At 37.0% G+C, this 72089-nt stretch overlaps 1 pseudogene; it reads left to right on the forward strand.

The window, feature by feature from the left end:
* Nucleotides 1-24850: 24850 nt before the first annotated feature.
* LOC138143982 (protein DEK-like) lies at nt 24851-53894 on the forward strand (annotated as a pseudogene).
* Nucleotides 53895-72089: the final 18195 nt, after the last annotated feature.

Raw genomic sequence — 72089 nt, forward strand, 5'->3', positions numbered from 1 at the left:
CTCTGAACCAATAAAAATTAATCCAAAGAAAAGATCATGCCTGAGGTCATCTTTGTCCCAACTTGCAGCCAAGCCTGAAACTCTCCCATCAGGGAGAAAGAGACCTCAGTAGCCAGAATCACAGGGAAACAATTTAAAATTGAGGATGCTTTTTGCTGTTCTCCAGGAAAAACATTTCCACCTTTTCTAAAAGTGACAGAGAAAGCCTGCGAGGGTTTAAGCTAGGAAAACATTGTAGCATTCCTTCATTGAGGAGGTAGCAAAGAATTTAAATTGAACTACAAATTGGAGATCATTAAGACTCCATGCCCAGGAGAACAGAGTCTGGCAGAACCTATATATTCAGTTGGATAATTTCTAACAGAGGAGTATCTAAAACTAGCAAGTAACAGGACTGGTTGGAATGGGTATGATGGCATCACTGCAAGATATGACTACTCTGCATTGTTGGAAGACCACAGGCAATTTGACTCCAAGTATTCCCTATGTGTGTACTCCTCCTCACATGTACCCCAACAACATGTTCATTCCATGTTGTAATTACACATGTTCCTTACATCTGTCCAGTGATGCTGTATATATTTGTAGGAGAGTGTGCTTCAGCTTGATGGCAGAAATGTTTTATTGCCACTTTTCTTACTATGTCATTTCATTAAATGCCTTTGCTATGAACTAACTATGTCTTCTTAATATTTTTTTTTTGCTTTTTGGAGGGCAATTGGGGTTAAGTGACTTGCTCAAAGTCACACGGCTAGTAATTTTGTCAAGTGTCTGATCTGGATTTGAACTTAGGTCCTCCTGACTCCAGGGCCAGCACTCTATTCACTGTGCCACTCAGCCGCCCTTTCTGAATAATTTTTAACAGATCGATATAAATTAGTAGGGCCTCATGAGCTACAGTTTCATAGGACATGGAGACGGTGCCTTGAACTTACAGTTGCCATTCCCTGGGGAATCTACCTTCTAAGTTGGGGGGAGGTGACCACAGGTGCTGCAGCTATATAACAGCTAAGCACTGCAGCTATATTGAGGAAAAAAGGACAATATGAGAAGAATTTAGCTTAGAGTTGATGGTAAAATGACAAGTGACAATACAGGGAAGACCAAGCTGCTTAACTCTTAACTCAAAATAATTGCTTCTCTTTTTTCCTAGAAAGATAACGAACTCTAGAAAAAATTAAAGCAGATATGGCTAACACGTACTTGATACCCAAGACAAATAACGATATAGTAAGAGAGAAACCTGATATTCTTGATATATTCAAATCATCTATTCCAGATGAACTACTGAGAGTACTGGAGATGGGATGGTTGAACTATTGTTAATGACTATAGAACTAGCAAAGGGTAATTGTTCCAAGTTCCAAAAAAGTAGAGAGAATGGAGTCTGCACACTGTGTCAGCTCAACTTCAATTCTGGGAAAATTCTAAAATGTGTTATTAAAAAAAATTAAATCAATAAGTATTAAGTCCTTACTATGTTCATTGTGGATACAAGAAGAAGCAAAAGCTAGTCCCTGCCCACAAGAAACTTACAATTCAGTGTTTGGTGAATTTCCGGCAGAGAAAGTAGTGATCAAAGAAATCCAGTATAGCTTCAGCCAGAACAGTTCATTTCCTTTTTTTGACAGGATTTCTAAAGGATGGGGTTTACTTAGATTTTAGCAAAGCATATTATTAAAATATCTTGTGCTATTCTAGTGTAAAACGTAGGGAGCTGAACTAACTGTAGTATACTTAGAAGGATGGAGAACTGAATACCCAGATTTAAAGAGTAGTCTTGGCATAAATCTGGCAGGAAGCCTCCAAGAGAACATTGAAAGGATCTGTGCACTGGCACTATGCTATTTAACATTTTTATCAATGAGTTTAATAGGAATTACATCTTATACTTATGAAATCTGAAGATGACCCAAAGCTGGGATAGATAGCCAACATGATGAATTCTAGAGTCAGGATCTAAAAAGATTTTGACAGAAGACATTAGAATTAATGAGGACTAGGAAAGGTTTCCTGTAGGATGTGGAACTTTAGCTGGGATTTGGAAGAAGCCAAGGAACAAAGGGGGAAGAGAATTCCAGCCGTGGGGGACAGCCAGTGAAAATGCTCATTTGGAACATGGAGTGTCTTGTTTGAGGAACAGTAAGAAAGCTGGTGTCAGTGAATCTCAGAGTCCATGGCCTTGGAAAGGTGTAGGATAGGGCCTGATTATGGAGGGCATTGATTGTTAGAGAATTTTATAAATAAGAGGCATAGTGCCATTTTAAGGTTTAATAAATATTAAAGTGTAGTTGATAAGCTTTAATAGATACTACAGTTTAAACCCACATTATGACTTTCAGGACACCTTGTATTTAATCCTGGAGGTAATGGGGAACCCCTGGAGTTGATTGAATACAGAATTAACATAGTCAGAGTTGTTCTTTAGCAAGATCAATTTGACAACCTGAGTGAAGATGGATTGTAGTGGGGAGAGACTTGAGGTAAGGAAACCAACCAACATAGTTTTGTGATAATCCAGGCCTGAAGTGAGGGGAGTCTTTCCTGGGGTGGTAGCAATATCACAGGAAAAAAGGAAATATATACAGGAGAAGTAGTGAAGATTGGATTGATAGGATATGACAATAGATTGGATATGGGAGTTAAAAGAGAGTGAGGAGTAGCAGATAACACCTAGTTTTCAAGCCTGCAAAAGTGGGAGCATGAGAGAGGTTATATGACTTGTCCTGAGTCACAGATCTAGTAACTGTCTGATTCAGGATTTGAACTAGGTTCCTCTTGACTCCAAGTTCCATTTAGACAACTTTGCAGCAGGAAATTAGTGAATGAACAAGAAAAATCCTGTGTAGGCTTTGTACTTCAGGAGGTCTGGGTATTATATAAAGGATCTAAATTTTGAACTTGAGGAAGACCAGGTGATTTGGCCAGGATCTAAAATTGGCAGTTGTTTGCTACTAAACTTTTTTTGCAAATAGATGATACCCAAAGCTGTTGCTTTTCAGAAGATGTCAAATAAAATCCAATTATTGTTTCTTTCTCATATTATCTACTATCTTGCCACCTCTGGCTGCAGTGTTCCTTGCCACTGTTATTAAAAGATGAAATCAAACTTTTGTAAGATGTGTATGTGTGTTTGTGTATCAGAGAGTATTGTGTGATCCTTTGAAATTTGACATTGCATTTTTGTGAGCTCACATTTAAATAGCACTGTAAAATTTGTAACATAGCTATCATTCATCTAGATGTGTCATACAGCTTATCAACTGTACTATTAATCTGAAACACAGTAAGTTTTGATCTTGACACTAAAAAAGGAGTGAAATACAGAATGATGATGGGTTTACCTGAAAATTTCAAAAAATAAAGTTAAAAATAAAAAAGTATAATATTTATAGATTTTGATAAATTTAGTAGCATCCCACTGTAAAATCAAGTAATAAAATGGCTACGTAACCATTTTTGAATCATGGGTATATACTGACTACTTATTACAAAGGAACTTTCTGTATTTTATGAAAATACTTATTGTTTAATTTCTATAACTGTTCAAATAGCTGAACCTTAAATATTTGGATAAACTAAATAGTGTGCTTGGAAAGATTTACAATATACATGGTGGCTCTTCAACGACTTATTAAATAAAGCACTTAGTTTCCTCCATTAAATTTTCCTGAAGCTTTTTAAATCATGAAAGTTATTTTACAGTAATATGGTAGATGACTGAACATATAGGTTACAGTGTTGTTTATGAGTAACAGATATTTTCCCCCTTTCTCAGATTTAATGGTAGTGGCACTAAAATGTATGAAGTCTTATTTTTATGGGAAAGATAAATTAGTACAAAGCCTTCAATTATGACAGATATATACTGCTTTGGACTTGACAGAGGTATATGAAATTTAAAGTTTCTACAAAGTTTATGAAATGTAAGCATGGCAAGATTTGTGGGTCTCAGGGCCAGTTGTCATATGACTCAGAATTAAAGTGAAGAAGTTGAGATGAAACAGGCAGTTAGTTCTCTTTAGTCAGTTGATGTTATTGGCAGTTATGAAGAGGTTCCCCACTAAGAGGGCTAGGGTTGCTCTGGAGACCCCAAAATACCAACACGCTGGGTCCTGCCGAATGAATTCAACTCAAGTCTTCTCTCAGCCAAAGAAAAGTAAAGTTTATTAAAAGTTTGCTTGTATTAGACACAGAGTAAGTCTGTGCTAGGTCATTCTATGGTGCTCTCACATGGCATTCTATGGTTCTCTCACTATTCCATGGCACTCTCACAAACATGAAGACAGGATGGGGTCTTTTATACAGAAGGTTGTGGGAGGAATCTAGGGGCGGTCTAGGGGAGGAGTTTGGGTGGGAAGTAGATGAACAATGGAGGGCTAGGCTAGTAACTAGGCTAGAGTTAGTAGTTAGTAACTAGGCTAGAGGTCTGGGCCCAGCCACAGTGTAAGGCTTATTGTCTCATGCAAAAGCCTCATCAAATGAGATGATTTATTCAGAGTCCAAGGGAGGTTCCCCGAGCCTGTACCTCAAGGACTCAAGGAGAGCTTGAGGGGGCTCCCAGAGCCCATACCTCATCAGTTAGAGAAAAGATAATATTGTAGCCTCTCCTTTCAAAGGAATATGTAGAAAATACTCTAAATCGGTGGGGGCAGAGACAAGATGGTGGAGTAGAAGCAGGAAATTGTGTGAGCTCCTGTACCAACCACCTCCAATACCTGTAAAATGACTCTATACAAATTTTAGAGCTACAGAACCCACAAAGTAACAGAAATAAATCTCCCGCTGAAGCCAGGCCAGCAGGCTGACAGGAAGGGTCTATCACACCAGACTGGGAGCTGAACACAGTCCTGCCTGAACTCCACCTGGGATGGCCCCAACCAGCCACACAGAATGGCCAGAGCAGACTTCATGAGAGTGAATCACCAGCAGCTATGGTGGTTTCCAGACTTCTCAACCCATAAATAGAAAAGAGAAAGTAAAAGGTCAGTGGGGAACTCTGTTGAAATGGGGTGACAGAAGAGCATGGTCTGGGTGCTGCAACCAGGGCAAGAGGTGGCAAAGGCACAGTGACTGCAGCTGCTGCTACGTGGCTGCCTCCAGAGCTCCTGGCCTGGAGATCATAGGGTAAACAAGCAACCATTCAGAGGGTAATCCCTTCTGGCTTTGACCTGCTTGGATCTGGGTTGCTGCCTTGGGTGGTGGTCCTAGGGTTAGAAATGCCAGTGTGCCAGAGCTTGTGGTAGCTGTAGAGAGGTCTCCCTTCTCAGACCTCTGACAACATCTGTGAAAACCCCAGCAATTTGGGACAAAGCTCTTTCCATTCTGGAAGCAGAGTTCTACCATGGCAATGAGCACAAAAGGCAAATAATTGGCTGATAACATGAGCAAGCAGAGGAAGCACAATCAGACCATGTAATCCTTTTGGGGTGACAAGAAGGATCAAAACATCGAACCAGAAGAAGTCAAAAAGGCATCAAAAGTTTCCAAAAAAAATATGAACTGATTAAAGGCCATGAGGAGCACAAGAAGAATTTTGAAAATCAAGTAAGAAGTGGAGGAAAAATTGGGAAGAGAAATGAGAATGATGCAAGAAAATCATGAAAAGAGTCAATAGGCTGTTAAAGGAGACCCAAAAACACTCTGAAGAAAAAACAACTTAAAAATAGACTAACTCAAATAGCAAAAGAGGCCCCAAAAGCCAATGGGAAGAATGCTTTAAAAAGCTGGAATGGAAAAAGAATGGATGGAAAAAGAATTTCAAAAGCTCACTGAAGAGAATAATTCCTTCAAAATTAGACTGGAGCAAATGGAAGTTAGTGACTTTATGAGAAATCAAGATACTATTAAACAGATCCAAACAAATGAAAAAATAGAAGGCAATGTGAAATATCTCATTGGAAAAGCCACTGACTTGGAAAATAGATCCCGGAGAGATCATTTAAAAAATATTGGACTACCTGAAAGTCATGATCAAAAAAAGAGTGTAGAAAACATCCTTCAGGAAATTCTCAAGGAAAATTGCCCTGATATTCTAGAACAATAGGGAAAAATAGAAACGGAAAGAATTCACTGATAGGCTCTTGAAAAACATCCCAAAAAGAAAACTCCTAGGAATATTATCGCCAGATTCCAGAGCTCCCAGGTCAAGAAGAAAATATTACAAGCTGTCAGGAAGAAAAAATTTGAGTATTGTGGAAAGACAATCAGGATAACACAAGATCTAGCAGCTTCTACCCTAAAGGATCAAGGGGCATGGAATATGATATTCTGAAGGTCAAAGGAGCTAGGATTAAAACCAAGAATCACCTACCTAGCAAAACTGAGTATCATGTTTCAGGGGAAAATATGATAATTCAATGAAATAGAGGACCTTCAAGCATTCTTGATGAAAAAACCAGAGCTGAACAGAAAATTTGACTTTCAAATACAAGATGCAAGAGAATCATGAGAAGGTAAACAGGAAAAAGAAATCATAAGGAAGTTATTAATGTTGAACTATTTACATTCCTACGTGGAAAAATGATCATTGTAACTCATGAGACTTTTCTCAGTATGAGGAGAGTTAAAGGGAATATATATATACATATATATGCAAATATATATTTATGTATGTGTGTTTAGGAGGGTGTATGTGTGTATAACATGTGAGTGTGTGTGTATGTGTGTACCTGTATACGTAGACGGAGGGCACAGAATCAGTTGAATAGGAAGGGATGATATCTAAAAAAAAAATTAAGAGGTAAGAGAGGAATATAATGATAGGAGAAAGGGAGAGATAAAATAGGGTAAATTATCTCCTATAAAAGAGGCAAGAGAAAAGTGTTACAATGGAGGGGAAAAACAGGAAGGTGAAAGGGAATGGATCAACCTTACTCTCATTGAATTTGGCTGAAGGAGGGAATATCATAATACTCAATTGGGTATCTTATCCTACAGGAAAGTAGAGTGAAGGGGATAAGAGATGGAATGATACCAAGGAGGGAAGATTGGGGGAGAGGGTAGTTAGAAGCATACACTTCTGAAGAGAGACAGGGTCAAAGTAGAAATAGAATAAGTGGGAGATGGGATATCCGGATGGAGGTAAATGCAGTTAAGTCTTTCACAATATATCTGCTATGGAAATGTTTTGCATAACTACACATGTACAACCTATGTTAAATTGCTTATCTTCCCAGTTGGAGTGGGTGAGGAGGTGTATCAGCAATGCAATATTCACAATGCCTATGGAAATTACAGATATGCTGATGTAATTATCCATCACAAAATATATCAGGCTTGCTATATGGGGGAATAAGCTGGAACATTTATTAAAATACTAAAAGACTGAGTCCCAAAACCAGAAAGTCAAAGCCCTCAGAGTAGTTATGAAGTTGGCGCAGGTAGATAAAGTAGAAAGCACCCACATTCTCAAGCCTTTAAAACAGAACAGGCTACCTCAGGCAAAGGTCCTCCTCTCCCCACGCACAGCAACCACCCAGCATCCAGGAAGCGTGCTCCCAGCAGCTCTGGCCCCTTGGTAGTCCTCAGCAGGAGTCCTTAGCAGAAATTCTGGCTGACTCAAAAAGGGGTTCACGCCTCCGCTGCCGCTGCCCCTGCTGCCTCCGTTGCTACCACTGCTAGCCACTGTAGGAACTCTAACTTGGCTTCCGCTTCCTCTTGCTCCGCCCTTTCCTGCTACATCAGCAAGGCCAATGGGGCATGGAAGATCTTTAAATCCCATAACCCTTATATTCGGCCCCAAGATCTTTAATGTCCCTTACTTGGCAAAAATATGTTAGGAATAACTGGTGTCAACAAAATTTCACAACAATATAAAAAGAATAGCACACAATAAACACAGAAAACCATATTTTAGGGTGGGGCTTGAGCACAAGCTCCCCATCATTCCCCCCACCCCGAACAAATGGGGCCCCAAAATCTTGTGGTAAGGGGTGAAGGTCTCTTCTTCCATGGCTACTTGCTGCTGAAATCGGATGTAGAGCTGTCCCTGTCCCAAGGGGTCCCATTTGAGAGGTAAGTTCTTAATATGCTTGATGCCAGGTCCAAGGATGACACATCACAGCTTCAGACAAGGGGTGACAACCAGCTTAAGCTATCAGGTATCTACAGGTGGAGGGTACCAAGGGAAACAAATCTAGCAAACAAGGTGAAGAGACAAAAAATCAAGAAGAAGCAAAGAGACAATAACCAGATTATTGTAGCCTCACTCACAGTAGAATAAATGAGTTAAGGGTACAATTTTGTAATCATCTTCTCCAGAATAAACAATAGTTACAGTGTTATCCCTCCCATGTGCTATAATCTCTGCAGCCTTTGGAACATCATCTGGCTTCCGTTTTACCCATACTTTAGCTCCTGATTTTATTCCATCAGTAGAACCAAATCCTTCAGTTCCTCTGACAGTTATTTTGGAAGTAGGGTCAGTTTTTACAAGTGGTATTGTTTTGTTTTACAAGGAATGATAATCACTTGAACTATCCTATCATTTTTATGAATCTGTATGGGCCCTTCACCTAAATTATGGAATGTTACAACAATTTCTCCTTGATAATTAGAATCTATTACTCCAGCCAATACATGTATTCCTTGAGCTGCTAATCCTGATTTGGGTTAAAATCTGTCCAAAGTGATTTTTAGGGATTCTTATGCATATCCCAGTGGAGATTTTTCTTATTTCTTTTCTGTCCAACCAAAAGTCCTCTAAACAATGTAGATCACACCCCACCGAACCAGGCGTTCCTGGGTACAGTGCTGGGACATCTGGCCTCAAGGTCTAATACTCAATATTTGGGATCTTATGTGTTTGTTGTTTTCTAATTTGCAGATCTGGGGTCATCATTCTGGCTAGAGGTGTACTTCCTCCCAATGGTCTATTATTTAAATTATGCAAAGCCATGAACAAATTATCCTTCCAATGTTGATATGAATTATTGGAACTTAACAAATACAAATCTGTATTTGGCTCAGGGAGGGAATGGAATACACACTAAATAGGGTATCTCACCCTCCAGGAGAGTAGGGGGCGGGGAAGGGGATGAGATGTGGGATGATGGAAGGTAGGCCAGGCTGGGGGGAGGGAAGTTGGAAGCACCCACTTTTGAAAAGGGATGGGATCAAAGTAGAGAATAGAACAAGTGGGAGGTGGGATAGGAGGGAGGAGAATATAGTCAGTCTTTTACAATATGTTATTGTTTTATGTTATACTATGTTATTGTTTTGCATTAGCCACACATGTACAACCTATACTGAACTGCTTATCTTCCCAGTAAGGGTGCATGACAAGGAAGGGAATGAATCTGGAATTCAAAGTTTTAAAAGCAAATATTCAAATATATGTATGTATATATGTGTTTATATATATTATTAATACTATTTTACATGTAATTGGGAAATAAGATATACAGGCACTGGGGCATAGATATCCACTGGAAAAGTCGAAAGGGTTATGGGAGAAAATATGGGAGAGGTCAGATTGGAGGAGGGGATATCCTGTGGGACTGCTATTTTGGCGTCGTGAGTAGGGGAAAAACGGAGGGAAAATTTGTAACTCAAAATCTGGAGGAAACGAATGCTATAAATGAGAAGTTAATAAAGCGTTTGAAAAAAAAGTGCAAAAGGGCCCATAAGAATGAAAATATTTGTGACAGCTTTGTGGTACTAAAGAATTGGAAACGGAGGGGCAGCCAGGTGGCTCAGCGAGTAAGAGCACCGGCTCCAGTGTCGGGATGACCTGGATCAAATCTGGGCTCAGATACTCAGCACCACACCCAGAAATAACTGGCTCTGTAACCTTGAGCAAGTTACTTAACTCCGATTGCTTTAAAAAAAAAAATTGGAAACGGAAGGGGATGTCCGTTAGGTGGGAAAAGGCTGAACAAGTTATGGTACATAAAGATGATGGAATACTATTGTGCTATAAAAAATAATGATGAAGATAGTTTTATGGATTCCTAGGAAGACATGTATGAATTGATAGAGAAAGGAAAAGAACCAAGTAGAACAGTTTCTATAGTAAAAACATTTTATAGGCAGCCAAATTTGAAAGGGTTAGGATTTCTGATCATAGTTAGTCAACTAGCATCTATTAAAATACCTGCTATGTCCCACATGTACAAAAATATTTCTAGGAGCTCTTTTTGTGGTGGCCAAGAATTGAAAATTGAGGGGATGCCCATCAATTGTGGAATGACTGAACAAGCTATGGTATATAAATGTAATGGAATACTATTGTGCTATAAGAAATGATGAGCAGGTAGACTTCAGAAAAACTTGGAAAGACATATATGAACTGATTCTGAATGAGGGGAGCAGAACTAGGAGAATATTGTACACAGTTACAGACACATTATGTGATGAATGACTTTGATAGACTTAGCTCTTCTCAGCAATGTAAGGTTCTAAACAGCTCCAAAAGACTTATGATGGAAAAGGCTATCCAAATCCAGAGAAAGAATTATGGAGTCTGAATGTAAATGGAAGCATACCATTTGCTCTCTCTCTCTCTCTTTTTTGTTTGTTTTTTCTTTCTTGTGATTCATTCCATTGCTTATAATTCTTTTCTGCAACATGACTAATGTGAAAATGTTTAATATGAATGCATATATAGAGCCTGTATCAGATTTCATGCCATCTTGGGGAGAGGAAGGAGGGGGAGAAAATTTAAAATTCAAAGCGTTGTGGAAGTGAATGTTGTAAACTAAAAATAAATAAATGAAAATAGCTGCTATGTGTTTGGTAATATGCTAAATGCTGAAGAACCAGGAATATGATGAGGACGGAACACAGTTCTCCAGATGCCATCTGACTTGGAACTGTATTAGTATACAAATAGAGGTATTGGTACTTTTCATTTCCCCTGTTCCTTTGGGAATCTTTTGTTTCGATAAGTAGCTTGCAAAAGCAGTCTTACTATCTTGTTAACCGCTTCATGGCAATCAGTAGTTAATGGACTCAAACCTTCACTTTCTAGGAAAAGAATGATGTATTTTGCATATGAAGCCTTTGCTCCCCCCCCCCCTTTTTTTTTTTACCGTGTCTAGTCTGTTTTGTGGCTTAGGTTAAAGTTTCATTTGTGTTTCATCTCTCTCTCCTTCATATCCCACTTAAGTAGGGAACTAGGAAACTCCTAGGAAATTTCAAGTTCACCTTTGGAATAGCCATAAAAGATAGCATCTCACAGAATAAAATGGAGCAATGACTTCATCTTTATATGTATGTCCCTAAGTAGACTTTAGGGTCCTCTTCTGGAAGGCACCTGACCTTATAAAACAAGGGTAGAGAACCTGCAGCCTTGAGGCCACATGTGACCTTCTAGGTCCCCAAGTGCGGCCCTTTGACTGAATCCCAACTTTACACTCACCCCTGAGCATCTAATCCTCCTTCATTTTATAGTTGAAGAAATGAGCCAATGAATGAAAAGTTGATTACCATATCTAAGATCACACAGCTCTTAAGTAACAGAGCTGAGATTTTAACTTAAGTCCTGTGACTTTGTTGTTGTTGTTGTGGTTCAGTTGTTTTTCAGTCATGCCCAACTCTTAAGTTATCGCATTACATATTTTCTTTGCAAAGATAGTGAAGTGGTTTGCCATTTCCTTCTCCAGCTCATTTTACAGATGAGGGACTGAGGAAAACAGTTAAGTGACTTGCCCTGGGTCACACAACTAGTAAATGTCTGAGGCTGGATTTTAATTCAGGTCTTCAACCCTGGCCCTCTATCCACTGTGCCCCCTAGCAGCCTTCCACTAAGCTAGAATAGGTAAGATATAAGCAGTGACTTGTTCTGAACTGTGAGGTGGAATCAAGTAGAAACTGAAATATTGGTCCAAGTTGTCAAGATTTTTCATAATGACATACTTGTTAGAACCCAGCATTTATGGTTCCCTGGGAGTAATCAGAAGAGCTGTAGATGATGGGCCAGATTAAAAGTGTCAATCTTTTGACACACCTAAAAAATCATAGATATGTACCATAGGGTAACAGACTTGGCTAGTGTGGTCTGGACTATATGTTTCCCTACATTTTGTATTTGTAGTTCTCTAAATCAACGTAGTATAACTTGAGATTTATCCATGTTCTCTGTCTATTTCATTTGCACTAAATAAGGATATGTGGCAATGCTGCTTTCATTTTAATAGCACCCACTAAAATTTACATCTGCAGCCCAGGTTATAATTTGGTGAATATAGGAACATTACTTACTGTACTTTGGATTTATTGGCTGTATCTTTCTGTAGAGGTTCATACAGATGGGGTAGTTTTGTGGTGGATACTTTTGCTATATATTCATTCTATTTCAATTATTTTCTGAATCATCCTATGAAGGGGATGGCTTGGATTATACTTACAGTTGAGTCCTAAATAAGCAAGTAATAATTATGTTAGTGTACAATTTCCTCAGATTCCATAGTAACCTTAAAGTGAATTGAATCTAGTTTATGTTGGGTCAGTTCCAAGGAAGTATTCTATGCTGTAGAGTGATATATCATTATGAAGACTTTTAGTGGGTAAACAACAAGAGAATAAAATATAATGTAAGGTGGGACCTGACTTGGCCAGTCCAAAGAAAATCCTCTCCTTGTGCCAGAAAAAAGACTTGAAAACAAACAAAAAAACCCGACCCATTTCTAAATGAGGGTACCAGAATTGGCCCAGTTTTTGCTGGACAGTAGATATGAATCCTTTAAGAATATGATGATATTCTAGGGACTGTGCTAAGTGCTCACTGGAGTAAAAGTCTGGTTGTGGTAGAGGAATTATTTTCTGAAATTGGGATCTAAATGAATTATATATGTTCTCCTTAAAAAGGCACATAGTGATGATATCAATGTCCACTTATGCAAACCTACCTTGTTGGGAAATAGCAGGAAAAGCCCCTGCAAATCATAATGTAAACTTGATAAAAGAAATAATTAAGACACTTGAGAGGAGGGATTAGTTATTATATTGACTCATGTTGCTTTTCAGCCGTGTTTGACTCTTTCTGACCACATAGACCATGGCAAGCTATGCCCTTCTGTCCTCCATTATCTCTTGAAGTCTGTTCAAGCTCATGTTTGTTGTTTATATGACTCCATCCATCCATCTTATCCTCTTCCATCCTCTTTTTCTTTTATGCTCGATCTTTTCCACCGAGTCCTATTTTCTCATTATTTGGCCAGAGTGTTTAACCTTCAGCTTCAGTATTTGACCTTCCAGTAAACAGCCTGAATTAATTTCTCTAAGTATTGACTTATTCAATCTCCTTACTGTTCAAAAGACTCTCAAAAATCTTCCCTAGCACCACAACTCGAAAGCATAGATTCTGTGGCACTTGGCTTTCCTTATAGGTCAAACTCTCACAGCCATGTATTGTTACTAGGAAAACCATAGTCTTGACTGTATGTACATTTACTGGCAAAGTGATTTCTCTGCTTTTTCATATGCTGTCCAAATTTTCCATAGTTTTCTATGCAAGAAGCAAATATCTTCTAATGTCATGGCTGCAGTCTACATCTGCAGTGATCTTTGAGCCCAAGAATATAAAATCTGATACTGTTTCCATTTCTTTTCTTTCTATTTGCCAGGAAGTGATGGGATCAGTTGCCAAGACATTAGGTTTTTTTAATGTTAAATTTCCAGTCATCTTTTACACTCTCTTATTTCACCTTCATCAACAGGTTTGCTATTTCCTCTGCAATTTTTGCCAACAGAGTGGTATTTTCTGCATATCTGAGAATGATGATATTTCTCCTGTCAACTTTAATTCTAGCTTTTGATTCATCTCCCTTGGCATTTTGTGTGATGTACTCTGCATATAAGTTAAATAAGGTGATAATATCCAGCCTTGTCATACTCCTGTCCCAATCTTAAACCAACATTAAATAAGTTGTACCATGTTCAGTTCTAACTATTGCTTCTTGGCAATTTGTCTCCTCAGGAGACAAATAAGATAATATGGTACTCCCATCTCTTTGAGGACTTATCCCATTTTCTTTTGATCCACATAGTCAAAGTTGTTAGTGTAGTCGATGAAGCAAAAGTAGATGTTCGCTTTTTTTCCCCTTGAAACTCCTTTGCTTTCTCCATAAACCAGTGAATGTTGGCAATTTGGTCTCTGGTTCCTCTGCCTCTTCAAAAACTAGCCTACCCTTCTGATAATTCACATATTGCTGATAACTGTCTTGTAGAATCTTAAGCATAACCTTGCTGGCATGTGAAATGAGTACAGCTTTTCAATAATTTGAAGATTCCTTGGTGTTGCCTTTCTTTTGTGTTGGTACTTAAACCAACCTTTTCCAGTGCAGTGGAAAAGTATTGAGTTTTCCAACTTTGATGATATATCGAGTCCAACACTTTAGCAGCATCATATTTTAAGGTTTTAAATAACTCAGCTGAAATTCTATCACCTCTCCTTACCTTATTGCTAGCAATGCTTCCTAAGGGCCACTTGAATTCATTCTCTAGCATTTCTGCATATAGATCAGGAACCACACCATTGTGGTTATTAGTGATATTAAGATCTTTCTTGTATAGTCCTTTTGTATGAAGAGGCTTTACAAATAGCTGAAGATAGAAGGAAAGCAGAAGAGAAAGGAGAAATGGAAAGGTATACTCAACTCAGTATAGAATTCCAAAGATTAGGAAGGAGAGATAAGAAGGTTTTCTTAAATGAGCAATGCAAGATATAGAAAAAAAAACAATAGAATGATAAAGACAGGAGATCTCTTAAAGAAAATTAGAGATATCAAGGGAACATTTCATGCAAAACTTGTTATGATAAAAGACAAAAATAGGGATTTAACAGAAGCAAAAGATGTTGCAAGAATATACAATAAGGACTATATGAGAATGATCTTAACATATTAACTCATAGATGGGTATTGTTAACGAATTTAATTTCATATTTTACCTCATTATTATTCCTAACTAGGTGCTAAATTCTTGCTATTTTTATTCTACAAAATGAGAATAGTATAAAATATTTGCATTCTCTAAATTTAGGCGCCTTGGAGGAAAAACTCTAGTCACTCTATCCTAGTTATGCTTTTCTCATTATACTCCATTTCAATAGGAAATAATTCAATTTATTTTCATATATTTTTGCATTATGACAAAATGCTCTTTGTAGAAATGTATTTTTGAACAACACTGTTTTAAAGGTCATGTCAAATAAAACTTTTCATTGGCTTGATTCTTTTCTTCCTGAAAGCAAAGCAAAACTCACACACACACACACACACACACACGTGTATGTATGTATGTATGTATATATTACAGTAACGTAGATAGTTTAGCCCAAGATTTACTTAAATTATAAATTTATTTATTTATTTTTAATATATTCTACATTTAATACCGTCCAAATATGAATGCCAAATTTTGGTTAACACTGGATAGCCCATGAAGCTCTCCAAAGCTGAATTTGCCAAAGGGACAAGAGTTGGAGGAATTTATATCATTCTCTAGCTGATTTGAGAACTATACATATTGTTGAATTGAGTTGAAATCTCAGTTACCTATTTTACTTTACTGTTGTACCCTTTGATCTTCTGTTACTGAAAGTCACGGGTGAATCTGTCATCTTAGATGTGACCATCTGGGAATGATCACAAGATTAGCATTCATTCCTCTTTTTGGCACAAAAATTGCTCATAATTTCATAGTGATCCATTCAAACCATGTTAATGTTGGAAAAGTTCTATTGCTCCATGGAACTGTTCACCTTTTTGTTAGATCTGGCCATAGCAAAATTCACAATTTTTTTCATATTTTGCCTTGAAGACATCTCTCGTGGTGGGTTTAAATTCATCCATTAGACTTCACGGGGACAAGTGGCCTCAGGAGATCAGTTCAGTTGGAGGTAGAGAGGAACCAAATTGAAAATCTAACATACTAAAGGAGATGCCCTTTGGCAGAAATAAGCACAGAAATAACAAAGAGAATATATAAAGTTAGGGTAGGGAAAGGCTAAGATCAGAAATTCCATACTTAGAACAGAGAGGTTGATAGTATTTTGTACAGTGCATTTGGTCTGAAAGGGTGTCAAATGGGTTTAGGCAAAAAAAAAACAGATAGACTAGTCAGAAAAGACTAAATCTTACACTCTCAGAAAGTGTGCAAGTTCATTGGCTTTTCCTACCTACCTTCTACTCCCTTTAGATATTGAATTGTTCATACCATTCTGTCAGAGAAGATAAGAGCAAAATACAAGTATGTATTGCCCAAAATTGTTGCATTATTTACCATTTGTTTTTGGAATGATAAAAAGTTATATATTTGATATAAGTTATATTCATTCAATATAGTTTAGTGGTAAAAACTCCCAATTTGGAGTCAGGAGAGCTAGGTTTGATTCTCAGCTCTGCTGCTTCCTAGTTGGGAGATTTTAGGCAAACCATGTGACCTCCTAGAATCTCAGCTTCCTTATCAATAAAATGGAGTTACTAGTACTTGTACTACCTGCCTTACAGTGTTGTTGTTGAGGGAAAATTTTTTTTAAACAGTCAAGTGTCATTGGAATGAGTTGTTCTTATTAAGAGCAGAGTTCAAAGCTCCTGACTGTTGGCTATAACAGCAGTGTGAATTTTCCTCTACAGAGAATGAGACTTGAGCAGCATTATTTAGAGAATCCCTTAGTTGTACTAATAAAGTTTTATACACATCTAAGTTATTATAGATGTATGAGTTATTGTTATTATCATTATTATGACTAATGGTATATTCTCAGGGCCCAGATGGTACTTACTGGTGGTGTTTTTCCTGCTAGAAGAAGAAACCTTTTCAATATTTTCCATCCATCTGCAATCCCTCATCTTTCCTTGACAGCTTTATATCTTACTGATAGGGAAAATGCTGGAGTACTTGCATCAGACTCTAGGTAGCATTAAGCAGGGGGCCACGTTCCCAGTGGTACCCACTCCTTTGTTTTTGACAATGGAGGAAATGGAGAATATGAAAGAAAATGAATTTGGTATTTATAAGCATTGTAAGATTAAATAAATATATGATGATGTAATAGGCCACATATAAGCCTGAATTTTTAAATAAATAAAATGCCTACATTGGACAGCCATTCAAGGTATGTATACAGAAACAATATGTACAGCTCTTCCTGACAAAGAGAATGGACTGCATTATATTCCTCATACCTATTGTACCAGCCAGACAATTTATTTATTGTTAGGTACTTGTCAGTACAAAAAAATGTGCTTTTCTGATCCATCCTCAGTGGCACTGACATTTACTCAGAGTAAATCTAACATAGATTGGCTCAACACAGCTCAGGATGACAGACATGACATTTACTGATGCCATACTTTAACCAGTATTGTGATGATAAGGTCGTATATGTCCCTTGGGATTGGGGAAATATAATTTCAAACCTAATGGATAGTCTATTTACCTTTTTGCTAAGGCCTAAGAAGAAATAAATTAAGTGCCTGTCTGTTGGAGGTAAGAGTGGGAATGGATTGGCTTGGGTAGGAAATACATGAATTAAAATTTATTTTCCACCAACTTTCTGGATTTCACAATTCAAAGGCAGGTATTTATTTTCTTTCACATTTGCAAATTTCTTAGCCTCAAGCAAATGATTTCTTAGTACCCCAAATGTTTCAAATATATTGTATTTTCTGTACAGTTAGTTAAAAGAGGAAGAAATGACATGTAGAACATTACATGACAGTATATCTTTGTGTGAGATTGATATGAAAAATTAATGTGTTTCGTATCTGGATTTACTGCTTTTTCTCATTGTGTTGCACTTAATTCTGCTGGTAACAGTTTGTGTACATTTCTCTTTCTATAGAGAAGTGGTTATAAAACAGCTTCTGGAACTAGAAAATGCACAGCCAAAGCAACTTAATACAATATTTCTAACCTAGAGTCCAGAGCTAATATGTGATATTTAAACAATGTAGTTCTAGTTCTGAGATGATTATTTACTAAGAGGGCCCTGATTGCTACAAGGTGTTAGATGGCATTTGTTATCAGAACCTTGCTCTATGGATAAAAAATCGTTGACCATTGTATCTCTCCTTCCTGTTTAACTGAAGCATTGTTAAAACTGGATGAGCAGTCTTATATTATGTCATTCTAGTGATAAAATAAAAAGAAGATGGTTGTTATCCTTTGTTCTTGAAGAGGACTAAAATGACATCATTATGTTTTATCCTTTGTTCTTGAAGAGGACTAAAATGACATCATTATGTTAGAGTCAAGTTACGCTGTGTTTGACTGTGGCTCATCAGACCAATACAACCTTGGAATGCTCTACCACAAGTCAGGCACGTATAGTCTATGAGAACATTTGGGATGGATACTCCAAATTTGTGCAACCTGTGTACCATTTGAGCTTTCTCAATTCTGCTTTGTTTATAGAGCACAGTAACTTCTCTGATGTAAGCATGCCATGCTGAGCAGTCCTGTGCCAGTATCTCCCATATCACAAATCAATTCCAAAGTTCTTAAGAGAGACTTCGAGTGTCCCTGTATCTCTTCTTCTGACCACCATGTGAATACTTGCCCTGTGTGAGTTCTCCATAAAATAGTCTTTGTGCAAGTATACATTTTGCATTCGAACATCTTGGCCAGCCCATTGGAGATAATAATATTTGCAACATCTCTGCAAGTGAGTTGAGTTCAGATCCTGCTTCTTGACCCTCTCAATTAACTCTAAGCATTGCTCCCCCACCCCCTCTGTCTGTGGTCATCTTCCCCTGTTGTTCACACGTGATTAATCAATAAGCCTTTAGTAAGTATTGACTATGCTAAATGCTGTGTTTGAAAATGTAGTTGCAAAGACAAAAATGAAAAGTCTGTGCCCTCAAGTAACTTATGTTCTATAGGAGATCACATGCAAACATAAGCCTAGGCAAAGGCATGAGGACAACAGGAAATAAAAATTCAGGGATTTTGTTGAAGCTGTAGCTGTGTCTAGATAAATAAAAACATTGCCTGGACTGTTTCAATAGCATTTTGGTTGGTCTACCTGGCTCCAGTCTCTCCCCACTCCAATCTACCCTCAGCTGTCAAAGTGATCTTCCTGAAGCACAGGTCTGATTGTGTTGCACATAGCCTACCCATCTCCAATTCCGACAACTCCAGTGGCTCCCTTTGGTCTCTGGAATCAAATGTAAAATCGATTTGGCTTTGAAAGTACTTCATAACCTTGTTTCTGCTTACTTTTCTAGTTTTCTTAAACATTCTTCCTCTTTCCTTATACTCTTCAATCCAGTGAAACTGGTCTTCTTATCCTTCCCTGAACAAGATACTTCATTTCCCAACACTTGGCATTTTCACTGACTCTCCCCATGCCTTTTATTTTGACTTTCTCATTCTTCCCATGTACATTGCTATTGTCAGTTCATATGTCTTCTCATGATTGTCTTTGTTTTTCATATTAATTGTTTATTACAGCATGGTACTATTCCATTCCTTTCCAGTGCCTCAATTAGTTTAGCCATTCTCCAGTAGATTGGCAGTTACTTTACCACCTGACCTTCAGTAAGTGCTTTGGTTTTATTTGTTTTGCTGGTATATGGTAAAATATCCTTCCAGGTTGTAGGTACTTAATAAATGCTTGTTGCATTGGATTGAACCTTAATATTAGCAAGGTCCAGTTTATTTTATAGTTACATTAGTTGATATTATTGTTGTGGTGATGATGTCCTGTTGTTTATAGGAACTAGGTCCTGAAAGAGGCCTTAGAAATCATATATTTCAGTGCAGTCTTTTTATAGGTAGATATTCCAGGGTCATTGTGAGAATCAAATTAATTAATTTGTAAGGTGTTTAGCATAGTGCCTGGCACATAGTAAATGCTTAATAACATAGTGTAGAGTAATAATAATGTAGAGTAAATAGTATCTCATCATTTCCATATTCATTGTCATGATATTGACAAGGCCCTTCAAATTACACTGTTTGAGATGCTAACAGTAAAAGATGTCAGATCAGAAAATAGTGGATGTACTTATAGATCATCTGTATTCACATGTTATTGAAAGTGGTAGTTTTTATTAAATTCATAACAGACTAAAATTACCAGTGTCACATTCTTGACTCTTGTTCTCCTTTTCAGGGCCTGGTCTGTTATATTGTACCCCTCTCAGGATTCTCAGCTACCATAAATTGGGATTATCTTTTTGCCATTGGCTCAAGCTCCCACTGATCCTGTTTCCCCTTATATTGATTAGCACCCCAGTTTTACTCATCCATTTAAATTTGGAGTAGCTTTTGTAAAGGAATATTTACTTCAGGGATATAGCAAGAACAAATGTACAGACTTTCTCCCTTACCCAATAGCTCCTGGGCTTAATCCTCTCTTTCACCATCTTAGTCCAGAGAATAGAAGGGAGAGTAGCTTTACAGGTTAGTTCTGTTGCTCTATAGCATTAATCTCACCAAGGTCATATACTAAGCCAGCATCAGTTATGGGATTCTAGGACCTTTGCTCCCCAGAAATTCATTGCTGGGCTGGTTGTAACACCCAGCTTATATTCCTGGGCTGCCAGATCTCTTTTGTTCCAGCTCCCAAGCCAGATTAGTGGCCGCATTCCCTACACCTAGAACAGAAAATAATGAACTAAAAGGCCAAATACCCAGGCATATTTTGTGCAGACCATGTGGCTTCAGGGAAGGAATAGGTCTTAATCCTCTACCTTCTTACTGCCATAAGATGTGAATGCCACTCTCAGATGAGAATGCCACAAAAGCAATAGCTGATACTGAGTCAGGCTATTTTAAAGATGCCAGCATTTCTGACTACACAGCCAATGGAAAAATGCTGCACCTAATCACGTAGTAGGGCGACACAGAATGATTACAAATGCTGAAATCTCTATCTCCCAGAATTAGCTTCCTAGATTCTTCCATGTGAATGATGCCATTTTCTGTGGTCTTAGAATATAACAAATCCCCATCATATTCTCTCCAACATTTGAAAAATTTGCTGTCCTCAACAAATAAATGAGTTTTTTTGAACTGATTATTCATGTCCTCAATTCAGAACAATTCTCTGAGATCTCATAGAAGAACATTGCTACCCCATGCTATACAGGACAGAGTCTCAAAACAGTCAATGTTGCATGTTCTTATACCATTACATATGCATAAGCAAAACTCAGAATTATCCCCAAATACAAAGTTTTGTCAATTGAAAAAATATCATAAAGTTTAACAAGATCTACTGTTCAATTAGTACTCAATAAATGCCTGACTCAATGCTAGAATGATCTTCAACCTACAAGGAAAAAAAGTAAAAGCAACGAAAATAATGTTTCTGTCTTATATGGAAATTTGGTCCATGCAGAACTTTCCAGAACATGTGCAGTTCTCCCCACAGTTAACTTGGGACCTAGGATATAATAGACTTCATTCCTCTACTCATAGAGGAGAAAACTGCTTTTAGTGAAAACTTTCCAGTGACCCATATAGACTTATTGTCACTTATTTACTATCTCTTCAAGAAAACATAGTAAGAGTTACCCATTTAAAATAACTGTAGAGAGTATGGAAGTAAACCTACCAAAACAAGCCCAGAAATTACAGGAACATAACTATAAAATACTTTTTATACAAATAAAGCCAGATTGAAATAATTGGAGAAATATAAATTAATCATGGGTAGACAGAGCCAAATATAATAAAATGATAATCTTATCTATTCAATGTTATTCCAAATAAATTGCTGAAAAATGTTTTACTAAGCTAGAAAAAAATAACAAAGTTCATTTGGAACAACAAAAGATCAAGAATTTCAAAGAACTAATGGGGGAAAAATGTAAAGGAAGGAGAAAATTTGTAGTATCAGATCTTAAGGTGAGGCAGTAATTATCAAAACTGGTACTGGTTAAGAAGTAGAAAGGTGGGTCATCGAAACAGTAGAAATACACTACACAGTAGCAAATGATTATAGTAACCTTGTGTTTCACAGATGGGTGTAAAGATTTAAGCTTTTGGGATAAGAATTCATTATTTGCAAAAAATTGTTGGGGGAGTTTGAAAGCAATCTGACAGAAATTGGGCATAGACCAGTGCCTTACATTATTTACCAAGATAAGGTGAAAAATCGATACATGACCTAGATATAAAGGGTGAAATTACATGAAAATTAGGCAAACATGAAGCATATTACCTATCATACTTTTGAATAGGAGAATAATTTAGAAGTTATTTTTAGAAGAATACATTGTGGTAAATGGTAAAAATGTAATTGTAAAATGGGTAATTTCAATTACATTAAAAAATCCTTATGTAAATAAAATCAATGTAGCCAATATTAGAAGGAAAATAGAAAACTGGGAGAAAATTTTTATAGAGTTTCTTAGATAAAGGTCTCATCTCAGTTACGTAAAGAACTTTGTAAATTTTGTAAGAATAGAAGTTTTTTCCCAATTTACAATTGGTTGGGCTGTCATTTTCAAATGATGCATTTGAAAAACTCAGAGAAACTTACTAAGACCTGTACAAATTGTGGAATGAAGAAATCCAAATTGAAAGAACAATATATGCCTAGACAGTTACTATATAAAGACAATAATAATAGCAACAAATCCATGTCATACAATACTAAATAAGGTTAAATTTTATTTGAGTGGATGTGGACCCTCTGAATGCCTTGGATCTGTAATAGCTTTTTGAGGGGTGCATGAAATTAGGCGAAGACTCCTGTTACGTGAGTATAGGAGACAGTCTATAGGAATACACAGAAGGAACTGATGGAACGCTGAGCTTGAAGAACAGCTAGTAGTGGAAAGGGGAGTAAAGTGAGCTAAGACTGGAAAGTCAGGTAGAAATCAAATTGTGGGGAGTGATTTTTAAATGTCAGACTGATGACTTTAAATTTTACTCTAAAAGTGATAGGGAGCCACTCAAAGTATCTCAACAGGAGATTGATACAATCAGACTTGCATATTACCAAGATGACTTTGGCAGCCGTGTGGAGGGTAGACTGGAGAAGGGAGAGACTGAAAGCAAGTAGACCAATTAGAAAGCTATTGTAGGGGCGGCCAGGTAGCACAGTGAGTAAGATCATTGGCCCGAGAGTCCGGGTGATCTGGGATCGAATCCGGGCTCTGATACTTAGCACCACACCCAGAAATAACTGGCCGTGTAACCTTTAGCAAGTTACTTAACCCCAATTGCTTTAAAAAAAAGAAAGCCATTGTAATAGTCCAGGTGTGAAATAATAAGCTGATTTCCACTGGAGTAGTGAGGAGGAGCTTGATATATGAGGTGTTGTGGAGGTAGAATCCAAAGGAAGGACAGTGACAAATAGTAATTATCTTTTAAATAATTCTTAGTACACCAGGAGCATTAACTATAAAATAAACAAAACCCAAGATAGGGGATTAGTAGGATGGCTCTATTATATATAATTTAATATCAATCTTGTCTTCAGCTAAGAATAGGAAAGTCATTTAATGCTTCCATTTTTAATGCAGGACAAAAATCAAATTGATGAGCCTTTATATTATTATTTTGTATGATGTATAATTTTGACTCATAGTATCAGCTGAAATACAATTTGAAAATTCTTAAGAAAACTATGGAAGGAATACTGTACATTGAGAAATATAGACAGCACACAGAAATAGACATTACACATTTATTGACCTTTATAAGAATTTTGATGCAATTTAATTATTCTGAAGTTTTAAAGACAGAATTTTAGAGGGTATTAAACTCCATGTTACAGGATATAACATTATAAATTACTTCCAAGTGAATTTCCAATTTCCTCTTAGTTGTCTTGGTAGATTTCTCAGTAAAAGTTTGAAGACTAAAATGTCTGTTGCAGTGGACATAAGAGGGATTTGGATTAAGGAAAGCTGAAAAGCAAGTTTCTGATAAATGATAGGTAGAGTTAGTAAATAAGGATGCTGACATTCCAATCAATTGAAATAGTCTGCCTCTTCTATGGACAGTACATTTTTAATAAGGTGAATACGAAATATTTTGCAGTTTGTTGTTGCCAAGGTTTTTAAGGACCACCAAAGCAAAAGAAATATTTTAAAGACATTTTGCTTAATCTACTTGCTGTCATTTGGGAATTTCAATGTTAGCATTATCATCAGATGTTATCATGTAGCTATTTCCCATGAATAGAGTAAGACTTCTGGATTTCTTTAGCTCTTTGCTTTCCTTAAATTACAAGGTCACACTAGGCAGAAGGAATTTTGATATTGTGTTTTTTCCTGTCTAGTATCTCAGCTAGGTCATTTTTCAAATTAAATTTAATTCAACAAGTATTGATTAGGTGCCTACTATGTGCACAGCCCTCTGTTAGGCAATAGAGATATAAAGACAAAAAAAAGATTTCTGTTCCCTCAATGAGCTTAAATATTTATAATTTGAAAAGAGAGAAAAGTAGACAGGCAGGGAAGGGTTCCTGGCCTAATCAGTCAGTCAGTGAACAAGAATTTATTATGTGTTTACTCTGTGCCAAGTGCTGTGCTAAGCATTGGAGATACAAACACAGGCAAAAAGAAAGTCTCTGTCCTCAAGGCACTCACAGCCCTTGAGGGGAAAAGACAACACACAATGGGAGTAGTTGGGGTAACTATGGTGAGAAGGTCAAAGGTAGAAGTATGATTCAGGATGAGAAAATTTTAGGGTCTTAGGGAAACTCCAGGTTGAGAAGGCAACTGAGGAATGGTGATGAAGTCTAGAATTAGAAAGAGAGCCAGAAGAAGAATGGAGGATGGATACATGAATGGTCTGGGACCCTTGCTCAGAAATGGTGTTTCTCTGAGGAGAAATGAGCTATAGGTGCAGATGGATGCACTGGGATGAGAAGGTTGCAGAAGGGAATTGTTACAGAATTGAACAAAAGAGAAAGTTCTATGTAGGAAGACAGTTGAGGATGGTAGCAAAGCCTGGAGAGTCAGAATCAGATTTGGAGAAGACTGGAGGCCAGAGCTTTGGGGCTATGTTGGTAAGTGCTATCCCCATTTTACAGTTGGGGAACTGAGGCAAGCAGAAGTTAAGTGATTAACCCATGGTCACACAGCTAGTAATTGTATGAGGTTGGATTTGAACTCAGGTTTTCCTCATTCCAGGTCCAGCACTCTATACCAGGGTTTCTTAAACTTTTTCCACTTGTGACCCCTTTAGTGCTTCTTAAACTGTGGGTTTCCATATGTGGGTTTAAGAAGTACTGCTCTATACAGTAACGCAAGCCTGGAGCATGGTGGGAAGATACAGACTCCAGGGGCTTATAGAGGTTCATAGGACAATGAATATCTGTCCTGGTCATTTTCCTGCTGATGTTTAGCTTCAGCTTGCAGTCCTGGAACTAGGTTTTTATTTAAAATAATGGCATTGGTGTTATCTCTGCCAGTTTACTCTACCTAGCAGTGCCCAAGTATTATGGATACTTAAAAAGGGTTCTGATGTGCCTAAAGGTCTCAGCATAAGCTTTGCATATCTAGGACTGGGCCTTCCCATAAGCAGAAGCCTTTGTTCATAGCACTGTTCCCATTGTCCATGTGTCCATTTCCCAAAAGTGATATAGTTGTAATTGAAGAGGTTATTCTGATAGGCATCTCAGCTGGGCATCTTTGGCAGCCTTATGCTACATACTTCTCAAGATGCCCTGGAACAAACAGATCCTTGATGTGGTCATGTGTGCTCTCATTATAGCAAAGCTTATTCCTTTGGAGGCTTTGGTCTCTTTGGGAAGAGCCAGAAAAGCCTCATCCATAGGCAGACCATCAACTAGAGCTAGAGCAGTAGTGGGAAGATTACTCCACAGTTTTTTTGAGCTGGAGGCAATGTAGAACTTCTGCTACTAGAGACTTAGAATTCATAGAATCAATAACATCTTGGAGAGCTCCTGTGCTGTAGGATATCCAGAATCACAAGAGAATCCTGGATTTGGAGACATTACATGGCCTGTGCCACTGCCCCATCAAAATCACCAAAGAACTAGAACCTCACTGCAGTAGATAAGAGGGCTGGGCCTGGGGTCAGTAAGACCTGAGTTCAAATTCAGCCTCAGACACATAATAGGTATATGACTTTGGGCAAGTCACTTGACCTCTGTTTGCCTTAATCCACTGGAGAAGAAACTGCCAAACTACTCTAGTATCTTTGCCAAGACAGCCTCACTGACAGTATTAGGTGTGCTGTAGTCCACAGGTTCATGAAGAGTCACATAACTGAAGGACCAACGACAGAAATAACCTATGCTAAGAATGGATGCAGGATCAGCACAACACAGGCTTCTCTAGCTAGAGGCAGTAAAGAGGCCATGGTACTGGGGCAGGGCAGTAGAGGTTTGTGAAACTGGATGCACTAGTGGGCTGATACAATAGGATATTCAGAATTACTCCTGAAATAATAGGCAGTAATGCCTCTTTTGTGTCGCTTGTATCAGAACTCTCAGTGAACTATAGCTCATGAGGAACTAGGGGGCATGTGGACATGGTAGATTGAGAACCACTGATGAGTGACCCGGTGTTTTAAACTGAAGGCAATGGAATATTGGTGCTACTAGGGATTCAAAATTCAAAATCTCTTGCACCCCTCAAATTTTGGTGTGTTGTTACATTATTGTCATTCTCTTCAATGAAGTTAGTGATTGTTTCTAGAATCTCACGTTTGACCCACTCAATCTTTATGATTAAATTGTTTAATTTCCAATCAGCTTTTAGTCTTTCTTACCATGGCTCTTCATTGCATATGATTTTTATTGCATCATGATCTGAGGAGGATGGACTTAATATTTCTGCCTTTCTGCATTGAATTGTGAGTTTTTTATGCTCTAGTACAGGGTCAATTTTTGAGTATGTTCCATGAACCGCTGAGAAGAAAGTATATTCCTTTTTATCCCCATTCAGTCTTCTCCAGAGATCTATCGTATATAGCCTCTCTAAAATTCTATTTGCCTCCTTCTTTCTTGTTTGTTTTGATGTTAGATTTATCAAGTTCAGAGATGGGGAGATTAAGGTCTCCCACTAGTATAGTTTTGCTGTCTATTTTTTCCTCCTTCCCTTAACTTCTCCTCTAGGAATTTGGACGCTATGCCATTTGGTGCATATATGTTAAGTAATGATTATTGCTTCATTCTCATTGGTGCCTTTTAGCAGGATATAGTGTTCTTCCTTATGTCTTTTAATTATATCTATTTTTGCCTTTGCTTTATCTGAGATAAGGATTGCTACCCCTGCTTTTTTTTTTTTTACTTTAGCTGAAGCATGATATATTCTACTCTAATCTTTTACCTTTATCCTATTGGTATCCCTTTGTTTCAGATGTGTTTCTTGTGGAAAGTACATTGTAGGATTATGGTTTTTAATCCATTATGCTATCTGCCTCTGTTTTGTGGGAGAGTTCATCCCATTCACATTTAAAGTAATGAATACTATCTGTCTCTTTCCCTCCATCCTATTCCTCCCCTGCTTATGTTATTTTTTCTTCCTTCTCCCTTCCCCTCCTTGAGGGTTTTCCTTTTGACCACCACCTCCCTCAGTTTTTCCTCCCTGTCTTCCCCCTTCTTTCCCTACCATCTCCCCTTACTACTATTTCCCTCCCTTCTCATCCCCCCACTTCTTATCCCCTTTTACCCTCCTACTGCGTATAGGACACAATAGATTTTTATACTTATCAGAGTGTGTTATTCCCCCCTTTACCCCAAACAAATGAGAGTAAATTTCATACAGTGCTCCTCTCCTCCCTCCTTTCCCTCTATTTAATGAGTTTTTGTGTGTTTTCATGTTAGAATCTTTAACTTAACTGTTTATGTTGATCCCTCTTTGAACCAGAACCAGTGAGAATAATGTTCAAATGATGTTCCTCTCCCTCTTTCCTTCCCCTCTACTACAGTATGTTTTTTATGTCTCTTCATCTGGCATAATTTGCCTTTTATGCCTCCTCCTTTCCTTGTATCCCATTACAGTCCTTTTGAACCCCTTTATAAGGTTTTTTTTTATCATCAGATTAGTTCATTTATACCCCCATCCTCTATCTATGTATATCCCTTTTAAAGTTCATGATAACCATATGAATTTCAGTATTGATAGATATCTGCTCCTCATATAGGGATGTAAATAGTTTGCCCTTATTGCATCCCAAGTTATATGCATGTGTGTGTGAGTGTTTGTGTGTGCATGTGTGTACGTGTGTGTCTGTTTTCCTTGTTTACCTTTTTATGTATTTCTTGAGTCTTGTAATTGGTGATCAAATTTTCCATTGAGCTCTGGATTTTTCATCAGGAAAGTATGGAAGTCCCTTATTTCATTAAATGACCACCTCCTTGCCTGAAAGATTATGCTCAGTTTTGCTGGGTAGTTAATCCTTGGTTGCAGTCCTAACTCTTTTGCCTTATGAAATATCAAATTCCAATCCCTGTGACCTTTTAATGTAGAAGCTGCTAGGTCCTGTGTAATCCTGACTTAGTTCCTCTATATTTGAATTATTTCTTTTTGGCTGCTTGCAATATTTTCTCCTTAATCTTGTAATTTTGGAATTTGGCTACTATATTTCTTGGAGTTTCAATTTGTGATCTCTTTCAGGAGGAGACCAGTGAATTCATTCGATAATGATTTTACCTTCTCAGTCTAGGACTTCAAGACAGTTTTCTTTAACAATCTCTTGGAGGATGTTGTCCATGATGCTTTTTTTCTTCATGTCTTTCCCATAGACTAATAATTCTTAAGTTGTTTCTCCTGGATCTGTTCTCCAGGTCATTTGTTTTTCTAGTGAGATATTTTACACTTTCTTCCAATTTTTCAATCTTCATGTTTTGTTTAATTGATTTTTGGTGCATCATAGTGTCCTGAGTTTCAATTTGACTGATTCTAATTTTAGTGAATTATTTTCTTAGGTTAGTTTTTGAAGGTTCTTTTTTTAGGGAGGTATTTTCTACAATTATTTCACAAATTTTACTTTTTAAGGATTTGTTTTCTTCAGTGAGACTTTGTTTCCAATTTAGTCATTGTATATTTAAATTTATCTTCTACTTCTCCATTTTGGCTTTTAAAATCTTTCTTGAGCTCCTCCGATATTGGTTTTTGGGCTTGAAACCTATTCATATTTGAATCTGTGGTTTCAGGTGTGGACACAGACTCCATGGTGTCTCCTGAAGGTGATTCTTCTCTTTCAGAATAATAGGATTCTATTGTCTTTGGTCTTGCCATTGTTAGTTGCTTCTTACCCATTGTAATTGCCTATTTCCTGTCCTTTAAAGTGTATTTCTGCTCGTGGGGTACAGAGGACTCGGACCTAAGCTTCTCAGGCTGGGAGCTAGGTGCCTGGTTGTTTGCTTTGTGTGCTGTAGCCTCTGTGTGTCTAGCTTGAGTTACTGTGAGGCTCACAGAATAATCTGTGGGGGAGGGGTGGTCTGGCCACTTCAGATTTCTGCTTCTATTCCCCTGGGGTATAGCTCAGGCAGGCTAGGTGGGGCTTGTTGGAACCCCTGTTGCCCTTCTCTTCAAACTCCTTACTGAAGTCAGTTACACCCTTTCTCTGTGAGTACTAAGCCTGAGGCTATTTCTGCTATTTCAGGATTGTACTCTGGGTGGGACATTTATCTCTTGGTCTTATAGGTCAGGGAGGGGGAATTGGAGCAGCTAGAATTTACCTTGCCATTCTGGCCCCTGGAAAATCAAGCAGGTGATTTTTAAATTTCCAGCCTGCTGGGGGCCCCAAGCCTTCTCTTACTTGGCTCCAATGGATCTTCTCGTCCTGTGGTGAGTTGTTGGTGAGTCAGCTGCAAATTGCCTTTGGGGTGGGTGAATCTGCCAGCCAGAGCTCCTCACTCTGCTGTAGTCTGCTCTCTACTCTGGGTTGGTGCAGCTGTGTGCTCCATGCTCCCCTGCCCCAACCCATGTGGGCACTTTCCTGGGCTGGATTCTGCCACACTCCATGTGGATTCTGACACTCTAAAATCCGTTCAGATTCACTTTTTAAAGTTTAGTGATGAGATTCACAGAGAGGCTTAGAAAAGTTACTGCTTTCATTTTGCCATCTTGGCTCCCCCCCCCCCCACCAGCTTCTTATTATTGATAATCTTGAACTAAATGTCCTTTAGATATCTTAAACTCAACATGTAAAACAACTGATTACCTTTCTCTACCTCTTCTCCTTAAAATTTCTCCTCTTCCCGACTTCCCTATTATTCTCAAGACCCTCACCATCCTCCCAGTCACCCAAACTCACAACCTCAATGTTGCCCTTGATTCCTTAGGCTAACATCCAATCTGTTACCAAGACCTGTTGATTTCACCTTTGCAGCATCTCTCCTGTGTACCCCCTTCTTAGATTATTGCAGTAGTATGCTGGTGGGGCTGCTTGCCTCTGATCTTCCCCTATTCAAATCCATCCTCTTTGCCATTGACAAATTGACCTTTCCAAAGCACAGGTCTGACCATAGATCCCTTCCTCCTACTCAGTCAACTCCTGTGGCTCCCTCTCATCATCAGGATCAAATACAAAACCCTTTGTTTGACTCTTACAGCCCTTCATAGACTAACTCTCTTCTGCCTTTCCAGTTTTTTATACCTCACTCACCATGTTCTCGTAATATTGGGCTTGTCATTGTTCTTCACATACAGTTCTCTTCTCCACACTTTTGTGTCATTTCATTGGTGGTTCTCCATTCCTCCATTTAAAGAGGAGCCTACCATAGTAATTTTCTAATTTTGTGCCAGATGTAATGGTTTGGGGCTTCTTTGTACTTCTCTATCACATCTTCACGTACCTTCTCCACCACCCTGCTTTTCAGCTTCTATTTGTGTGTTGTGTTCCCCAACTATATTCTTAGCTCCTGGAGGGCAGCAATTGATTATTTTTGTATTTGTAGCCACAGTGCTTGGTAGAATGCCTGGTACTTAGTAGGCACTTCATAAATGTCTGTCAATTGACTGACTGAAATTCTCTACCTCCTTATCTCCATTTCCTGACTTCCTGGCTTCCACCTTTTGTGGGAAACCTTTCCTGAACTCTCTCAGTGATATTGCTTTCTCTTTTTTGATTATTTCCAGTATGTCATATATCTATATCTATATCATCTATATCTATATCTATCTATCTGTCTATATATGTATGTCTTATTAGCTCTTAGTTGTCTGCATGTTATTTCTCCATTATATTGTGAGCTCCTTGAGAACAGGGACAGGTTTTTTGTCTTTCTTGGTCTCCCTAGCACTTAGTATAGTAGGCACTTAATTATAATTTTCTATCTTGATTAGACTCTAACCCAGCAATACATAGAGGAGAAGATATTTATAATTTTACTCTAGTATCCCATCAATGACTAGAGTGCAGACCCAGTCACCTTTGTGGCCCTTCTCTTGCTCCCCGTCAAGGCAGGAGTGAAAGCATCCCTTGGGGAGAGGTGGAAAAGGATTGCAGAAATATCCACCACTATCTCCAATGAGCCAGATTTACATAACTCATATGGACATACACATCTTATAGTTATAGCAACTGTTTGCTGCTCTTTCTCTTTGACTTATAATAGAATTTGATCTTCACAACTAATGTGTGAGGTAGTTTTTGATCCAGTTCCTTTCCTCTATCATTCTAATCTTAGCATGCCAGATGTTGTTGAGTCAGTTTTCAGTCTTGTTGAACTCTTCATGACCCCATTTTGAGGTTTTCTTGGCAGAGATGCTGGAGTGGTTTGCCATTTCCTTCTCCAGCTCATTTTACAGATGAGGAAACTGAGGCAAACAGGGTTAAGGGAGTTGTTCAGAGTCATCCAGCCAGTAAGTGTCAGAGACCGCATTTGAACTCACAAAGATGAGCCTTCCTAACTCCAGGCCTGGAACTCTATCTACTATGTCACCTAGTGTCCGCTGCATGCTGATGATAATCCTAATCCACATACTTGGAGTGTTTTATCTTCTTCTATTTCTTTCTCTTGAAATCTGCCTCTGACTGAATTCTTACTGTAAGTGATCATTTTCCTTCTTCAAATGAGGGGGATATCCCGTGTTTATCAAACTCTTCAGTGATTACTTATGTAAACTCAAGGCTCTGTTTGTGTACTTTACCAGTGTTCACAGAATTCTTTCTGCTTCTCATTTATGAAGGCCTAAATCCTATTTGTTTCTCTTGCTAATGTTTCTATTAATCAGTCAACAAGAATTTACTAAGTGCTTAATACGTCATAGGCACTGTTGTAAGCTTTGCCTTTAATAAGTCATTCAGTTAAAAATATTTAGCATTTACTATGTTTCAAGTATTGTGTTAAATGCTAGGGATACAAATACAAGCAAAAAAAAGACAGTCGCTACCCTTAAGAAGATCATGTTCTAATGGGGGAAGCAACATATGAAAGTGATCTGAAAAGCTAGGGGGCAGAGGACATGGTAGTGTGGTGAAGAAAAGTTCCATTGGGAGAGGGGCATGGTGGCAAAGTTCAGAGTCAGAAGCATAATCTAAGAGAGGAATGAAGGATGGCTGATTTTTGTCCCTCCCTTAAGATGGAGCTTCCAGGAGGAATTTGTCATGGGAGAATGGGGTTGAAGTGTAGATACATTTTAATTAGGGAGACAACACGCAAATAACTAGATGGATGGGTGGAAGGATGGCTGGTTGGAGAGACAGATGGACAGAGACAGACAGATTAAATACATACAGCATGTGAATGGAAGATAATCTTGAAGAAGAAGCAGTGGGGAAATTTGGGAAAGGTTTTCTGCAAAATCTGAGATTTGTGTTATCTTGAAGGAAGCCATGGACGCTTAGAGGTAAAGGTGAGGGGAGAACAATCAGTGCAAAGTCACACAGTTCAGAGATGGAATAGTTTGTGTGAGGAATAAATAGCAAGTAAGCCCATGTAGCTGGATTATAGAATGTATGTAGTGGAGTAAAGTATAAAAAAGACTGGAAAGGTGGGAAGGGGCCATGTTATGAACATCTTCGAATAGCAAACATAGGATTTTATATCTAATCCTAGAGGTAATAGTTACTGAAGCTTTGTGGGGGAGCAAAGAGAGAAGCAGGGAAGTGTTCAGACCTGGTTGTTGAGTGGTGGATGAATTAGGATGAAGACAGACTTTTGAGGTAGGGCGATCAACAAGAGGGCTATTGTAATATTCTAGATAAGAAATTATGAGGGCCTGTACTCTGGTGGATGTACAAACGGAGAGAAAGAATCGAAATTTGACAGAAGCAACAAGATTAGAAAAAAAAGATTTAATATTTGGTTAAGAATGAAGAGTAAAGGACAATCTCATGGTTGGAATGCTTGGTGACTGTAAGGATGATGAAGTCCTTGAGATCAGTAGGGAACTTGGGAAGAGGGGAGGCTTTGTTTGGGGGAGGTGGAGAAAGGCAGTTAGTTCTCTTTGATATGTTGAACTTAAGACACCTGCAGTATATCCATTTTGAGATATCCAAGAGGTAGTTGGTGATATAGGACAGCATATTAGGAAAGAGGTTGGGTTGGATATATAGATTTGAGAATCATCTGCATAGAAATGGTAAATCAACTCATGAGGAGCTACTGAGAGCACCAAGTAAGAGTGTAGAGGGAGAAGAGAAGTGCGCCCATGAGAAAGACTTGTGAGACACTTATAGTTAAGTGTAACCTAGATGAAGATCCAGCAAAGGAGAATGTGGAGGGTTAAACATGTAGGAACTGAACCAGGACAGAACAGTGTCACGAAAACCTAGAGATGAGAGAGTATCCAGATTGAGAAAAGGCCATCACTTTGGAAACTAGGAAATCATTGGCAACTTTGTAGAATGCAGTTTGCATTGAATGGTGAAGTTGGAAGCCACATTACGGAGGGTTTATCATTTGTTAAGAGGAGAAAAAGTAGAATCTTTTCCTAGTAGTTGGGATGAGAAGTGGAGGAAAGATACAGGATAATAGCTAGTATATGGCTAGGTCAAGCCAGTTAAGGATGGTAAAGGTATAGACATGTCTATCATATAATTCCGTTCAAATCTGTAGCCCTGATGGTGACTTAAATAGCACATAGCGGTATTGAAAGACATTATGTCCTAGTGTCTTGGAGTCAGGGTTCACCTCAACTCATACGCCCCCAGGGACCATGAGAGTCATGTAACCTCAGTTTCTTGGGCATCTCTTCGAGACCACAAAATACAGAAAATTTGCTCATCTGCAGTGGGCCAAGGAGTTCCCTACACTGATGAAATGATAGGAGAGAACAAAAACAAAATGTCGCCATAGTGATTTTAAAATTGTGGTAAGTGATTTCTTGCTCCTAACCTCTGACTGTGTATGCTTTAATCCTCCATTTGGCTCTGTTTGAAATATGATAATTTAGTATAATCAGATTGCCATTCCAAGAGGGGTCTCAGTCTGATTCATTTTACTCCTGGCTTGACTCTCTCTTTGGACTTCACCTCCTCTCTGGCAGCTCCCTTTTATGAGTAAGTTATCGTTAGAAGTTCCTTGAGGTTAGGAGTCTGTCTTTCTTACTTATATTTGTATCCCCAACACTTATCACAGTACTTGGCACACAGTTAATGCTTAATAAATGCCTTGTCTACCTGTCTCCTGAAAATATTTCCCCATGTGGCATCTGAACCCATGACATGGATGTTGTTTAGGCTGAATATTTCAGCTACTTGCTATTCCTGTAATTCTGCATTCCTTCTCCTACCTCTTTGTAGTAGTCAAATAATTGTTCATGTTTTTCCTCTTCTAAAATTAGATTATATTTATTCTAACTTTGTATATCACCCTAGTGTAACATAAGTTCCTTGAGGTCAAATACTGTTTGGTTTTTTCCTGTGTAATTAGAGTCTAGGACAGAGCCTTGAATATAGTAAGGCTACATGCCTATTGAATTGAATTGCCTTTTCCTCCTCTCCAAAATGTGACCCAATCAATTAAATAATCTTGAGCAGTTTGAATTCAAAAGCACAGCTTAAAATTATTTCTTGTAAAAGGCAATTTTATGCTTCATGATAATTTTTCTTAAACTGGAAACATGCTATTTGGGATATATATGTGCAATTAATTTAATATATGAACGATGTAGTTAATATTTTCTTTCAAATCTAGAAAAAGTAAGGATATGAGGAAGAGGAGAAAATTCAGTGCCACGTTTCATAGTAACTGAAGTACCTCTCAAGATTATTGACTTCCATTGTGTATTTCAGTTGAATATACCTGGACATCTATGGAGCATTCACTGAAACCTAAATGATTTCTTTTTATATGTAGTCACTAGAGAACAGTCAAAAATCAATCCTACATCCTAAAATGGGATACAAAGTGATTCGTGTATTGATTTGGAATCTTAAACATCACAATTCTATTCATAACTCTGCACTGTAGTGTTTCTTCTGTGCTAGACATCATAATTATTTGAATATAAGGTGAGCGAAGTGAGGAGTGTCAAGTTGAACCAGTACCAGAAGCAATGGAAATAGAACACATGCCCTTTTATTCCATGTGTTGTCGTTGATCCCACCCCAAAGGAAATATTCATATGTGCTCTGTCTTGTTTGGTCAACATAGATGGGGCAAACTAAATAATTCAGGTCAGTAAACTCATTTAAGTATTGAATTATGCATTAATGCATTTGCATTGATTTCTTTAATCAGATAATTGTGAAATCTGTACTTTAAATCTGTGTTACAAAACAACTTAGATAATGAAAAAGGGAGCATTTTCTAGGCATGTGGGGACAGGCAAAGGCATGGAATTTAGAATTTAGACATAGATTTAAAACCTGGGCCAAACTGGAGTATTCTTTTCTTAGTCTTAAAAATTTACATCACCAACTGATATGAATCACTTACTACTACAATAATTAGTTTTCAGATGTCATTTATATTGTCCTCCAGGAAGAATGACTTAAATTTATTCTAATTGGATTCTCAGAGTTTCTCATATTACCAGTAATTAAATATTAATTTCCTTCCCCTAGAAGTCCTCAGAGATATTCCCAACTGTCATTTTTAGATACAGTGTAAGGCTCATAGAAAATAAGACCATAATAAATTTGCTTATGAAAGCAATAGGATATGTGAATTTGAAAACTACAAACTTTCAGCAAAAAGACCAAAGCTCTGAAGTTATCCAAGAGCCCTTGCTGGGCATGGACTGTTCCAGGTTCTCTGGAGAGAATTTTACTGATACGATTCTTAACACTTTAGGAGTTAGCAATAAAAAAAAATGGACAGAAAAAAAATCTAGGTAAACTGTCAGTAGAATACAAACATTAAGCCAAAGCACAAATGGCTTCTCTTGTCAATTTTTTTTTGTTCTAATTCAGTATCATAGGATGTATCCATACAGTTTGTATATATTCACATATGAAAAGAATTTCAAATTGAAAATTAGGACCGTCATTGCAACAGTGGTTTTAGAAAGCACTTTAAAGCTTATAGTAAGATTTCCTCAAATGCTTCTAAGAGGGAAGAAGAGCATGTATTATTATTATTATCCCTATTTTACAGATGAAGAAATTGAGGCTCAGAGAGATTAAATAAATGACTTTTTCATGGTTATATATCTAGTAAGTGTATGAGCCAAGACTTCTGATTCCAGGGCCAGCACTCTATCTACAAAGTAGTACTGCCTGTTTAAAACCAGAAGTTTTAGTTGGAAGAAACTTCAGCAGTCATCCAGTCGAAAAATCCCATTTTTCAGTGGAGAAAAGGAAATCTTAACAGAAGTTGTTACCTTACTGAAGGTCATAGTGCAAATTAGTATCAGGGCTAGGACTAGACCTGTGATTTTCAGATTTCTTGTCTTATATTTTTTCACTGTGCTACAAATTTAATGGTACCACAAAAAAAGAATGATTTAATTTTAAAGATCCAAAGAAATAGCCTTAAAAAAGCAAGTCTAGTATGGGCTGCATGACCAGTTATCAGAGAGATTATAGGAAATAGTCCCACATTGAATTGTAGGTGAACTCCAAAATTCCATGATGCAGTGAGAAGAAAAGTTATAAAAAATCATTGTGTTTAATAAATTTCATTTAACTGGTAAAGGTGTATATGGTACTATTTCACTTGAACTCCTTCCCCTCCCCATCTACCATTCCTACATGAACTGGCTGTTACCTCTTAATGAATATGCCTGCTAACATAGACTTCATCATAGAGCTATACCAAGAAATTGACACAAGAACCAAGCTTTACAAAACGTACCTGGGCAAAGACTACCAAATCCATCCTGAAATAAATTTTGAATACAATTCTGTTTGGAAGGGAGAGACAATGGGATGCAAGGTCCTGTGTGGATACCCTAGGACACTGCCAGACTGATGCTGTCAGTGGGTGGTGTGTAAGGGCATGGGGGAGTCAAAGCTATTTTAATTTATTCTTGCTAATTAGATGTTAAGATGACAATTTTATTGGCTTCTGAAGAACTGTACTACTTTGCACTCTTCAGACTTTAGTGGCCCAGGAAGACCAAGCCCCACTTGCCCCACCCTTGTTTTCTCTCTATTCTTATGACAAACACAAGAAAAAATAAGATGGATCATTTGTAAAAACTTCACTGGAACTACTGTCAATAGGTCAAATTGGATTTTTTTAATGTGCTGAACATTCCTGTTAGCCTGTCTTTCTCTACTCTCCAAAGATAGAAACTGTTGGATTTCCATTGTATCTTCTTTTTAACTCTTCATGGAACACATTCATAGGGCCACATGTGAAACTCCTCCAAGAACCTTCTAAGTCATTTTAGAGTGGTGGACAGATGAGACCCCAGCAAGGAGCAGTCATACTTTCTGCCTAGTAGCTTAGGCATGGAGGGAAAAAAGGTTGCTCTCATTGGGTGCTGAGATTGCAAAATGGTAGCATCACCTGAAGTTCTGATTCTCTGCAGCCCAGTGGGTGAACTTGGATGGGTTTGTTAATTAGCATCATTTTCAGCAGCTGTCTGATACTTCAACCAGCCCAAGATGTAAACTTTCAGCAGGAGGTAGAATGGACTATGCTGAGGTAGGAGAGTAGTGGTAAGAGATATTTCTTTCTCTGCAGTCTCTGATTTTGTCTTTTCTTCAGGTCTGAGGGGGCCTATGCTCAACAAGGTCTCCATATGCTTTGTGCCCAAGTTCCTGCCTCCTAAGCAACTGCTTGCCCTTGCTGGAAAGGGATGCTGTGCTAAATTGTACGTGACCTCATTAGCTGCCTCCTTGGCCAGGCTGCCTCCAATTTCTTTCTCAGGAGGCAGCAGTAACAAACATTTGACCTAATGAGGCCTCTTTCAAGCAGACGTTGACCACTTCTCATCAATAATCAGTGATCTTCAGTAAAAGTCTCTGAGAGAACTATCACTAGGAAGGTGTAAAACTTGAGCTCTTAAAGGCTAGTCCCAAATGAGAAGCCTTGGGCAAATCACTTAAATTATTTGTGCTTTATTTTCTTTATCCAGGAAATGAAGGAAATGCAATCTACTCATCTTAGAAGAATATTTGGAAGATGGACTAATTAACCATGAAGGACTTTGGGTAGGGAGGAGAGAGATAGTATAAAAAATGCTAGGTTTAAAAGAATACAAAACCACCCTGTAGTATAAAATCTTTATGAGTCATTGTATATTTAGGCACCTTTTCATATGCCTGAATAACTCCTGGGAATAATCTCTTCAAGCCTCTTAAATGACTAAGCTGTTAATGAATTTTAAGTAGGTCAGTTTCTCCTTGCATCCCTTAGCACAGTGCCTTTACATAGTAGGTGTTCAAAAGAGTTTGCTGGAAAAAAACAACTCTCTTTAGAGGAGAATTGGAGGACACTTACTTTAAGAAGTAAATAAGTAGGGGCGGCTAGGTGGAGCAGTGAGTAAAGCCCCAGCCCCGGAGTCAGGAGGACCTGAATTCTGAGTTCGATTCTGGCCGCAGACACTTAACACCCACACAAAAAACTAGCCGTGTAACCTTAGGCTAGTTACTTAACCCCATTTGCCCTCCAAAAGGCAAAAAAAAGAAGTAAATAAGTAGAAATAAGAAAGAAAAGAAAGTTTTTTAATGTCACCATCATATTTTTTTAATGTCACCATCATATGTATTACAGTACACTAGAAGATGCAGAGATAATGAGATGCATTTCTCTGAATGTGGTCTATTTTCTTCGAAACAGTCATTGGAAATTTCTTGACTAAGAGCCTCCACTGCTTCAGAAAGATATAAAAGCCAAAAAGGGGTCCTTGGGATCTGGGAAACTGAAATGAATAGAATAATCATCCAATAGAATCAGAGGGTTTGGTTTATTTTCTTGAGGTGAAACATTTGTTATACGTAGCCATGGACCATCAGTGTGATGGACAATCGGTCCACAGTTCTATTGTAAATTTCATAGACTCGTGGATAGAGAGAAACAGTAATAGTTGCAGAGTATTTTTCCTGGATACCATGATACACTTGTGTGGTGGAAGTAGCTGAGTATGGAGTTTAAGGACATTGGTTTGAGTCCTGAATCTGTTACTTCTGACGTGACCTGGGGTACATTGCTTAGCCTCTTTGGACTTGACTTTGCTCCTCTGTAAACCATAGTTTGGACTAGACCTTTTTAAGGTCCATTTGAGTTCTAAATCTCTGATGATGGTGGTGATATGTTAGAATTAGTTAAAGTTATTTGCACTCCCTGCTCAGATAATGCTCCATCAGTTTGCATCCACACACACACTTGTTGGGGTCCTCAGTGGGCAGCTGACTACTACTTTTCAAGATTCTGGTGGTTCTTAACAATTTTAAACAGTTATTAACTGTGGGTCATAAGCTTCTACCCATATGCCTCCTATTAAAATCAGCCAGTCAGTATTAGTTAGATTTTGTGGGAAGTATTTACTAACAAGGTATAGTAAGAACACTTGGTACAAAACATTGCCCTATAAACCTGAGCTACAGTTTCATAAATATACATAATGTCTAAAGGAAGAATGAGCACCATGGTAATGAGGCATATTGTAGATAATAAATGTGGCAAAGGGATAACTTCCAACTTCTAGTGGTGGAAGTCTTTTTCTCCATTCATGGAGTCCTCATTAAGTTCCCCTTTGGTAGAGCTCTCTGTTGGGTGGGTATTGCAGTAAGGCTTCCAAATCTATGACTTTCTAGAGTATATAGTCAGTGTTTCTCTCTGCCACAAAAATTGACATTCCCTGAAGTTGCCTTTTCTCAAGTGACTATTGTTCTTCATCTGGTAATTCTTAGTGGGTTCCTCTCTTCTGGAGGGAAACACTTCCAATGTCAGTGATTGACCCTCTGTGCTATCAGTGCCTTTCAGTTCTAATTGCTAGTGGGATCTTTGACGGAACTTTTACATCTTCTGAATTGATAAGGTTATTTGGATGCTTCCACTTGGACACTTCATACATCTAGTACCAAGAAGGAACACACAGACACACACACATGCATATATATATGGCATCTATATCCTAATATTTTCTAGAGTGAGGTAGTAGGCAGGGCTGTCTTGCTTGGTACTTGGAGGAGGTGAGGGTCGGTGTAATTCAGTCATATTTCAGTCATGTATTACTCTTCCTGACCCTCTTTGGGGTTTTCTTGGCAAACATACTAGAGTGGTTTGCTGTTTCCTTCTCCAGCTCATTTTATAGGTCAGGCACTGAGGCAAACAGGGTGAAGTGACTTACCCAGGGCCAAACAGCTAGGAAGTGTCTAAGGCCAGGTGTGAACTCGGGAAGAGGGATTTTCCTGATTCCAGATCCACTACTGTGCCAACTAGTTGCCCAAGAGTATAAAGCTGAGCTCTGTTACAAGGTCAGACACATGTCTTGCCCTATTTCCTTTCCTCCTCCACTCCTGCAGAGCTCTGTTGCAGCATAGAATGTTGCCAAAGTGCTGCCTATTAGGTCTCAGCAAATAACCTTACCAGAAAAAGGGAGAGAGAGAGGAGGTATGTGGTATGTATTGTTCATCCTTCATTTTTGAAGAGGACCAGTGACATCACAGGTGATGTCTTGACTTGTGAATGAATTGGCTGTAAGTGAAGCAGAGTGGCACAAGGTTGTCAGCCTCATTCTCTCTCCGAATAATCCGAGTCCAGTGGCAGGACAAAAGTCAAGATGACTGATGATGGTCTGGGATACAGTGTATGACCTGGTCTTCAATGCCTGACCAAGCTCTAAGCCCTCCACAGTGCCTCCTTTAGGCACCTTCGTGACCGTTGGAACAAATTGTTTTCACCCACCCATTGTGCTGGGGAAAGTCATGGAGTTGTTGTTTTGTTTTTACCTTATTTAGGGTCTCACTGTCCTGGACAACAGAGACAACTGAACTTGCTTTATCTTTGTGGTACGCTTTTGGTTTTGGGGAGTTTTGACTGGTTGTGAGGATCTGGTTCTTTATGTTGTTCGGGTACCGTGGCCCATTCTGATGCTATTCTTGATGCAGTTATACATTGACTACCTATCAAGGTTTATATCAAGCTGTAAGGCTCCAACATATTGAATACCATCAATTTCTTTAGTCTGGATGTAAAAGTCCAGAGAAGCAAAAAGACAATTCACCTTAAGGCCTTCTTGCCCCCAGATTTCTTCACTGGTAGGCTTTTTTCCCTCCAAATAGCTCATACTATTTCTTTAACAAAGGATTTTCATTTCTTATATTTTTCTCTTCACACATTTCTAAAATGTCTTTGCTATATTTTTACATTCTAGTAATAGTGTCACATATTTATAAAACACTAAACCATTTTTGACCATTTGAATAATAAATATGAACTGATTACTCTTCTTACATGTTAGAGGGGTTCTTTTTTAGATATATGTTGGATGGCCCCTGAGATTACAGATTGTTAGAACGATAGGTTTAAAGCTGAAAAAGATCTTAATCCTTCTACCTCTAAGATTTTAGCTCTTTACTTCTGTAAATGAATTGTTTATTCATGTAAGTACAGTTTGCCATTTGGGGATAGGATTTTGACTGTAAAGAGAAAAATTATTTTGTTGTACAACTTTGACAATTGTTCACTTTTATTCATGCCAGCTTTTTGATATCTCTACTACAGTCAGTCCATTCCTTTCTCAGCCACAACCCTCTCTCCACATATTCTCCCAGTTTGCACCAAATGTTTGGTGTATTTGCATCTTTGTTTAGCCAGGACTTGTTTGGTAAGTATTGGCGACAAGTCATTTTTCTGTTTGCTTTTCATCATTTGACAAACATAAATTAAGTTCCTGTGCTTAGATGATTTCTCAGGTATATATGGATCTGTTTTCACTTATATAGGGCCTAGTATGAAGTCTGTGTTTGTTGAATTTGTTACAAATCTTATGAATTGAATTTTATTTGTTGTACCTTATGCCCATGATACCTCATGACTCAAAATATGTAAAAAATAAACAACAGCAGGATGATAAATGATCCAAATATTGCTCTGTTCTTATTCACCAAAATCTGTTTCCTTTAATCACAACTATTAAGGACCTCAAAAATCTTAATCTTTTCTCTCTCAGAGCTTTCTTGGTGCTTTGAGGATATTAAAATGGGTGGGCCTTTCTGGCCTGATTCCACCATATTCCTTTGTGCATGTCTGTAGTATATATAGCTGAACTTTGTTTTATCTTAGGTGCACATTTTAAAGCTTAAGCAAATAATAGCAATAGTAAAATATTCAGTGAATATAACTGGAAAAATGATTTCTTTAAAACCAATTAAAAATATTTTTCAGAGGATTGTTGACTTCATAGCCTTTTTTCTCTTTTATTTGTCTTTTTAGTATTATGAAAATGATGAGTGGTTTTTGAAATATTGCTCTTACTGGGAAAGCTTTTTTTCCCCAAGAATCTTTTTAAAAAATGTTTACATGGGGTGGCTAGGTGATGCAGTGAATAAAAGCGCCGGCCCTGGAGTCAGGAGGACCTGAGTTCAGTACCAGCCTCAGACACTTAACACAAAAAAACTAGCCGTGTAACCTTGGGCAAATCACTTAACCCCAATTGCCCTCCAAAAGGTAAAAAAAAAATCGAGTAAGAGCACCAGCTCCAGTGTTGGGATGACCTGGATCAAATCCGGCCTCAGATACTCAGCACCACACCCAGAAATAACTGGCCGTGTAACCTTGAGCAAGTTACTTAACCCCGATTGCTTTAAAAAAAAATGTTTACATGCTCTGTTGCAGAGGGTCGTAAATGCACATATATATATTATTTTTTTCAGGGGAGAGAGCAGGGCAATTGGGGTTATGTGACTTGCCCAAGGTCACATGGCTAGTAAGCGTTAAGTGTCTGAGACAAATTTGAACTCAGATTCTCCTGACTCCAGGACTGGTGCTCTATTCACTGTACCACCAAACTGCCCCTGCAGAGGGGAATAAATGGAAAGGTTCAGCAGGGACATTGTAGAAACCAAATGTTGAAAACTAATTAAAATCATGTCTGTTTAGTATGGAGAAGTTATGGATGGTTTACTTTTTGAAGTTGTTGTAGAAATATAGGAGAGAACTTACATCATTAATGAATAAAAAGAAAGTCACAAATGACTGTTCTCTCTGGTATTTGAACTTCCTTTCAAAATTTACAGTTGAAAGAAGAGTTCAGCACTTGAAAGTTAATTTGGAACTCTCTTCTCCACATACAGTGCATAGATGAAAAAAAATGTGAAGATGATCAATAAGTTTATGGAGTTTTCTGGCATTTACTTTCCTGTATTAAGATTAGATTTTTTTTTATGAAATCAGATTTTTATGTTTTAATTTCTTTCTTTTTAAAGCAATTGGGGTTAAGTAACTTGCTCAAGGTTACACAGCCAGTTATTTTGTGTGGGTGTTAAGTATCTGAGGCCAGAACTGATCCTGGGTCTCCCAACTCTGGGGCTGGCACTTTTACTGTGCCACCTGGCCACCCCTATGGTTTAATTTCAAGTGAATTATACATATGTGATACACACACACACATGTACATACAGACAAAAAGTGAAGATCTTGATGTGTATTCAAGGGGAAATTGAAAAGAAATTCCCATGTCAGCCCTCTAGCAGGGTTTCTTAAGCTGTGGGTTGTAACTCCATATTGGCAACAGTAAAAGGTTTCTGAATGCCCAATAACTGAAATATAATTAAAAATCAAACTCATAATGAATTCAAGCTGTTTCTGGCAGTGCTTGCCTGTGTTACATCTTATAACTTCACTGAATCCTTGGTTGTGAATATAGAGCATGTGCACATTACACTGCTTATGTTGTCAGGTCGCATGATGCCAGTAAATTCTGCAGAAATGCAAAAATGGGCCCAGAAGGAAAAAGTTTAAGAAGCCCTGTTCTAAGAGGAGAGAGATGCTCTTGATAAAGGGTTTCAGTTGCTCTTCTCTGTTTGGCTTGTTTTCTCTACCCCCTCCCACGCAATTACAGGACAGATTTGATATTAATATCATTTTATGTAGAGATTAATAATGTACATTGGGAAAAGCACTGGTCTGAGGATCAAGAAATCTCTGTTCTAGTTTTGGCTCTATCCCTATCTGCATAATCACTTTTATGGAATTCCATTTCCAAGACAATAACAAAAATAATAATAAATTTTCAACAGCATCTCCTAAGGAGTGACCATAAATAAAAAGAAGAAAAAAAAGTTGTAGAAAATAAAAAAAAAGATGTAGACAAGAAAACACATAAATCTTGGGCTTTTCCTTTTCCTCATTTGCTTAAGGACCAAGTCTCAAATATTAAAAATCTGGTGCATTTGGCAGATGGTGCCAAATCTTTGAAATTCATGTGGGTCTCCTGTTTCAAAGTGGTAACAATAAGCTCAAGCAAGAGCAGGAACATTAGGGACATCACACAGATGAAGATACCTCTAACACATTCAACAATTCTTTATCATGTGTCAAGGCCATCTGTAGTAAAGTGGCTAAGTGATCATAATCCTCTTGTATACAACATCTCCTGGGATCTAAGTTGATATTGCCACCTATTCAATGTACCTTGACACATTCACCAAAAGTACCCCATTCCTGGGAGCCCCTCCATGGGAAATATACCAGGTCTTTGCCCCCTTAGAGGTTTCTTTGAGGAAGCTGCTCCATTCTTCCATAGGAGCTAAAGGAGGACTTAACCTCACCACCATCCAGGTACTCAGAATTACACCCAAGTTGCTTAGGTTATTCCCTTTCTTCTAAGTGAGTAAACATTTATTAGAGTTACATAGTGATTGTTTCACCTCTTCTTTGGTATTAGAAAGAAAGGAGCCTCACAACAATACCATCCCTTGGTTGTTGTAGTAGGGAGTTCTCTGACTCATCCCAAAGGGGAAAAAAGGCTAAGAGATGAGGGAAACCTAAACTATTTCTCCAGGGATTTTGGAGCCTTTACATGTACAAAGACCTAAAGCCCCACACAACTCTTATTGCTTATTAATTACTCACTCTTATTAATCTTATTACTTCCCTTATGATATTAACCCCATTTTATCCTATTTCTTGTGTGTACTTGTTGTTTGTATGTTGGCTCCCCTAGACTGTGAGATCTTTGAGAACAGGGGCTATTTTTTAACCTTTCTTTTTATCTCAGTAACTGGTGCTTAATAATTTCTAGCTTATTAATTCCTTCTTATGTAAAGGGGAAGTAAAGGTCAATAGCTTGATTTGAATTGTGCCTGGAGTACTCTTGTTTGTCACCATCCCCCAAACTTGAATTAGTGGAATGAACCCTAGATTTTCTTAGAATTGATTTCTTACCCCTTGTCCTTCATATTGACCACCATCTGGTGTGGAGCCTCAGCCACCATGACCTCAGGCATCCTGTTCAACATTATATTATCAATGTAATCCTGGACATCGATACCCTCAGGAAGGGGGAGGCCTTTTCAGGTCTCTTTCCCACAAGAACATGGCAGTATGAGGGAGTTCAGGCAGTCTTGGGAAAGAATGATGAAGGATTTTCTTTGGTGAGGTTAAACTGCTCTTTATTTGTCTTAGCCACAGGCATAGAGAACAAAGCATTGGTGAAGTCCATAACCCTGTACCACTCACTTTGAGCCTGGACTATCTGGTCTATGACATGAGATCAGGAATATATGTGATGGGTGGGATGATTTTGTTAGCTCTCTCACACTGTCAGCTGCCAGGTGCCATCTGCTTTTGTCACTGGTAGCACAGAGATAGTGCAAAGAGAACTAGTATAACAAAGTACTCCAGATTCCTCCATCACAATCACTAGAGAAAAAATATCTTTCACTTCTACCACCACCCTTTCCCCCCTCCCCCCACAAAATCTTCCTGCTGGACTTGGTATTGTTTAGTGTTAAATATATAGAATAGTTTTGACATTTCCAATGTATGGTGCTATCCACAATAATAACTTGCATAGAAGTTGCAGAAAAGGCCCACGCAGATACTCCTAAAAGCTGATCATATCTCTTCCTTCCATATTCTTTTCTCTGGAATTCCCCATGGATGAGCTAAATGGGGCAGAGGCTCTAGGAGATGGCTTAGTCTTTGGATGGTGCTGAAGGACCCCTAGTGCCTTGTTGTTGGATTTCTCTGAACATTTTTAATAGATGGACCTCCAGTCTCTTTATTACCAATCTTGTATTTCAGAAGCCTCACTCATCAGCCTGTCTCTATTTAACAGGGCCCTGAGTTGTGTGTCTCTTCCTTCATTCCCAGAGTATTTACTGGCATTGATAGCAATATTTGTCCATATCACAGCTGGCCTAATATCCTGTTCACAAATCACCACCTGATCCACCCGTTCCAGGAAGGCACAATCTAATTGTTCTTGGAGCAGACTGGTTATAGGGTATGTCAGACCTGGAAAGAGGGCCATACATCAAATTCATCAGTCCAATTTCCTTTAGGAACTTCACCGCCTCCGTTGCATACCCCCCCCTTTGAGAAAAGACAAAAAAGGGAGTTCATCTTTATGGAGTAGTATAGCAGCAAGTACCCTAGCATACCCAGGGTGGCTGCCAACACTGGTTCTTAGATCTGCTTTTCTAAAAGAAAGCAACTCAAAATGGTTTAACAATCTTGCTTTAATCAAACATATGTCATTTACCTAGTTCAGGGGAAGAAGGTCAGCACCCTGAACTTCAGAGAACACAAACAGAGGCTACCAGCAGACAAAAAATACAGACAGAGAAACAGATCAGCAGACAGGCTTCCAACTGTCCAACCAGTACATCCATACCTAGTCAGTTACCAGAGAGGGAAGCACCAACATCTGGGTTTTCAAAGCTAGAGGGCTCAACAGCAGCCCAGAGTCTCATCTGGTCAAATCACATAACTGTTTTCAAAGTGAGCTCCAAAACAAAACCTCACATCAGGATATATATATATTAAAAATCTTCAATTAAACATCAAAATAGAAAACCTGAATTTCAAAGGAGAGATTAATAACATTGAATATAATAAAATAATTGAACTAATAAATCCTAGGAGATGATTTTATTTTAAAAAAATAGGTAAACTATTGGTTAATTTGATTTTTAAAAAAGCAAACAACTTATTCTCAGAAATAAAAAAGGTGAATTCACCTCCAGTGAAGATGAAACTAAAGATTATAGACTCCTTGAGGGGAGTTACTGTCTTTTGCATCTTTTTGTATCCTCATTGCTTAGCAAATAATTTTGCACATGGTAAATGCTTAATAAGTGTTTATTAATTGATTGAAAATTGAAGTATTTAAAGCTATTTTGCCAAACTTTATGACAATAAAACTGACAATCTAAATGAAATGGATGAATATATACAAAACTATTAATTGTCTAGACTAACAAAAGATGTAATAGAACATTTAAATAACTCTATATAAAAAAAATGAAATTGAATAAGCCATAGATCAGCTCCCTAAGAGGAAAAAAGCCCGGGATCTGATGGATTTATAAGCTGATTCTTCTATACATTTAAAGAACAATTAATTTCAATATTATGTAAACCATTTAAAAAATTGACAAAGAAGTCCTACCAAATTCATTCTATGTCACAAATACAGGAATAAACCAGGAAGAACCAAAATAGAGAAACTATAGCCCCATTTCCCTAATGAATATTGAGGCAAAATTTTTAAATAAAACACTAGCAAAGATATTATTTATCAGAATTAAATCTTATTGTTGATATGATCAATTATACTGACGGTTTTCCTACTATTAAACCATCCTTACATTCCTGGAATAAATTCTATCTGAACAAAGTGTATTATTCTTGTGATAAGTTGCTGTAGCGTTTTGGCTAATATTTTGTTTAAATTTTTTTTCATCTATATTCATGAGGGAAATTGGTCTATACTTTTATTTCTCCATTTTATCTCTTCCTCATTTAGATATCAGTACCATATTTGTGTCATAAAAAGAATTTGGTAGGGCTCCTTCACTAATTTTCCTAAATAGTTTGTAGAGTATTGGAATCAATTGTTCTTTAAATTTTTGATAGAATTCACTAGTAAATCCATCTGGCCCTGAAGATTTTTTGCTAAGGGAGTTCACTGATGGCTTGTTCAATTTCTTTTTCTGAGATGGGGTTATTTAAGTAATTTGCTTCCTCTTCAGTTAATGTGGGCAAATTATATTTCTGTAAATAGTCATCCATTTCACTAAGATTGTCAAATTTATGTGCATAAAATTTGGCAAAATAATTCTTAATTACTGTTTTAATTTCCTCTTCATTGGAGGTAGATTCACTCTTTTCATTTTTGATACTCATAAATTGGTTTTCTTCTTTCTTTTTTTTACCATATTGAAATTATTGTTTTTTTTCATAATGCCAACTCCTTAGTCTTATTTGTTAATTCAATGATTTTCTTAATTTTGATTTTATTACTCTGTCCTTTAGTTTTCAATATTTCTAATGTATTTAATTGTGGATTTTCAATGAGTGGGTCAAACAAGAAATTGTTTAAACAATCAGTAACTTCATTCAAGAGAATGACAATAATGAGACAACATACCAAAACTTGTGAAATGCAGCAAAGGCAGTTCTTAGAGGGGAAGTTTTATATCCCTGAGTGCATACATGAATAAATTAGAGAAAATGGAAAATCCATTGAGGATTGGGCATGCAATTGAAAAAGCTAGAAAAAGAGGAAATTGAAAAGCCCCAATTAAATACTAAATTAGAAATACTGAAAACTAAAGAAGAGATTAATAAAATTCAAATTAAGAAAACTATTGAAAACACCCATAAAATTGATAGACCCTTCATCAATATGATCAGAACATTTGACTTTCAAATACAAGAAGCAAGAGAATCATGCAAAGGTAAACAGGAAAAAAATAATAAGAAACTTATTAAAATTGGACTATTTACACTCCTACACGGAAAAATGATAATTATAATACATGAGATTTTCTAAGTATGAGGATATTTCAAGGGAATATATATGTGTGTATATATATGTATTTTAGGAGGGTATATGTACATATAAATACATATGTGAGTGTGTATGTATGTCTACATGTATACATAGAGGGCACAGTATCAGTTGAAGAGGAAAGGATGATCTCTAAAAAATTAAGAGGTGAGAGAGGAAATATAATGAGAGGAGATAGGGAGAGACAGAATAGGGTAAATTATTTCATATAAAAGAGACAAGAGAAAGCTGTTACAATGGAGGGGAAGAACAGGAAGGCCAAAAGGGAATGAGTCAACCTTACTCTCATGGAATTTGGCTTAAGGAGGGAATAACATACACACTCAATTGGGTATCTTACCCTACAGGAAAATAGGGGGCAAGGGGATAGGTGGGGATGATTGAAGTGAGTACAGATTTGGGGAGAGAGTAGCTTGCAGCACACACTTCTGAAGAGGGATAGGGTCAAAATAGAAAGAATAAGTGGGGGGTGGGATAGGATGGAGGGAAATATAGTTAGTCTTTCACAATATATCTATTATGTAAATGTTTTGCATAACTACACATCTATAACCCATATTGAATTGTTTATCCTCCCAGTGGGGGTGGGTGAGGAGGGAAGAAGGGAAAGAATCTGGAATTCAAAGTTTTAAAAACAAATGTTTTTTTTAAATTGTTTTTTACATGCAACTGGGAAATAAGATATACAGGCACTGGGGTATAGAAATCCATCTTACCCTACTAGAAAGTTAGAAGAGCTATGGAGGAAGATATAGGAGAGCAGATTGGGAGAAGGGATATTCAGTAGGCTCACTATTTTGGGGTGGGTTGTAAGGGAAAGATGGAGAGAAAATTTGTAACTCAAAATCATGTGGAAATGATTGTTGAACCCCAAAAATAAACAAAAAAAGAATGTCCTTTATCACCATTATTATTCAGTACAGTATGTGAAGTGCTTCCTATAACAATACAAAAAGAAAAAGAAATTGAAAGGCTAAGAATAGGCAGCGGGGAAAGAAAACTATTGCTTTTGGCAGATGATATGATGGTATTCTTAGAGAACCCTAGAGAATGAAGCAAAAAATTAGTTGAAAAGATTAGGATATACAATAAACCAACATAATTCATCAGCATATCTGTATATTACCAACAAATTCCAGAAAAAGAAATCTATTTAAAATAACAGCAGAAAAAAATGAAATAAAAAGTAAAGATTTACATTGTTTAAAAATAACTGGAGATAGTATAAAATGCTTGGGAGTCTACTTGTTAAGATATACACAGGAATTATATGAACAGAATTACAAAACACTTTGCATACACATATGGATCTAAACAATTGCAAAAATATTAATTGCTCATGAGCAGCCTGAGCCAATATAATAAAAATGACAATATTATATAAATTATTTTATTTAGTGCCATGCCAATCAAAATACCAAAGGATTATTTTATAGAGGTAAAAGAAATAATAACAATTAATTTGGAGGAAAAAAGGACAACAATTTAAAGGGAATCAGCAGGGAAAATAAATGAAAAAAATAGCAATTTAGTAGTACCAAATTTCAAACTATACAAAAAGCAGTAATTGTCAAGACATTTTAGTACTGGATAATAAATGTAGTGATCAATCTGTGGCACAACATACAGAAGTAAATGACCACAGTATCCTAATGTTTGATAAAGCCAAATATCCAAGCTATTGAGGCAAGAACGCATCATTAAAAAAAAAAAAAGACTTTTGGGAAAACTGGCAAGCAATTTGTCAGATAAAAGTACAGACCAGTATAGCAAGATAAACTCAGAATGGTGATATGATTGGGGTGCTATCATAAACCAATCAGGGAAGCAAGTAAAAAAAATCTGTCAGATCTATGGATAAAAGAAGAGCTTATAATTAAGCAAGAGAAAAGATCATGGGAAGTAAAATAGATCATTTTGATTTCATGAAATTAAAAAGGTTTTACACAAACAAAACTAATAAAGACAAAATTAGGAGGAAAGTAGAAAACTGAGAACATTTTTATAGAATGTTTATCAAATAAAGATCTCCTTTCTCAAATATATAGGCAACTAGGCAAAATTTATTTTTAAAAAAGAGCCATTCCCCAAATGATGAATGATCAAAAGATATGAACAGGTAGTTTTCAGAAGCGAAACAAGTTTATCAATAGTTAAATGAAAAAAAGAATGCTATAAATAATGAAAAGTAGAGAAATGCAAAATAAAACAATTCTTATCACTACCTCACACACATCACATTTGTTAAAATGCCAGAAAAAAAAATGACAAAGGTTGTAGGGGGTGTGGAAAAATAGGGGCTCTAACGTCCTGTTGGTGCAGCTATGAATTGTTCCAACCATTCTGAAGTACAGTTTGGAATGATGACTAAAGGGCTATAAAACTGTGCATACCTTTTCACTCAGAAATACCACTACTAATTCTCTACCCCAAAGACATAAGAAAAAGGAAAAGGACTCATATATTCAAAAATACTTATAGCAGCTCTTTTTGTGGTGCCAAAAATTTGGAAAATGAGGGAATGTCTAGCAATTGGGAAATGACTGCATAAGTTGTGGTATATTATTGTGATGGAATATTGTCTTGCTATAAGAAATGACAAAAGGGATGGTTTCAGAAAAATATAAGCAGATTTGTAAAAGCCGATGCAAAGTGAAGTGAGTATAACTGGAAAAATAAAGAACATAGTAAGAGCAATGTTGTAATGAAAACCAACTGTAAAAGACTTAGCTACTCTGATCATTACATTATCAACAACAATTCCAAAGGAATCATGACACAAAATGCCATCCAACTCCACAGAGAACTGATGAATTCTGAGTGTAGACTAAAGCATAAATACACTCTTTTTATTTTATTTTTCTTTTTTTGGCAACATGGCTAGTGTGAAAATATGTTTTGCATGACCATATATATACATGCATACATATATACACACACACCTTAATGGGTATTGTATTTCCTGCCTTCTCAGTGGGTAGAGAAAGGAATGGATGGAGTGAAATTGGAATTGAAATTTCAAAAAACAAAAAAACCTATGGGGTATAGAACAATTGAATATAATATGCCAGATACTTTCTGACCAGCTTAGAGTACAGAACAACAATTATGACCTTGTTTTTGGAAGCCCTTGGTCTCAATACAACCCAAGAATACATTAACTTGTTTTTGGTAGCCATATGACACTGTTAAGTTGTATAGAGCTTGCTAAAATTCCTATATCTTTTGCAGACAATCTGTTGCTTAACCATATTTCTGCCATCTTGTCCTTGAGTTAAAAAAAGCCAACTTCACAAATGTAAGACTTTACATTTCTTGTTACTAAATTTCATCTAATTAGATTTCAGTGCAATGTTCTAGCCTGCTAAGATCTCCCTGGAGATTGACTGGCAACCAATATGTTAACTATTGCTTTTAGCTTTGGCACTTCTGCAAATTTAAAAAGTGAGCCACTTCTATCTGTAAACAAAAATGTTAGATAGGATAGGGCGGAAGTACAGATCCCCTGGACAATTCAGTAGAGACCTCCTGCCAATTTGATAGTCAACTATTAATAACTGTTCTTCTGAGTCCCATTGTTCAACCAAATTCCACCTAATTATGTTATCTAGCCCATATCTGTACATATTTCCCACACAGTCTGAATTTTTTAGATAAGGAAATCACTATCCAATAATCCTTATTTGTAAATGTTTTCTAAGAAAGGGAAAGTGAAGAAGAGGCAGAGAAGGGAGAAAAAGAAGAGAGTCTCATTTCTGAAGGCAAGGAAGAAAAGAAGAAAGTAAAGGGGTTGACAACGTATCTTCCCTACAAAAGGAACCAGTTACTAAGGTCCAATGAAAGGGACAAAAAATTTGTGAAATTGGATGAATACATTTCTTTCTAAGTAAGAAGAAAACTTATGAATTCAGAAAACTTCATAAACTACTTTATAACAGGCCAGGTACAGTAGCTTCTCTAAGTAGAATGTAGATCAGTAATTTTTCGTTTGAAAAAAGGAAATGACCAATATATAATAAAGGAAGAAATGTTGAAAAAAAATTAGAAATGCCATGTTGAAGAATATTTGTGAAGTTCATGATTTGGACAGACAGGAATAAATAACGAATTGGCAACCAGAATCTTGAATTTCTTAATGCATCCAAAACTTTCTATCAAGTCATTACCGGAAGAAATCTTTCTAACCCATGACACAGAGGCACTAAAGAGGAAAGGAGTAATTCTAGAAAGGCAATGAAAGGCTAAGCATACAAAATGCCCTGAAGTTCTATCAGATAAAACTAGTAGTGAATATGAAAAAAAAAGGATTCTTCAGAGAAAGATAAAGTTGAGTCACCTAAAAAGACATCTAATAAAAGAAAACCCTAACCAAAAAACTGAAAGCAATATATATATGTTAAATGTGTCCATGTGAAGAAGGTGGATTGTAGTATTAATAAGAAAAATAAAAATAGTTCCAGGAGAGAAAGTGAATTGGAAGATAGTTCATGTGATGTGCCTTTAATTGAAAAGCTGAAGAAATCTCCTACAAATGAAGAACTAAAGGATAATATAAAGAAACTTTCGGCCAATGCCAACTCGAAGGAAGTCACAATGAAACAGATTTGCAAAGAGGTACATGAAACCTATCCTGATTATTATTTGTCTGAAAGAAAACATTTCATCAGAAAGACTGTTAAAGATTTAATTTCATGAGGCAGAGCTAATTTATAAAGGTTGTTGATTTGGATTGTTCCTGTGAAATTTTAAAATGTCATAAACACTCACAAAAAAAATTTATTGCCTTTCCCTAATCTCTGTTGGTTAAACATTATGTTAAAACAGAAATGACTGCTAACTTTGTGTCATAAAAGTTATATAAAAATTTGCATTCATTCCTTTAAATTGCATTTCTATGGAATTGTATTAGTTAAGATTTTTGCATGGAAATGAATATTCCTCTTTGTATTTTTATATTTTGTACATTTTGGACTTCTTTATAAAAAGTAATAGACTTTTGTGATGTTGAGCTTTCAGAGTACTTGATAATTTTCTAATAAAACAATTTTAATCATGTAGAGCAAAAGTTATTGTAACTATTGGCATCTTATTCAAGCAGAGATTAGGTTATTGCAGTACATGGTACAGAAAATATTTTGGACATATATTTTAACTAATAATTTAAACTTAGATTGGTGAGTTTCTTATATTCAGGATATATAATATATGTGCTATGAATATTTGGGTGAGTAAATCTGTATTATCTCTTGCATATATACTGCCAAATAGCAACATGCTAAAACAATTGGCATAGATGCTATTTTTGTACTTTTATTTTTTGTTTACTTTTAGTTTTCAACATTCTTCTCCACAAGGTTTTGAGTTACAAATTTTCCCCCAGTCTTTCCCCCACCCTCCAACCCAAAACAGCGATCCCACTGAATGCCACTTCCCCTAATCTGCTCTCTCTTCTCTCCTCCCCCATACCCCCTATGAACTTCCAGTAGGGCAAGATGGATCTCTGTACCCCAGTGCCTGTATAAATTAATAATAATAATAATACTTGTTTTAATGTTTGATTTTAAAACTTTGATTTCCAGATTCTTTCCTTTCTTCCATTGTCACCCACTCCTACTGGGAAGATAAGCGATTCAATATAGGTTGTACATGTGTAGATATGCAAAACATTTCCATAGTAGGTATATTGTGAAAAACTGACTATATTATCCTCCATCCTATCCCGCGCCCCACTTATTCTATTTTCTACTTTGACCCTATCCCTTTTCAGAAGTGTGTGCTTCTAACTAACCTCCCCCACAATCTTTCCTCCCTCTATCATCCCCCCTCTTATCCCCTTCCCCCCATTTTCCTGTAGGGTAATATACCCAATGGAGTGTATATGTTATTCTCTCCTTAAACCAAATTCAGTGAGAGTACGATTGACCCATTCCCCTTTGCCTTCCTGTTCTTCCCCTCTATTGTAACTGTTTTCTCTTGCCTCTTTTATATGAGATAATTTACCCTATTATGTCTCTCCCTATCTCCTCTCATTATATTCCTCTCTCATCTCTTAATTTTTTAGATATTGTCCCTTCCTCTTCAACTGATCATGTGCCCTCCATACATACACATATATACACACGTGTATTTATACTTATATACCCTCCTATATAAACACATATACACACACATATATATTCCCTTCACCTATCCTAATACTGAGAAAGTCTCATGAGTTACAATTATCATTTTTACATGTAGGAATGTAAATAGTTCAACTTTAAGTTCCTTATGATTTCTTTTTCCTGTTATCTTCTCATGCTTCTCTTGCTTCTTTTATTTGAAAGTCAAATTTTCTGGTCAGCTCTGGTATTTTCATTAAGAATGCTTGAAAGTCCTCTATTTCATTGAATGACTATATTTTTCCCTAAAGCATTATACTCAGTTTTGCTGTGTATGTGATTCTTGGTTTTAATCCTAGCTCCTTTGACCAAGCCCTTCGATCCCTTAATGTAGAAGCTGCTAGATCTTCTGCTATCCTGATTCACAATAATAAAATTGTTACTTCCTGGCTGCGTGTAATATTTTCTCCTTGGCCTGGGAACTCTGGAATTTGGTTATAATATTCCTAGGAGTTTTCTTTTGGGGGATCATTTTCAAGAGGTGAATGGTGAATTCTTTCGCTTTCTATTTTGCCCTCTGGTTCTAGAATATCAGGGCAGTTTTGCTTGATAATTTCTTGAAATATGGTGTCTAGACTTTTTTTGATCATGGATTTTAGGCAATCCAATAATTTTAAATTATCTCTCCTGGATATATTTTTCAGGTCACTGGTTTTTCTAATGAGATATTTCACATTGCCTTCTATTTTTAATTTGTTTTAATCTATTTAATAGTATCTTGATTTCTCTTAATGTCATTAGCTTCCATTTGCTCCAATCTAATTTTGACGGAATTATTCTCTTCAGTGAGTTTTGGAGATTCCTTTTCCATCTGGCCATTCGACTTTTTAAGGCATTCTTCTCCTCATTGGCTTTTTGGGTTTCTTTTTCCATTTGACTTAGTCTATTTTTTAAGGTATTAATTTCTTCAGTCAGGTTGTGGACTCTCTTTTCATGATTTTTTTTCCATCATTCTCATTTCTCTTCCAAACTTTTCCTCCACTTCTACTTGATTATCAAAATCCTTCTTGAACTCCTCCATGGCTTTTAACCAGTTCATATTATTCTTGAGAGCTTTTGATGCAGGAGTTCTAATTTCATTGTTTTCCTCCTGTTCCATGCTTTGATCCTTTTTGTTCCCAAAAAAAGTTATCTAAGGTTTGATTGCTCTTCTTGCTTTGCTTCTTCTGCTTGCTCTGCTTGCTCATTTTGCCAGTCAGTTATTTGAGTTTTGAGCTCTTTGCCATGGTAGAACTCTGCTTCCAGAGAGGAGACCTTTGTCCCAAATCACTGGGGTTTTTGCAACTGCTAGAGCTATTAGGGGGGCACCCTCCTTGGAGCCCCCACAAGTTCTGGCCCACTTGCCACATACCCCAGGACCTTCATCCAAGACAGCAATCCAGATCCAAGCAGGTTAAAGCAAGAGTGATTACCCTCTGAATTGTTGCTTGCTCCCCCTATGTTCTGCAGTGCAGAAGCTCTGGAGGCAGCCACTCCAGGTAGCAGCTGCAGCTGCTTCAGTCTCCTGAAGTCTTTTCTAGCAGCCACTGATCAGGGCTTCCCTGAGGCCAAAATCATGCAGCTCATGGGGACTGAGTTCTGCTACCAGCTCACTGTGATGACCTTTCCTGTAGGCCTGCTGGGCTGCCTTCAGTGGGGGATTTGTTTCTCTCTGTCACTTTGTGGGTTCTGTAGTTCTAAAATTTGTTTAGTAATATTTCATAGGTATTTGAGGTTGTTGGGGGAGCTCATGAAATTGACTGCTTCTGTGCCACTATCCTGGCTCTGCCCTATTTCTTTACTTTTAAAACCAAAATTTGTTGTGAATATGGTTTTCATATTTCATGCAGATCAGTTTTTAAATCTATTTATCTTTTTAAAATTTTAAAAAAATTTGCTAATTTTGAACTTAACACCAACTGTAGCTGTTATATACAACTTGTTTTTTTAAATATATAATAAATTCAACATACAACTTTCTTTTTAAAAAGTATTTTTTGCTATTTTATTTTCCCTACTTTCATGTAAAAACAATTTTAACATGTTTTAAAAAAAATTGAGTTCTAACTTCTCTCTTTCCTTCCCTTCTCCCTTCATCAAAAAGGCAAGTAATTTGATATAGGTTATGTATCTGCAGTCATGCATTTTTCACATTTTTCATCATAAGTCCATCAGCATTGTCTTGGGTCATTGTATTATGAAGAATAGCTAAGTCATCCACAGATGATCATTGTATAACATTGCTATTACTGTGCACAGTGTTCTCCTGGTTCTGCTCACTTCGCTTTGCATCAGTTCATGTAAGTATTTCCAGGTTTTTCTGAAACCATCCTGTTTGTCATTTCTTATAGCACAATGGTATTCCATCAAAATCACATGCCACAGTTTGGTTAGCCATTCTGCAATTGATGGACATCCCCTCAATTTCTAGTTCTTTACAATCACAAAAAAGAGCTAGTAGAAATATTTTGACCTCTTTGGGATATAGCCACAGTAGTGGTATTGCTGGGGCAAAGGGTATGCATAGTTTCATAGCCCTTTGGGTATAGTTCCAAATTGATCTCCAGAATGGTTGAATTAGTTTACAACTCCATGTAATGGCAATGGAGTTTAAAGACCCCCTTGTATTGCCTTCGTTTTCTGGTTAAGTGTTAAATCCCAGAGCTTGTAAATCCCACTTGTGGAATGGACTTGCTGACATGAAGAGAGAGGGGTGAACTGGGAAAATATGATGAAGTCGATAGAGAGGCCCAAGCTGAGAGAGGCCAGAAGAAATTTTGGGAACAGCATTGTGGAGGGAGGGAGGGAGGGGATGCGGGAGAGACAGACAGACAGAGAGACAAAGACAGAAGTGCCAGACAAAGCCACCCAGACTGTCTGCCGAGGGCCACTTTTACCTGGCCAGGACTTTTGAGAACTGCCATCTGGAACTGCCCAAGACTGAGAAGGCGTGGCTGTCATGCTGTTATTTTTTGTCTGTTTTGATATTACTTTGGCAGATTTGTTGCCTGGTAAAGGACAGTGCTGTTGTTGTGGAGGTTCTGGAAACTTGCTGTTGGTTCAGAAGCCCTGAAGGAGGATTTTCTTGTTGTATGTTTACAGAAATACTGGAGGAGGGTCTTGCTGATGTTTTCAGTGGTCCTGAGACTGATCAGGATTCTGGCAATGTGTATTGTGGTTTTATTAAGCTCTGTCTCCCCAGGAACAGAGATTACTGAGAACTTGCCTGGGGTCAATTTGAAGAAAAGGCCTCTCCTTGGGTATTGAATGGAGTGATGATATCTTTACCTTGTTGTGGCTTAGAGGTAGATGGCCTTTGTGCTCTACACTACCCCTTTGAGAAGGTGCTTGGTGGTAACTAATGATAATTATAATTCAGTTGTGATCCAAGGGTAGAGTACATTGATTTTTGTGCTTTGTGACTGACCAAATGAATGTACTTTGTTTATGATTGGAAACTAATCTCCAGTTGAACAGAGAGAAGACTGTGTTTGACTAAATGAATGTACTGCCCAGTGGTACTTTGAGTTTGAATTGAGGACTTATTATATTATTGAGTTACACATGGTGAATGCTGTATTTTGATTTTCTGTGAATGTCTTGCCTTAATTGGTCACTGAATAAATGGAGTTTTCTATGCTTGTAATCTGAACTTTGAAGTTGTTTGTATTTGGCGTTACGCTCCACCAACAGTGCATTAGTGTCCCAATTTTCCCAGATTCCATATAACATTTTCCCTTTTGATAATTTTAGCTTATTAATTCAGATGGCCAGAATAAGCTACTTTTAACTAATCTTAAAGCAGATCCCAAAATTGACTTGTGATTTTAAAATAAAATTTCATTTTTTTCTGTGTAGCTTGTCAGTGAAAAAGTTAAAATTGTGAGTTCTGAGTGTTATATATCTAAGACAGCTAATCTTATATAAACAGTGGCTTTCTAGAAAAATAAAGTAGAATATCATTTGGTCTTCTCTGAAGAATTGTTCAGATGACAACCATAAAGCATTTCATCCCTTCATAGGCATGACAGTTTAAAGTAATTAGTTTCTTTATCTGTGTCAATAGAATTGTTAATGGATTAATTATTGTAGTATAAAAAGCAACATAATATAAATTTTAATTAAGCTTCCAAATGTTATTCAATGATCATTTGCTAGACCACAGTAATTTTTATAATTCTCTTAATTAACAGTTTTATTTTTGGATAGAGTATAATAGTCCATGTGAATTATTTCTTACATTAAAAATAATCATCAAGTTTTTATAAGGAGTATGAAGATTCCAAATGTGGAAAAGGTCCTCATCCAGGGGAAACTAGAAGAAACAGTTTTCAATACATTGAGCCTGAGTCTTTCTTTGGTCTACGTAAACCTGGGCTGGATGACCACTGAGCCTTTAAATGGTCATTTAAGACTGATAGAACGCACCCTTGTAACAGAACTAAGTCAATCTATATTACTGGACATTGAGAATCAACCCTAGGGCCTATGTTAAAATCCTATGGGTGACTAAAGTAAGGCTAGGAACCAGTTGCTTGGGGACATAACATACTGACGATAGAGTGATAGTATGAATATTGGTCAGCTCTTAAGTGTGGCTTAATTCTGACCCATTCTCTTGTGGAGAGCACCAGACTGGCTACAAATAAGAAAAAGGAGAATCACTGAATCACACAGGAATATAACCACTGTGACTCAGTACTCAATCTCTGCTGTCACATCATCAATATGCTCAGGTTGACACAAGCACAATCACCCAACATATACATGCATAATTGTTTAAATACATGTACTGAGAAATATACAAATACACATACATATACATCCTCTACCCACCACCACCAAAAAAGAAGAGGAAACAGAGAGAAGGAAAAATAAAAAATAGTTAATACCAAGATAGTCATGTATTTGTAAACTTGAGGCTAGGGCAAGAAAAGACATACAGTGGAAAGACAACACTTACATTTAAATCTTATATCCAACACTTAATAATTGTGTGATTTTTGACAAGCTGTATTGTCCTCACTTGTAAAACAGTGATATTAAAATCTATAGTACTTGTCTCATAGGATTTTTGTGAGGTTCAAAGGAGATGATCAATCACAAATGTAAAGTAGTTTGAAAACCTTAAAGCATATTATAACTGTAAGCTGTTATTATCATGATTAGTAGAAGATAGATAAGAATAAGAATAGGAAAGGATAAGAGTGAATGGAGGAGAAAGTGAGGTTAGTAAAAATAATTCCTAGATGACAACATGTGTAATTTAAAATAAAACGCAACTGGGTGGTGGCTAGGTGGTGCAGTGAATAGAGTACCGGCCTTGGAGTCAGGAGATTACCTGAGTTCAAATCTAGCCTCAGACACTTGACACAATTACTAGCCACATGACTTTGGGCAAGTCACTTAACCCCAATTGCCCTCCAAAAAAAAGCAAAAAAATAAAATAAAATACAACTCTCAGAGTAAAGAGTGTTAAAAAGTTTAACCAAATTCTGTTCTAGTATCCCAAAAAGATAAATGGCCATAGATCTTTCAGAATACCATATTATCTTTGGAGCTGCCAAATGGATGCAGTAAATATGGTCGTTTCTTTTGGCCAGATGGAGACTTATTTCTTCTCCATACTTGCAAGGATTTGCTGCTACTGACCTCCTGAAAGTGCAGAAGAGAATTTCCTTCAGTAATTTGCTAGGTGTGGGTTCTGGCTTAGAAAACCTGCCCAGAGGGGGTGGCTAGGTGGCACAGTGAATAGAGCACCAGCCCTGGAGTCAGGAGGACCTGAGTTCAAATCTGGCCTCAGATACTTGACACACACACACACACACACAAAACTAGCCGTGTGATCTTGGGCAAGTCACTTAACCCCAATTGCCTTCCAAATAAGCAAAAAAAAAGAAAGAAAGAAAAGCAAATCTGCCCATACAGGCTGGGAAGATTTGATATGGATAGCCATAGTCATCTTAAATAGTCAAATGATGAAAATGAACATGTAAATACTTGCTGTTTTTAAAGTCACACTGACTTTTAGCTGGCTATTTCTTAGAGATACACTCTTTTGCCTTTGATTTTTCAGTGATCTATGATTATAAATATATTCAAGTAGTTTTCAAACTTTTGTGTCTCAGGACCCATTTACACTCTCAAAAATTATATAGTACCCCAAAGAACTTTTATGTATTTTGGTTATGTTTATCAGTATTTTACATATTAGAAATTACAACTGATAAATTTAAAATATTTCTTTGTTAATATATTAAAATCAATAATCTGGGGGTGGATAGGTGGTACAGTGAATAGAACACTAGCCCTGGAGTCAGGAGGACCTGAGTTCAAATTCGGCCTCAGACGCTTGACTCACTACCTGTGTGTGACTTTGGGCAAGTCACTTAACCCCAGTTGCCCTCCAAAAGCCCAAAAATACCCCAACAAAACAAAAAAAAATTATCTATATCATCTTAACACAAGCAGTACTTTTATGAAAATAAATATAATTTTGAAAAATTTAGTGAGACTAGTAGCACTGTTTTACATTTATACTAATCTCTCTAATATCTGCCTTAATAGAAAACAGCTGGAATCTCATATCTCTGTATATTACAATATTTTTTTTTGCTTGGGTAGAAGTCTCTGAAGAAAATCTAGACTTATGTAAATATGTAGTCAGAAAAGGAAGAGGTATTTTAATAGCTTTTTCAGATAATGTTAGATATCCTTGGATGCAACATTAGAACTTGATAAGTGGCAATTTATTAAAGGTCAGTTGCTATGTGAAATATGAAACCATATCAATAGACTTTTTGTACTCTGTTACATTTAAATCCATTGGTCTCTCTTGTACTTTGAATGGATCTTTTACCCACACATGATTTTGTAACATCATGCACTCATCATTTGGAAAATATTAGTTAACTGAACTGTACAGATCTTCCAACTCTTGATACATTTCATTGTGAAAAATCAAAAAGTCACATTCATTATTATCACTACCAATCTCATCAGAAAAGTCTTTAAGCACTGGGAAGTTGGCCAGTATGTAGTGGAAGATACACATTTTGCAAAATTCTAATTTTTGTTCAAGTTAGTTTGAATTTTATCATGGGCGACAAATATTTTCAGTTGTTTTACCTTTCAGGGACAGGTTCACTTGCTTCTTTTTTGAGGAAATGTCTGCTAAATAGCCAAGTCCGAATAACTATACTTTGTATGCCACTAATTATTTTAAGTATAAGTGATGATGAGGGATGGGATGGGGGTGGAAACCTAGTTCAATTTAGAAAAAAAAGCACAAGTCCTTTTCCTCAAGACAACCATTATGCTAAACTGTGCAGCAGAAGTGCTTTACATGTGCTTCCTATTTTGTCACATACAATATTAAAGAATATATACTCAACAGTCAAGATTTAATAGAATTAAGAGTTTTTATTGGTTCAGCAAGCACATTCTAAAGGGAGACTAGAAGTTTTTTAAACCAGCAGTTCATGGCAGTGAAGAATAAAATTACTATCAGTAGTTTGATGCCCCTGCCTTGATTTATGCTAAAGCACCAGTAGTTTTAGCCACCATTACTTTTGTACCACCAGTGCAAATGTCAGAACAAATTGTTCCAGAATAAACCATGACACTAAAAGAAGTTATCCAACACTTTGGATGTTTCAGCACCACTTATATTTATTAACTATCATTCGTATAAAACATCTATTTGTGATTAATTGGTACTACAATCAGATATAAGCAAAACAGCAAGTCTAGTTCCTTCTGTAGATTGATTCATCCATTTCTGAAGATAAATATAAACTTCTGATGAGTTATCTACTCTGATTTCATGTTTTCAGCTGAATCTTCAATTCACAGATCGTGTAGCCTCTGGAAAGCTCCAATGTATGCTTGTGAAAGAAAAATAGTAAAAAGGGCAAATAATGTGTTAGTATTATTATGAAAATTGTTTTGATCTTGCAGATTCCCTGAAATGATCTTGGGGATCCTCAAGAGGTTCACACTTTGAGAACTACTGGTGTTATCATTTGAAAATAGTCCTCTAACATGCCAGTAGCAGAATAGGGTTCCTTCTTCCTTCCTTTCTTTCTGTCTAGTCATCAATAAGATTTTCCTTTATACTCTTATATTTCTTTTTTTTTTTAAGCAGTCAGGGTTAAGTAACTTGCTCAAGGTTACACGGCCAGTTATTTCTGGGTGTGGTGCTAAGTATCTGAGCCTGGATTTGAACCCCAGGTCATCCCAACACTGGGGCCGGTGCTCTTACTCGCTGAGCCACCTGGCCGCCCCTAAGCAATTGGGGGTAAGTAACTTTCTGAAGGTTACATGGCCAGGTGTTTCTGGGTGGGTGCTAAGTGTCTGAGCCCGGGATTCTATCTCCAGGTCATCCCGACACTGGAGCCGGTGCTTTTATTCGCTGTGCTACCTGGCCGCCCCTCTACATTAAATTATATATATATATATATATATATATATATATATATATATATATATATATATATATATAAAATTACCCAGACTTTCCATTTCTGCAAAATAATAGTATGGAGGTATGTAGTGCCATCTCTAAGTGGTTTCTTATGCCAGCTCTAAAATGACACACAAGGATATGGATGTGTGGAAAGCGTGGACCAGGTGAGATTCATCAATGCAGTCCACTTATTGATACCATAAGGAAGATTTCTTTTTGCTTTTTGGAGGGCAATTTGGGGTGACTTGCCTAAGGTCACATGGCTAGTTTTTGTGTTAAGTGTCTGAGGCTGGATTTGAACTGAGGTCCTCCTGACTCCAGGGCTGGTGCTCTATTCACTGTGCCATCTAGCCACCCCCATAAGGAAGATTTTCATAGAGTAATGAAACAAGATAACTATAGGTCACTTAGTTTTCTAATTTTTCTAATTTTCTAATTTTTCTAAATTTTCTAATTCTGATTTCTTTACTTTCAAGATGCCATATGGTGATGGCAAGTAGGCCTTAACGGTAACCATGTCCTTACTGATTCTATACCCAATGAATTGTATCTAAAAATGTATAATTATCATAAAAGGCAGCTAACTTCTTATGGCTAATATCTCAGAAAAGGGAAGAACCCTGGATCTTAGGATATCAAGCAGGCTCTGATTTACAGCAGCATCACAGAGAAAGCCAGGACTACATAATATGGATTGGTAGCATCACTGGAAAACCTGGAGCTAACTTATCAAGGACAAGGCTGATTCCTGGATCAGATGTTTTGCTTCCCTTCATCTCCCCATTTTTTATTAAATAATTTAAGGTCATGTACCTCAGTGCCTAAAACCTTGACATCATGGGACATCATTCATATAATACAGTAGTAAAAATATGCATAAGATCACTATAACAATATATTAAGCCAGTGCATACCCAGAGCCAGTATGTACTGAAATGGAGAAATTTTCTTCAATGTGCCAATTATTGTCATTGCTTCTCCTTCTGGGCCAGTCCCAAATGCCTTACTATGTTTGATATCTTAGATAATCTGATGCAAAACCTTTATTTCCATGGTAATATTGGAATCGTGCCATGCTCTCAATAATAGGGCTCTAATCCTGTCCCAGGTAATGATGATCTGGGAGGAGTCATTTAATCTGAGTGTGACTCAAATAGATGACCAAGGCTTAAGGATCTCTGCCTCATCTCCTATATCTAATACAGACTGTTCTAATAAATCAATTTTGCGTTTAGGTGTCCTGATTGATTTTTTCCTTTACTTGAAGTACTTCAGGAAAAAAAAAATTAGTTGCAGCTAGGTGGCACAGTGAATAGAGCACCGGCCCTGGATTCAGGAGGACCTGAGTTCAAATCCGGCCTCAGACACTTAACACTTATTAGCACTGTGACCTTGGGCAAGTCACTTAACTCCAATTGCCCTGCCCTCCACCCTCCAAAATGACCAAAAAAAAAATACCAGTTCTTCAGCATACTGGGCAGTATGAATTGTGGATTGTAAAGACACAGCCAAAAGTACATCAGTGGAAACTTAAAGTAACTAAAGCTATGATTCCTAATAGTAGCCCTATGAAATACCTTTTATATTTAAAAGCCTTACTGATCAAAATCAAAATAAGCTATGATGTTCTGCAGATAAATTAGTGGGGAAAAACCTCTAATAATATGTTGTCTGAGATTAAAATTTTTATAAGTAATATTCTAATATAAATTTTGACCCTTAAAAGTTATATTCATACATCTGAGTTAAAAATGGTTTTAAACATACAAGGAAATAATACAATAATCCATACAGGTAAAATATGTGAAATCATAAACATCAAATTAAAAGGAGATAAATTTAGCAATGTAGAATATATTGTGTTGGCAATGTTCCTGGATCAATTCCAGAGTGATAACTATTGTGGATGTTTTCTGATATAATTTGTAATATTTGAATCATGCAAGCACCAAGAAGTTGGGCATTTATTTTGTCCCAAAAAAACATTAGAATCAGAGCTAATGTATGGTAAAAGAGTTACACAAATATATGTATATACATAATCACATCTAAGTAACAGTTGAATTTTTAATGCTTTAACTCATTGCCTAAATACAATACTAATTGTTCTAATACATTGCTTTTATGCAAAAGATCCTTATCTATATTCTGTTGTGTCTTAAAGGCTACAGAAACATTTTAATGAAAATTCATTAACATATTGTACAGTTTGGATTTTTTTTGTAGAGAAATTGCAGACACAGTGGTTGAAATTATCAATAATATTAAGGCAGTGAATCTAATAACAAGAAATCTGACAAAAACAGTAAGTCTAACAATAAGTCTGACAATGACAAGACCTTTTCCCCCTTTTTAAGAGATCAGAAATTTTATGTAATGCATATCCCTGTGATGTTCTATACCAAGCATGAGTTAAAATTAGTTGGAAAAAGCAAATGAAATATACACTGATTAAGAGCCCAATTAATTCAAGTAATATTCCATACATAGACAGGTATTAAATCAGGATGTAACTAGTTCAGTTTGTATGGAAATTAGAGTGATCATTGCAAGAAACACGAATCCTGGGGTAAGAGGTTTCAGTTCTTTGGCTTGATATGAAAAATGTTCGATCTGTCTCCATGTAGGCACAGCATTTTTGTGTAGTGACTGCAGTAGGAGACCTCTTCTTCTTTATTCCCATGTTCTGTCTCTGTGATTTCTTCTTCTGCTGCCAGAGCTCTTTCATCTTCTGTGTGATTTGGAGTACATGCCCTGACATTTCTGTTCTGGCCCCATCACTGGTCATTTTGCAGCTTTTAGAAAAAATATAAGCACAGCCTTACCCCACAGAGATAAATCCCCACATTACTTTTATTTTTAGGGAGTATGTACCTTTTCACATTGTTTTACTGCCAGTGTATACTCATTTTTAGTGATGCTTAAAAAATTTAGGGTATATAATGCAGTAGCTAATTGCCTTTGTGCTGTATTGGTCCAAGTCCCCCCTTTATAATATTATAAATAGGTTTTAATATCTTGACCAGTGGGCTTATAAGGGTTATGCCTATAATTAATTTTATTTGAAATGATCACAGGAAGATTGAAATGATTTGCTAGTGTAGGTGAAAGCATGATCAGTTTTCAGTAGTTTTGGAACATCCATAGAATCAAAAGACTGTAACATATGGTTAATTACATTTTTTACTGCTTTCCCTGTCTAAAGGGAAGCTGGAAGAGTAATATAGATAATACATTGAGGGCAATTTTTAATGCTCTGTGTAGCTTGTTCCCTACTAACATGGAATTGTTTACATAGAATATATGCATGTTGATGAAAATATGAGTGAGATAATGTAGTTCTATGAATATTTGGGGAAAAAACAGTTGTAAAAACCTGAAACTATTGTTGCATTGTTTTGATAAAGAGCTCCAGGTAATGAAGAATGAGCTGTAATATGAGTTAAATAGGTCTTAGGGGAAAGAGTTAAAAAGATCCATATTCTGTGTGTGTATAAGCTTAGCAGTATCAAAATGCTGTACACTGAATATTAGCTATCTGATACAATATTGAATGGAAAAGAAAAAAAAATCACTTAACAGTAATATAGCTAAAAGCTTTGTATTACAAGCAGGAGTAAAGTGAGTAATAATAACTTTATAATTATTAGAATCAATATAATAGGCTATATTTCTAGTTTGAAAATTTATAAATATTTATATTTATGTAATATATACTATAATATATAATATAAATATTTAATATTTATAAATATTGTAAAAATCAGGAGGCAGAGCTAAGATGGCAGAGTAGAAAACAGACTTCCCCATGCCTCTGCCTTCCACCTCCTCCAATACATGTAAAAAATGATTCTAAAAAAACTTTAGAGCTACAGAACCCAAAAAGTGACAGAAACAAATCTCCCATGGAAGGAAGCCTGGCAGGCTGGCAGGAAGGGTCCATTACAGCTTGCTGGGAGCAGAGCACAGTCATGAGTGAGCCGTGGTTTTAGCTCCAGGATGGCCCCAACCAGCAATGATAGCTGAATCAGACTTCACAAGATTAATAACCAGCAGCTGTAGTGGTTTCCAGACTTCTCAATCCACAAATGCCAAAGGCAAAGCAAAAGATAAGTCTGGAACTTTGCTGGGAACAGGGGGAGGGCAGTCCACCTGCTGCCCCTAGAGTGAGAAATGTAGGAGGCACAGTATCTATAGATGCTGCCCTGTGGCTGCTTCCAATGCTCCTGGGCTACAGATTGTAGGGGGACCAAGCAACCATTGAGAGGGCAGTCACTTTTGCTTTGACCTGCTTGGATCTGGATCACAGTCTTCAGGGGTAGTCCTGGGGCATGTGACTAGGGAGCCAGAGTGTGTGGGGGCAGTTGAGAAGGTGCCAAACTAATAGCTCCAGCAGCTGGAAAAACACCAGCAATTTGGGACATAGCTCTTTTCATTCTGGAAGCAAAGTTCTACCATGGAAAAGAGCTCAAAAGTCAAGTAATTAGCTGCCAATATGAGCAAGCAATGGAAGCACAAGGGGACAATAGAATCCTTTTTTGGAGACAAAAAGGATCAATGGAGTGGGAGGAAGACAACAAAGTCAGAACTCCAGCATCAAAAGCCTCCAAGAAAAATATGAACTGATTACAGGCCATGGAGGAGCTGAAGAAGGATTTTGAAAAGCAAGTAAGAGAAGTGGAGGAAAAATGAGGAAGAGAAAGGAGAATGATGCAAGAAAATCATGAAAAGTGAGTCAACAGCCTGCTAAAGGAGACCCAAAAATACACTGAAAAAAAATAACGCCTTAAAAATAGACTAACTCAAATGGCAAAAGAGGTCTAAAAAGCAAATGAGGAGAAGGATGCTTTAAAGAGCCAAATTGTCTAGATGGAAAAGGAATTTCAAAAAGTCATTGAAGAGAATAACTCCTTCAAAATTAGATTGGAGCAATTGGAAGCTAATGACTTTATGAGAAATCAAGATACTATTAAATAGTTCCAAACAAATGAAAAAAATATAAGGCTATGTGAAATATCTCTTTGGAAAAACCAGTGACCTGGAAAATCCAAGAGAGATCATTTAAAAATTATTGGACTGCCTGAAAGCCATAATCAAAAAAAAGAGTCTAGTTACAATCTTTCAAGAAGTTATCAAGCAAAATTGCCCAGACATTCTAGAACTAGAGTGCAAAAATCATTGAAAGAATTCACCAATGACCTCTTGAAAAAGATCCCAAAAAGAAAATTCCTAGGAATATTAGAGCCAAATTCCATAGTTCCTAGGTCAAGGAAAAATACTGCAAGCATTCAAGAAGAAACAATTTGAGTATTGTGGAAACACCATATGGATAACACAAGACCTAGCGGCTTCTACATTAAGGGATCAAAAGGCTTGGAATATGAGAATCCTGAGGTCAAAGGAACTAGGACTAAAACCAAGAACCACCTACCCAGAAAAATTGAGTATAATACTACAGGGGAAAATATGTTCATTCAATGAAATAGAAGACTTTCTAGCATTATTGATGAAAAAAAACCAGAGTTGAATAGAAAATTTCTGTTCAAGAAAATTTGACTTTAAAATACAAGAAGCAAGAGAAGCATGAGAAGGTAAACTGGAAAAAGAAATCATAAGGAACTTATTAAAGTTGAACTATTTACATTCCTACATGGGAAAATGATAATTGTAACTCATAAGATTTTCTCAGTATGAGGATAGCTGAAGAGAGTATATATGTATGTGTATATAAATATATATGAGAGGGTGGGCATTTGTATGTTCATGTATACATAGACAAGAGACATAGGATGAGTTGAATATGAAGGGATTATATCTAAAAAATAATATTAAGAGGTGAAAGAGGAATTTATTTGGAGAAGAAGAAAGGGAGTGATAGATTACAGTAAATTATCTCATATAAAAGAGGCAAGAGAAAACTGTTAGAATGGAGGGAAAGAACAGGAAGGTGAAAGGGAATGGGACAACCTGATTCTCATGGAATTTGGCCTAAGAATGGAATAACATATGCATTCAATTGAGTATCTTACCCTACAGGATAATAGGGGGTAGGGGATAAGAGTGGGTAGGATAGAACAGAGGGCACAATGGGGGAGAGAGTACTTAGAAGAAAACATTTTCAAAAAGGCAAAGGGTTCAAAGGGGAAAATAGAATAAGTGGGGGGGGCAGGATAGGATGGAGGGAGATATAGTTAGTCTTTCACAATACAGAAATGATTTGGCTAACCACACATGTACAGAATATATTGAATTGCTTATTTTCCCAGTGGGGGTAGGTGAGGAGGGAAGAAGGGAAAAAAAATCTGGAACTCACAGTTTTAAAAACAAATGTTTAAAAATTGTTTTATGTGCTTCTGGGAAATAAAATATGCAGGTACTGGGACATATAAATCCATCTTGATCCACTAGAAAGTTAGGGGGTGTGAAAGGGGAGGATATAAGATAGAAACAGATTGGGGGAGGGGTATTCAGTAGGCTTGCTGTTTTGGGGGTGGGGATAGGGAAAAAATGGGGAGAGGAAAAAATTGTAACTCAAAATCTTGTGGAAATGAATGTTGAAAATTAAAAATAAATTAAAATTTTGAAAAAAAATTATAAATGAGCATCAAACTTTTGTCATAGAAAAGAGAAAAATAATTACTTAAAAACTTATTATGTGATAACTCTATATATACTTTAGAACAAAACAAACTTTTAAAATTGAGATTCATTAAAACTAGGTTGATGTAAAATGTCCTTAAGTAACATAAATCCCAATTTATTTTATTTTATTTTTTAAATTAAATTTTATGTTTATTTTAAGTTTAAATCATTAATTTCCACAAGATTTTGAGTTATAAATTTTCTCACCATGTTTCCCCTAAATAGCAATCTCACTGTATAACCCATCTAAAAATCTGCTCTCTTCTATATCCTCTACCTATCCTCCCTCCAACTTTCTGGTAGGGCAAGATAGATCTCTATACCTTAGTGACTGTATATCTTATTTCCCAGTTGCAAGTAATTAACAATAACAATTAGGGCGGCTAGGTGGCGCGGTGAGTAAAATGCTGGCCCTGGAGTCAGGAGGACCGCAGTTCAGTTCTGGCCTCAGACACTTAACACCCACACACACACCCACACAACCCCCCCCCACCCCCCCCCACACACACATAAAAGCTACCAGTGTAATCTTGGACAAGTTACTTAACCCCAATTGCCCTCCAAAAGGCCAAAAATAAATTAATAATAATAATAATATTTTTTACACATTTGATTTTAAAACTTTGAATTCCAGATTCTTTCCCTTCCTCCCTCATCACCCACCCTTACTTGGACAATAAGCAATTCAGTATAGGTTGTACATGTGTAGTTATGCAAAACATTTCCATAGTGGATATATTGTGAAAGACTGACTATATTTTCCTACATCCTATCCTGCCCCCCCACTTGTTCTATTCCCTCCTTTGACCCTGTCCCTTTTCAAAAGTGTGTGCTTCTAACTACCCTCCCCTCAACCTGCCCTCCACTCCATCATCCCCTCTCTCATCCCCTTCACCCCTACTCTCCTATAGGGCAAGATACCCAACTCATTGTGTATGTCATTCCCTCCCTAAGCCAAATTCAATGAGAATAAGGTTGACCAATTCCCTTTTGCCTTCCTGTTCTTCCCCCCACATTGTAACAGTTTTCTCTTGCCTCTTCTATATGAGATAATTTATCCCATTCTGTCCTTCCACATCTCCTCTCATTTACATTCCTCTCTCACCTCTCAATTTCACCTTTTAAATATCATCCATTCCTATTCAGTTGATCCTGTACCTTATGTCTATGTATACCTGTACACATTTAAAACATTTATATTCCCTTCAACTATCCTCATACTGAGAAAAGTTTCACAAGTTGCAATTAACATTTTTCCATACAGGCATATAAATAGTTTAACTTTGATAAGTTCTCTATGATTTCTTTTCCCTGTTACCCTTCTCATGATTCCCTTGCTTCTTGTATCTGAATGTCAAATTTTCTATTCAACTCTGGTTATTTCATCAAGAATGCTTGGAAGTCCTATTTCATTGAATGATCATATTTTCCCCGGAAATATGATTCTCAGTTTTTCTGGGTAGGGGATTCTTGGTTTTAATCCCAGCACCTTTGACCTCCAGAATATAATATTCCAATGCCTTTGGTCCCTTAATATAGAAGCTGCTACATCCTGTGTTATCCTGATTGTGTTTCCACAATATTCAAATTGTTTCTTCTTGGCTACATGTAATATTTTCTCCTTGATCTGGGAATTCCAGA

Source organism: Petaurus breviceps, unplaced genomic scaffold, assembly GCF_028583685.1.
Source record: "Petaurus breviceps papuanus isolate PSGF00001 unplaced genomic scaffold, PetGlider_PUasm1.0 90681, whole genome shotgun sequence".
Lineage (NCBI taxonomy): Eukaryota > Metazoa > Chordata > Mammalia > Diprotodontia > Petauridae > Petaurus > Petaurus breviceps.